General features: G+C 32.2%; 8 protein-coding genes and 1 long non-coding RNA gene across 11 annotated transcripts; 1 reads left to right on the top strand and 8 right to left on the bottom strand.

The window, feature by feature from the left end:
• Positions 1-7,220: 7,220 nt before the first annotated feature.
• LOC112733700 (uncharacterized protein At4g22758) lies at positions 7,221-9,234 on the bottom strand. Its single transcript, XM_025782743.3, has 2 exons — positions 8,641-9,234; positions 7,221-7,658 (listed from the first exon to the last, which is right to left on the bottom strand). The coding sequence occupies exons 1-2, from the start codon at positions 8,924-8,926 to the stop codon at positions 7,474-7,476; spliced, it is 471 nt and encodes a 156-aa protein (XP_025638528.1). The 5' UTR covers positions 8,927-9,234; the 3' UTR covers positions 7,221-7,473.
• A 9,551-nt stretch (positions 9,235-18,785) lies between these two features.
• LOC112736052 (uncharacterized protein At4g22758-like) lies at positions 18,786-20,011 on the bottom strand. The gene is made up of 2 exons (XM_025785412.3): positions 19,518-20,011; positions 18,786-19,278 (listed from the first exon to the last, which is right to left on the bottom strand). The coding sequence occupies exons 1-2, from the start codon at positions 19,786-19,788 to the stop codon at positions 19,097-19,099; spliced, it is 453 nt and encodes a 150-aa protein (XP_025641197.1). The 5' UTR covers positions 19,789-20,011; the 3' UTR covers positions 18,786-19,096.
• Positions 20,012-21,456: 1,445 nt separating this feature from the next.
• On the top strand, positions 21,457-22,850 carry LOC140178023 (uncharacterized). Its single transcript, XR_011870005.1, has 2 exons — positions 21,457-22,068; positions 22,333-22,850. It is a non-coding gene; the product is annotated as an uncharacterized lncRNA (long non-coding RNA).
• Positions 22,851-25,901: 3,051 nt separating this feature from the next.
• Positions 25,902-27,554, bottom strand: LOC140177752 (uncharacterized). Its single transcript, XM_072210910.1, has 2 exons — positions 27,488-27,554; positions 25,902-26,566 (listed from the first exon to the last, which is right to left on the bottom strand). The coding sequence occupies exons 1-2, from the start codon at positions 27,552-27,554 to the stop codon at positions 25,902-25,904; spliced, it is 732 nt and encodes a 243-aa protein (XP_072067011.1).
• Positions 27,555-41,121: 13,567 nt separating this feature from the next.
• LOC112735466 (F-box protein At2g26160-like) lies at positions 41,122-42,360 on the bottom strand. Its single transcript, XM_025785001.1, has one exon. The coding sequence runs from the start codon at positions 42,358-42,360 to the stop codon at positions 41,122-41,124; it is 1,239 nt and encodes a 412-aa protein (XP_025640786.1).
• Positions 42,361-45,874: 3,514 nt separating this feature from the next.
• LOC112736051 (uncharacterized protein At4g22758-like) lies at positions 45,875-49,226 on the bottom strand. Of its 2 annotated transcripts, XM_072212620.1 has the most exons (3): positions 48,669-49,226; positions 46,597-47,008; positions 45,875-46,356 (listed from the first exon to the last, which is right to left on the bottom strand). In XM_072212620.1, exons 2-3 carry the CDS (start codon positions 46,865-46,867, stop codon positions 46,175-46,177), a joined length of 453 nt encoding a protein of 150 aa, XP_072068721.1. In that variant the 5' UTR covers positions 46,868-47,008; positions 48,669-49,226; the 3' UTR covers positions 45,875-46,174. The 2 variants fall into 2 exon arrangements, with proteins under 2 accessions (XP_072068721.1, XP_025641196.1); XM_025785411.2 differs by lacking the exon at positions 48,669-49,226 and having other exon boundaries at positions 46,597-47,115.
• LOC112733696 (protein PTST, chloroplastic) lies at positions 48,974-52,830 on the bottom strand. Of its 2 annotated transcripts, XM_025782738.3 has the most exons (9): positions 52,563-52,830; positions 52,299-52,344; positions 51,807-52,119; positions 51,218-51,307; positions 50,635-50,703; positions 50,191-50,296; positions 49,911-49,999; positions 49,402-49,514; positions 48,974-49,287 (listed from the first exon to the last, which is right to left on the bottom strand). In XM_025782738.3, exons 2-9 carry the CDS (start codon positions 52,316-52,318, stop codon positions 49,185-49,187), a joined length of 903 nt encoding a protein of 300 aa, XP_025638523.1. In that variant the 5' UTR covers positions 52,319-52,344; positions 52,563-52,830; the 3' UTR covers positions 48,974-49,184. The 2 variants fall into 2 exon arrangements, with proteins under 2 accessions (XP_025638523.1, XP_072068719.1); XM_072212618.1 differs by lacking the exon at positions 50,635-50,703 and having other exon boundaries at positions 52,563-52,734.
• A 262-nt stretch (positions 52,831-53,092) lies between these two features.
• LOC112733698 (protein C2-DOMAIN ABA-RELATED 1) lies at positions 53,093-56,145 on the bottom strand. Its single transcript, XM_025782740.3, has 3 exons — positions 54,825-56,145; positions 53,984-54,079; positions 53,093-53,665 (listed from the first exon to the last, which is right to left on the bottom strand). Exons 1-3 carry the CDS (start codon positions 54,933-54,935, stop codon positions 53,375-53,377), a joined length of 498 nt encoding a protein of 165 aa, XP_025638525.1. The 5' UTR covers positions 54,936-56,145; the 3' UTR covers positions 53,093-53,374.
• On the bottom strand, positions 55,626-57,803 carry LOC112733697 (protein C2-DOMAIN ABA-RELATED 1). Its single transcript, XM_025782739.2, has 3 exons — positions 57,524-57,803; positions 56,580-56,675; positions 55,626-56,159 (listed from the first exon to the last, which is right to left on the bottom strand). The coding sequence occupies exons 1-3, from the start codon at positions 57,632-57,634 to the stop codon at positions 55,869-55,871; spliced, it is 498 nt and encodes a 165-aa protein (XP_025638524.1). The 5' UTR covers positions 57,635-57,803; the 3' UTR covers positions 55,626-55,868.
• Between the last annotated feature and the right edge of the window lie 13,973 nt (positions 57,804-71,776).

The following is a 71,776-nucleotide window of genomic DNA, read 5'->3' as shown; positions in this document are numbered from 1 at the left end:
AAATAATTAGTTAAAATTATGTGAAACTTTTTTAGCATGTTTTGTTACACATGAATTAACTTTGGGAAGAAATTTGAATATAGGGTGATAGAGCTCTTCCCCCAAATTTTGTTTCAACTCATGGGGAACGATTAGGGCCAATGTTCTATGTCATTGACGAGTTAGATAATTGTTTAGTGTTAGAAGTGATAAGAAAGAATGATCAGTTGCTCATAACTGACTCCTCATTTGAACAGATTAGAACTTTCTATCTTATCGATAGAGGGGCATCTGTTCAATTTAGGTATGTCGGTTTTGGAATTTTTTTTATTTCATTGTGGGATAAGGACAACCAACCCATCCAAGTTCACCTTGATCCTGACTGCTATGTTTCTGAGCTAATGGACCCAGAGACACTTGATAATGTATCAAGAGTGTTCCACATAAAGTATACCAGGATGGATGAGGACTCATCAGCTGATGTGATTGTTCTATCTGGGTCTGAACCATCGGATGATCAGTTTTCATCAGATGGTGATGAAGACAATGATCAAGATAGGGCACTGGTAGGGGATAATCCACATAATCCGATAGATTTGTCTAGTGGAAGCAGTTTATCATTGGAGGTCAACGAACAAAGTAACGCAGCAAACGAATTGGTGGTTGATCCTAGGTAATGCTAGATGTAACTTTTTTCCTTATGTTTTGGATTTTAATATCATGGGATAGCTTGCTATTTTTTTAGTGGGGTGACTAACATATTCATATTATCCTGAATTAGATACGCTCAAGAGGTTTCTTATGAAAAGAAAATCACAACTTCGGATGTCGGACAATCTAGATTGGTAACTTGATCTCAAAAGAGTGTTTTCTTTTATTTTTTTCTTGCAAGCTTATTGGATGTTCTTCCTAAATCTTTTATATTTGTGTTAACTATGAATTATTCCTTGCAGTATTTGGCTTCAAAATTTACTGCGTATCTTAAACTATCTGGAGATGGCTCGATTTGGACGATCACCGGTCCAGATTCCAATGTAGAGAAAAATGTGTTCTTTTTTCACTTACTGAAAAGTGGAGGAAGAGGTGGAGAATGGAAATTTGGAGTCGGGTGGAGTGAATGTTGTAGAATATACAATTTAAAGGAGGGTGATATCATTACTTTGAAACTCGGCTTGATAGCTAACTGCCAAATAGAGTTATCGATCCAGCGACATTAGGCCTCCTGTGTATAACTCTATTTGATGGATATTTTGAATTATATGTTAAGTTGTCTTGGACATATTTTATTTTTTGTTTAATGAACAAATTTATATATTTTGTATATATTTTGTTTTGCTATCAGTAGGTATCTTGACGTTATGTGTTTTTAAGATAATACGTAATAGTAAACTACATCTCTGTTGGACTTTTTTTTTTCTATTTTTTTTAGTGTCTAACAATTGTTTGAATATTTTATTATCTTTTATTATCTTAGAAAATATGTTATGCCATTTATTGATATATTGAATAATTGTTGTATTCTATTTTTTTATTTTAGTATAGTGATAATTTTATAATTATCCAAAATTAATACAACATATCTATTTTTATAGAATACATTTTAGTTATATTCTTAGTATTTTTTTTTTGGGTTTAAATTTCGTGAATCCGTGCATTGCACGGATTATCATGCTAGTATATGGAGATGAGGAGTGGTTTGGATACGAATTTTTATATTAGCTTCCAATTAAATTTATGGGAAAAGAAATAAATTTCAATAGCATTTAAAACAACTTATTTTATAAATAATAATGATATTTAAAATAACTAATATATGAATAACTATTGTAAATACTTATCTTTAACTTAATTTTGTTACACGTGAAATTGTAATGATTTTTTTCTTAACTTATTTAATTTAAATTTATTTAGTCTATTGAGCCATTTTAAATATAAGAAACATATGGAATGCAATTTTTTTTATTACTTTGAGTCATTTATTATTTTTAATTAATTTTTAAATTATTAATATAAAATGTATAATTACGTAGGAATAGAATTAATTTTTACATATAAATTATTTAATCAAATAAATCTAAAAAATTATTTACACTCACGCCACTCTTGCTACACTTCTTTTTCTTCATCACTTCTTCGTCTTCTTCTTCACCAAAGGAATGACGAAAAGGATAAAATACGCGAAGAAATTAAAAAGAAAAAGGAACGCGAAAAAAAAAGAAAAAAAACACAAAAAAAAAGAGAAAAAAAAGGAGGAGGAGAAGGATAAGAAGGAGAAAGAGGAATGTGAAATATAAATATTAAAAGAGGAACGACATAATTTTATGCGTGTGTTATGTAAGTGAGTTTTATTAGATTAAAATTAATTTGTTTAGCTTTATTTACCAAAAAACTTTCTATGTATATTAGAATATATATATATATTCTTAAAAACAATAGACAAAATAGCTACACAATCGTATCTATCGACTTGTTTGTATAAAATAACATTAGTAACTACAGTTAATTTGTTTTGGAATTTCCACTAATAATCAACTTGTTCCTTGGATTTTGATTTTAATCAAATTTTAAGGTGAGGAGTGCACAAGAACAAGCACTTTTAGCATCAATGAGGAATAACATAAAATATAAGGTAAAAATTTATTATACGCGAGTTAAAAATAATTAAATAATAATTTAGTTAAATTATCTAATAATTTTTTATTATTAACTTTATATAAAAATAATTACATTTTCACCGTAAATATATAATTTTGTGTTAACTGTTAGAGAATCATTAGTATCAATTTAGATCAATTAGTATCGTCTATATTTATATAGTATATCTGTATATTAATTATAGGATTCTATGCCTTTAATAATACTCTGATTCATTTAGCACCTATAAATACCCTTTGTATATTGTACCTTTGATCACACTGAATAATACACAAAACACTTCCTTTAGAGTGGTCTCTTGTTTCTAACATGGTATCAAGAGTTTAGGTCTTTTTTTTTCAATGAATATTAGTTCATAGCCCCATTGTTTTTTCTTTTCCGGCAGTGTTCTTTGGCCTCTTTTTTCGTTCTCTTTTCGATGCTTTGGTTCGTCACCCCGTAACCATCTTGTTCGTCTTGTCGCCGTGATTCCAACGCAACCAGAACCGCCGCCAGACGCGCCTCCACGCGCCGCCAAAAGACGCTGCCACGACCAGCTTTCCAAAGCCGCTGACATCGCCACCAGACGCCTCCGGACACGCCGTCACGCGCCGCCGGAACCTTGCTGGCCACCTTTATTGTCTTGCCTTCCAGAAGCTTCAGCAGCCGTTGGATCTTGGACGCGATCAGACGATCCTAGCGCTTCCAAGTGTTACCGCGCAAGGCATCCTTGGTATCCAATGATCCGCGGCCAACCCGACCCGGCCCGCCGTCGACCTGCGTGCCACCTCGTCACCAAGCTGTCTTCTCGATCCTCTCAGGTGACGCCACGTGTCATCGTTCGCTGACATGGCACTGACGTGGCGCTGACATCACTGCTGACGTGGCAGACACGCGGGACCCTCCCTAAGGTTTTTTGGTGAGTTCTTTCCGATTTTGCACTCCGATTTCTCATTTTCTGCTCCGAAATTGCCATTTTCTCTCCTCTCTTTGATCTTTGTGACCACTGTCATAGAAAAGCCAGATGTTTTTGCTGCCACCAACAGAAAGGGTAAATTCTGTCGAAATTGTAACCGTTCTGGACACCTCTTCCCTAACTGTCCTTCTGTTGAATGTCGCATATGCCACCAGACAGGTCATATTAGCTACCATTATTCACAGCTGTTCTGCTGTTACTGCAAGCTCTCGGTACATTTAGTTACTGCCTGTCCTACTCGCCCACCACGTCCTGATCCACTCAACTCGTCTCCTGTCTCTCTCTGATATTGCATCTCTTCTTCAGTGTCTTCTCTCTGTTTCTGGTAATACCCCTGCTGCTTTATCAACCCCTCCAGGTAATTATAAATGGTACTTTGACTCCGGTTGCTTTAATCACATGTCTCTGTTGCGTAATATTTTCTCGTCCATGTCTTCCACTACAAATGGACCTTCTGTCAATACTGCAAATGGCTCCCTCTTGCACGCAACACACAAGGGTTCTATATCCCAGTCAACTCTTAATCTTCCTGATACTTATTATATTCCCAAATTAAACTTCAATCTTATTTCTGTTGGTCAACTTGTTGATCTGGGTTTTGACGTCACTTTTTCCGTTTCTGGTTGTCGTGTACAGGATCCTCGGACGGGACAAATCATCGGAACTAGACGTAAGGTCGGAAGGTTGTTTGAACTCGAGAATCTTCATATTTCTCATGTACCAAATCTCTGTGCTACTTCTTCTCCCTCTACTCTTCACTTATGGCATCAACGTCTTGCCCACACCTCCTTAAGAAAACTACGTCCTCTTGTGTCTCAGGGTGTTTTAGGTCAAGTTCCAAATGAATCTTTTGATTGCATTTCTTGCCAAACTGTCAAACAACCTGCTTTATCTTTTCACAATAATTCATCTCTTGCTTGCTCTCCTTTTGATCTCATTCACTCTGATGTTTGGGCCCCGCTCCCACTACCTCTATGGGTGGAGCTCGATTCTTTGTCGTTTTCATTGATGATTATTCCCGTTTTACTTGGGTTTATTTGATGACTAATCGCCATGAGTTACCTCAAATCTATATCAACTTTGCTACTATGATTAAAACTCAGTTTTCCAAAGTCATTAAGGTTTTCCGATGTGATAATGCTATGGAATACCATGATTCCAAACTCTTAGCCTTTCTTGCAGAATAGGGGTACTTTGTCTGAGTTTTCTTGTCCTGGTATGTCTCAACAAAATGGTAGAGCTGAACGCAAACACCGTCACATTCTTGACTCCGTCCGTGCAATGCTTCTTTCTTCTTCGTGTCCTTAGTGTACTTGGGGTGAAGCTGTTCTTACTGCTGTTCATGTTATCAATAGACTCCCTTCTTCTGTTCTTGGTAATGTTACTGCCTTTGAGCGTCTTTATCATACCCCCCAGATTATAGTTTTCTTCGAGTTTTCGGTTGTGTATGTTTTGTTCTTCTTCAGCCTTATGAATATAGTAAACTTGAACCTCGGGCTCGTATGTGTTGTTTCCTTGGTTATGGCACTGAACACAAGGGTTATCGTTGTTGGGATCCTCTCTCTAAACATATTTGTATATCTCGTCATGTTGTCTTCTAGGAGCACCACATGTTTTCTCGGTTCTCATCCTTTGAGTCTATTCCTACTACTCAGTCACCTTTGTTTACTAACTCCAATGTTGATCTTTTTCCTAGTGATGATTCTCCAGATTCTATCTCGAGTGACCCTCCACAGCCTCCTGTTCTTCTGCCTTCTCCATCTCCCGATGATTCCAGACCGGACGATGATCCTGCTCCTACCGTCATGCCTCCTCCTCCCGCTCGTTCTTCTAGGGTAAAGAATCCACCTCCTCATCTTCTTGATTATCATTGCTTTCCTACTATCTTTCATCAACATGAATCTAAGTCATTCAGAGAAGCCTCTTCAAACCCAAATTGGCAACAAACAATGCAGGAAGAAATACAGGCACTTGAAAACGCACATACTTGGAATTTGGTTGATCCTCCTTCTGATCATAAAGTTGTGGGCAGTAGATGGGTATACAAGATCAAGACTCGCTCTGATGGCTCTATTGACCTTTATAAGGCCCGCTTGGTTGCTCAAGGTTGTACGCAAGAGTATGGTATTGATTATGAAGAGACTTTTGCTCCTGTCACTCATCTTACGTCTGTTAGAGCTCTTCTTGCCATTGCCGTGGTTAAAAAGTGGTCTCTCAGTCAGATGGATGTGAAGAATGCATTTCTTAATGGAGATTTGAAAAAGAAAGTCTATATGAAACCACCTCTGGGATATCCTTGTCCTTCTAATAAGGTTTGTCTCCTTCGCAAGGCACTTTATGGACTTAAGCAAGCTCCTCGTGAATGGTTTGACAAGTTCAGCATTACCATATGCAGTCTTGGTTTTACTTATAGCCCTCATGAGAATGCCCTCTTCATTCGTAAAAGCGAACGTGGAGTTGTTCTTCTACTTTTGTATGTTGATGACATGATCATTACTGGGGATGATGTTGATGGTATCTCTGATCTCAAGGCCTCACTTCACCGTACCTTTGAGATGAAAGATCATGGTTCTCTCAGCTATTTCCTTGGTCTCGAGGTCATTTCCACTGATGATGGCATCTATCTCTCTCAGGCTAAGTATGCTTCAGATCTTCTTGCTCGCGCTGGGATTACAGATAGTCGCACTGAGTCTACTCCTCTTGAGCCTAATGTTCGATTTACCCCTATGGATGGCACTATTTTGGATAATTCGACTCTCTATCGACAGTTAGTTGGCGGTCTCGTCTACTTGACTGTCACCCGACCAGACATCGCCTATCCGGTTCATGTACTTAGCCAGTTCTTGTCAGCTCCTCGTACTACTCACTATGCGGCAGTTCTTCGCATTCTTCGCTACATCAAAGGCACTCTATTTCATGGCTTTTATTTTTCTGTCCATTCCTCTTTGTCTCTTCAGGCTTACTCCGATGTTGATTGGGCTAGTGATCCCACTGATCGTCATTCTACTACTGGTTACTGTTTGTTTCTTGGCGACGCTCTCATTTCTTGACGTGCTAAGAAGCAAACGTTCACTGCTTGCTCAAGCACAGAAGCTGAGTACCGTGCCCTCGCTGACACCACTGCTGAAGTTATCTCGGTTCGCTGGCTTCTCGAAGATCTAGGTGCTCCTCAGTCGTCCCCTACTGATGTTTTTTGTGATAACCGCAGTGCTATTCAGATCGCCCATAATGATGTGTTTCATGAACGCACCAAACACATTGAGACTGATTGTCACTTTATTCGGCAACGTATCTTTATTGATGTTGTTCGTCTCATTGCTGTTGGAACACTAGATCAGACTACTGATATCTTCACGAAAGCTCATCACCCGACTCGTTTCCGGACTTTGTTATCCAAACTCAAGTTGGTATCCTTAGCTCCCACTTGAGTTTGAGAGGGGATGTTAGAGAATCATTAGCATCAATTTAGACCAATTAGTATCGTCTATATTTATATAGTATATCTGTATATTAATTATAAGATTCTATGCCTTTAATATTCTGATTCATTTAGCACCTATAAATATTCCTTATATATTGTACCTTTGATCACATTGAATAATACACAAAACACTTTGATCACACTGAATAATACACAAAACACTTCCTTTAGATTGATCTCTTGTTTCTAACATTAACAATGTCCCAAATAACTTGAACAAAGTGACTAAGTGTTTATTATATTTTTAATTTGACATGTTTTAAAGGCTAAACCAAACACACTCCTAGCTAATAGTAGCATACCGCTGCAACAAACACATTATTGGATAATAAAGTACAATCATAGGAAACGACATCATTGTTGTGGAACAACTCAACATGAAATGGATGGATGATGTATCTCTTCAATGGGATGAGATTTTCAATCCAAATGATTTGTTGAACCATGCCTTCCAGCCACTACCACCATTGCGTTTCTGCTGAGATATCAGCTCTGAATGTGGTTGTGTCTTTGATAAGCAAACTTGCTTCTTGCACATCACAAAATTTCTCACCCCATAAGATCCTATGGCTTCCAAAGGATTCAAAGCTGTTATAAAGTAGTTTTTCCATCAAAATATCAGTAATTATTGTAGATAAATATTTTTAATTAATGTAGATAAATATAACAAATCTTACAAAATTATTCTTTTTAAAATTTACAAAAAGAAATACCTAAAAATATAGTTATAAGAATTAAATTACATTCATCTTGTCAGAATACTAAATTACTAATTTAGTTATTGGATTACTAATTGAATCGGTTGTAATCAAATAATTATATAAATTTTATTTTATTTTTTATACTAAATATTTTTTAGTCTTATATTTGTGTTTAATTAACTATTATTTTTAATTTTAATAATTTATTAAATAATTTATACTTATTATATATTTTGAATATTTATTAAAAAATCATATAAACATAGAAAAAAGTATGATTAATTGAATATTTTTGTTTTTTTAATTTGTAAATATTTAATAAAATTAATATTTAATTTAATAATGGTAAATAATTTAAAATATATTTAATTTAAAAAAATATGAAATACATAATATGAAATTAAATTAAATTAAATTAAATTAAATAACGATCGTGGTCGTTGACCGATTCAATTGCAATAACGATCTATATGCTAAATCGAATTGATTAAACTATTGATTAATCAGTTTTTCAGTCAACTCGACCCGCTCAGATCGGCTTTAATAACACGGCCCAAAGGAGACCAAATTATGACTACAACTCTGCAAGAGTTGCCGAAAAACCAGTTTAAGGAACCTATTTTATTTTGTTGAGTCATCCTGGCATGTATAGGAAATCAGTAGCGAACGAAAAACAAATAATTACGATTTGAGAACAGATACGAAAACATGATTACTGCCACTTTAAACTTGTTAAAATGGTAAATAATTTTTCAAAAGAGTTACCATACTCACATATTCATCAATATTTGTATCCCTATTTAAGCAATAAAAGTGTACAAATTGATGCACGAAACTAAAAGGGGGTGAAAAATGAAAATGATTAATACCATCAAAGCATGCATTTGCAGAGTAAAGGAGGAAGTTGGTGGGATCAAAACCAAGAAGGGGAAGCCTGCCTTCACGAGCATAGGACTTGAGAGCAGTTTCAATGATCACACAAACAGTGTCCTTTTCATTCACCACAAACCTTATTGGCCCTGCACTCCCAAGTATGTTGATACTCACCAACAACCTCTTATTGTTGCTGTTGTTCCTCTTCTTCTGCTGATCCTCGTCATCGTCATAGCTCCTCTTTTGCATCAGCATCTTCTCAAAAGCACTCTTCTTCGTCATGGCCTCCTGAATTCTGATCTTCTTCTTCTTATTTTGAAGCTTTTTATTTTCTTGTGGTTTGACAATGAGATGGTTCAGTGTTGCGGAAGTACCAAACGGTTTTGGAGGAAGCGAAGGAAGAGGAAGAGGGTGATGGCGCGTGAAGGGTGGTTCCACACGCTGCGAACCTTGGAGAAGAGCATCAAAGAGAGAGATATACGCAGCATCCAAGAAACCTTAGCTTGGAGAAAGGAGAAGAGAGAACAGAATGTTTCGGACAAGTGCAATAAAACCCTGCACTCACTCCTTCTTATATACTCTTGTCCTCTGAATTTAGGTCCTTCATTCCTTCATCTATATATATTCATGAGTAATGTTATTTCTACATCAAAATTATCTATTAATGTATGTGTGAATAAATACATGTGTAATTTAATTTATTTTCAATATGTATTTCTATTTTAACATATATTTTATACTAATAACTAATTTTAGTGGCTAATTTTAGTATACAAGTAACATAACTCTATATTCAAATTCCAACGCTTTAATTTATTCTGTCGAGGAGTGTTAGAAGGCCAGCAATTTTTATGATTTGCAGCTATCAAATAGCTATTAATGATGATTTTAATGGTGTAAAATTGGTGTGAAATTTCATCCAATGACTCACTTTTTCTTATTGGTTACATGCTGGCCAGAATTTAGAAAAGTTGCTACCCTAGACTTTTCCTATATTTTAATAACTATGACCTATATAACCAAGTTGGGTTCCTCAAATAATTAGTTCCCTTGCCCTCAAGTGATATGTATTTCGGAATTCAAATTTATTTTTGTGCATATAATAATTATTAGTAAGTAATAAATTTTTAAATAAAATTTATATTAAATTAATTTTTAATCTGATAAATTAGGAGATATTATAAAAAAAAAAGTGATTCTTTATATATAATTATGTTTATATAAAAGTGATACTTGAGAGTTATAAAATAATAATTTAACAAAATATATTAAATTATGTAACAATTCTCTATTAGTAGTTTTAAATGAAAATAACGACATGTAAATTATTCTCCAAAAAAAAAAAAACTATAACCTATATCAAATTAAACGAATAAGTTATTCAAATAATTCAACACAAGATATATTACATTTAAAGGCCATTATTGCTTACGTATACTACTCCATAAATTAGAGATGATAATTATATTTTCTATTATGCATTATTATATAATAAATTAAAGGTTTAATTATTTTGTTAATTTTTATAGTTTTACTAAATTTATAATTAAATTTTTATACTTTTTTTTAATTAAATCTCTATACTATTTTTAATTTTATAATTAGATTCTTTTTAATATAAAAAAATATTAGAATTAAATGAATATTTTTTTATAAATTAAAGGTATTTATAATTAAAAATCTAATTAAATTTTTTATCGTATATATTTTGAAAAAAAATATTCTGTTAATTTTAATGTTTTTTTTAAATTTTATATAAGTTTAGGAAAACTTGATCTAGTTGCACATGATAGATGACGATTGACGAGTCATGTGTCTCGTGTAAGAGTTAATTGGTGTAAGAGTTAATTGGATGATCATTTGTTGAAACTTATAGAATGTGAAAGACCAAACAAATAATTGGTGTAAGAGTTATTAACTCTTACCAGTGCACCACCAACATCTCAAATAGAATCTTTCCAGGCAATGGCAGGGAAATGGATGGTGGCAGATAAAGTATAACAATAATAGCCAATGGGATTGAAGTTTCGGTTCGGTACCATAAACAAATTTATCAAATTTGGCATCTACCTCCTTATACGGCCATTATTGTATTGTTTATGTTCTTGTCATTGACTTGAGAATTGAGATCGAGTAGAAGATAGCGACACATTGCAATTTGTACCTTAATCATGCATTTGGCCCCTCCCTGCGACAATTTTTTTTTTCAATTATTATTATTTTGTTGATTGTTGGTTAAATAACTAATGTTTTAACAAAATGGAGCAAATATTTTATATAATTAATTAAATTTATAAGTGAAAGTTAATTTTATCAATAGTAGGGGCGAAACATACACATATGGCCCCTTCCTGACGTAATTACTCACCAGGTTAATAATTGAAGTTATGGTTATATTATGCATCATTTTTTCTCGTCGTTAGTAATTGATTTACGCTACAAGGAGTGATGTATCTCAAACAAGTTTTTCACATTTTTCCAACGAGCGTCATAATCTTCCTACTATTCTCCCGTCACCACCATTCCCGTCCACACATGACACATACCCAACCCCTCAAGTTTTAACTAACTATTTTCAGTACGGTTGTATATTATTTATGTATTTTTGTTATTGTCCGTTATTTTATTTCTAGTAGTTAAAAAATAATGTTAAATAATATTGTTGAAGTAAAACAGACCTAAACATGATGTATAATGAACAATTGAAAAGTGGCTTACAAGACAGAAATAAAAGAAAGACACTTTGAATCACGGTTGGACATTTCATAGATGACATTTGAGCCTTGAGAAGGTGTGAATAAGATGTTGAGTCGAATACAAAGGGTTTGGAATCATCTAAATCAAAGCAACATTTCGTGAATCGTGATGTATATGTTGGTTTTGGTTGATTGCCCTGTTATGAAATTAGTGTAGGGAGTGGTATGTGACATTAATTTCTTTTTTCTTTAATAACCCCATCAAATAAGTAGATGAGTATAAGAAAGAAATAATTAATAAGAATAATTTTGTACAATATATTCCTTATATTTTATCTAAATAAAACATATTTACCTACAATTTTGGAAGTCATAGGATCTAATGGGGTGAGAAATTTTGTGCTGTTGACAAAACAAAACTTATCCCATTGAAGACATATGAGTTCTATTTAAGAGTCAATTCCCGACACTTGATTAAGTGGACTAATAAGTAAACTATTAGATCAACCTAATTTAGCTCTCAATGATTGAACTTTATTATTATCCAATGACAAAAATGTTAGAGAGCCGTTAGAATTTTTTTTTTTATTATTTTTGACAATTAATAAATTTTTTTTAGTTTAGTAATCTAACAACATACTTTAATCACATTTTTAAATATTAATAACTAATTGATGACCAAAAACAATATATTCTAATGATCCTTTGTGAAGATAAGTTTGATTTTTTTTTTGGTTTACCCAATTGTTTATTTCTTAGTCCAAGTCCATAGTGCTTAAGCAATTTCAAGTGATACAAAATATCATTCCTTTATATTTTGATGAGTAACTAAATATGTCAAGAGAGAGAGAACCGAATTGCAGAAAAAAGGAACAAAGACATTTGACATCACACTGGGACACGTGTAACACCAAGACAAAAAACAAGGACATAAGGACAATTTCACTACTCCAAGGACATCAGTAAAGCAAAATTTAGAATATGGGAGAGCAAAAACACAAACTTACAAGAGTGCAGAAATAGTGGAGTAGCTTCTCGGATAGCAGAGGTAAGAAAGAAATGCATGCCAAAGAAGAAAGCAAATCCAAGGACAATAGAAGTGGTGAAATGGCTCCTTAACCAGCTGAGTTAGTGGAACAAAATAGAAAAGGACTGCATGCCCTCAGAAACAGCTCCAACAAGTTGATAGAACAAGGAATTGGAAGAGGCAAATTAAAAAGCAAATTGATAATATAAAACAGACCTCACTTCAAACATTTGAAAGCAAGAAAAAAAGAACAAATTCAAGAGCATCATCTCAACATACTAGAGTTGAATTCTTTTTCTTCTACTAGTGCTTCATTTCTAATTCTAAGTTTGAGAATTGACTCAGATCAGAATAAATTGCATGTTCCAAGTACAGAGTCCTCAAATTCTGCAACAAAGGTCAGATCAAAGTGTATATTCTTATTGTGAATTTGTGGCTGTTTCTTATAATTGTTTATGATCATTCTATGCAGTCTCTGAAGTACAAACTTCTCTTAAGTTGTTAAGATAATGTATACTAATTATAAAATTTGTCAATTACATTTGAGTTATTTCACATTTCATCCTAAAGATAGTATTTCTTTAGTGTTATTGAACTGGGACTGTACATTATTTGTAAGTAGTATAAGCGGTATTTAGTTTCAATTCTTCATAATATATTTTGAGAACCTCTTTTTTAGTTTCAATTTAGATAAGATCAAGTAGCCTATAAATTACTACAAAGGATCATAGAAGTCTATAAAGGTACGATTGTGCTAGTTTTAGGTCATGATTCATATTTTAATAACATAAAAGTTTACTTTTGTAATTGCTCTTGATTATCATACAGTTTTAAGAATTTGGCTAGTGTATCTTAACATTGAGACATTAAGCGCTTGTTCAAATGTGTGCTGCACTTTAATATAAACACCACAATTTTGCAAAATGTGTTTAAATGTTGCATGAATATTATTAATGTTGCATCTTTTTCTCAAGTTATGGCTGAACATGTGGAATTTATTTATTTTACGCTTCTAATAATAATTACTGACGCCGGGACGTCGCTTGGGCCACCAATCTTGGCGAGGTTAACAATCCCACTATGGTGAAAGTAGCCAAGAACCCACCTTGGTTGGCTAAGCCAAGGATGCACCTCTTACTCTCAAAGAGCCTAGAGGAAAATAAGCACACAGCTTATTTCAATATATAACTCAATCAATTCAACTTGCAAATAAAAGGGGGTACATACGCATATTTATACTAGTAGGGGAGGGGGAACTTTCATGACTCGGGCGATGTGGGACTAACTCATAACATAATATAATATATATATGCTAAACTAGACTACTTTAATTAACGACACAAACATAAAGATATATGCTCCTGCATCATTCTCTCTGGGTTGAAAAGGCTCATACATTATCCTCCCTGGGTTGAAAAAGGCTCATCTTGTATTAGCGAAAGATTCCATTGGTGAGTGCATTTGAAAGATGTGGAAAGGCATAGCTCAACTTGATTCTTTTGACCATCTATATGTTGTAACGGAGTTAATACGATCTTCTTGCCATCTTTGATAAAGGAGTATGTATTTTTGAAACCATCATGAATAGCTCTACGATCATATTGCCAAGGTCGTCCTAACAGTAAATGACACGCGTCCATTGGGATGATGTCACACCATACTTTATCCTTATATTTGCTTCCCATAGAAAATTGGACACAACATCGCCTTGTTACTTTAACTTCATTCTCCTTTTTTAACCAATGCAACTTGTAAGGATGAGGATGTAACTCAGTTGGAAGCTTCAGTTTGTCTACCATATAATTTGAAACAATATTTTCACAACTTCCGCTGTCTATGATGATCTTGCAAACCTTCTCTTCAACCGTGCATCTTGTGTGAAAGATGTTGTGGCGTTGCCAACTCTCGTCTTCTATTACCCTTGCAGTATTCAAGTTTCGACAAACTACTAAAGCTTCTCCACAATCGGGTGGAACTTCTTCAATAGCATAGTCAACCTCACCTTCCCCCTCTTGCTCCTGAATTGGTTCTTCATTAACCTCTTCCTCGATAAGAGTGATAACCCTTCGGTTTGGACAATCAGCAGCAATATGCCCAAAACCTTGACATTTGAAGCATTTCCTACCTGATGATCCACGCTCCTTGTTGCCTTTAAAAGTTCCTGTCTTCACTTCTTGTTGAACATCAAGGATGACTTTTTTGTCCTTTGGCGACTGAGTGTTATTCCTTTGTGTTTTTTGCTTTTCAATCTTTAATGACAACCTAATGACATCATCCAAGGTCCAATATGGTTGCAGCTGAACGACATCAGAAATTTCTGTGTTCAGTCCTCCAAGATAACGAGCGATTGTTTGTTCTTCAGGCTCTTGAATGTCACACTTCATAAGCAGCTCTTCAAAGTCCATTGTATATTCTTCCACAGATAACGACTTTTGTCTCAAATTATGAAATTTGATGAAGGTGTCTTGCCTGTAATGTTCAGGAAAGAACTTGCGCTTGAGCTCACGACGCATTTTATCCCAAGTCTTGATCTTTCTTCTTCCTTCTCTTTCTCGTTGACGCTTGAGATTCTCCCACCAAACTGACGCATGCTTCTTCAACTTGATTGCTACAAGCTTCACGCGCTTGTCGTCTGGAATGTCTTTTAACTCGAACACTCTTTCCACTGTGCAAAGCCAGTCGATGAAATCATCTGGTTGGAGTCTCCCTTCAAACTCAGGAATATCAATTTTGATTCCTAAGTCTTTAGCTTTGTGAGTCGTGTTGTGTCGTGCTCTTCGTGTAGACAAATCTTCAGACGAAGAAGAATAATGAAATGGATTTGCATTATCTTCTTCACTAGAAGAACTGTTATCACTCTGCCTGCCATGATTATTTTGAGCAGTTTCATGTTTTGCAAGTTGCTCTTGCAATTCCTTAACTTGACGGCGTAACTCCTCCATTTTAATCTCTTGAGTAGTTCTGCGCTTTGGAGCCATCTTTTACTATGTAATGAGATTGATGCTTTGATGTTGTGATGATGATGATGATGAGGATGCACAATGATGATAATGAACGAAGATAATCAATCACCAACAGAAAAGAAAAGAACAATATTACCCGGAACTTCGCAACAGACAATCCGTACTGATGACAACTCGTACCAACAGCGAGAGAACCGCACTAAGATCGTACCGCGAACCAAATAAAATTTTACTGGAGCAAATCGAGGATCGACCTAGCTCTTGATACCAAACTGACGCCGGGACGTCACTTGGGCCACCAATCTTGGCGAGGTTAACAACCCCACTATGGTGAAAGTAGCCAAGAACTCACCTTGGTTGGCTAAGCCAAGGATGCACCTCTTACTCTCAAAGAGTCTAGAGGAAAATAAGCACACATCTTATTTCAATATATAACTCAATCAATTCAACTTGCAAATAAAAGGGGTACATACGCATATTTATACTAGTAGGGGAGGGGGAACTTTCATGACTCGGGCGATGTGGGACTAACTCATAACATAATATAATATATATATGCTAAACTAGACTACTTTAATTAACGACACAAACATAAAGATATATGCTCCTGCATCAATTACATTGAGAAGGAAGAGTATATTCTCCATTTGATTTGCTCGGGCCTTTATTGGCCTTAGATATTTCCTCTTATTTTGTGATGTTTTCTTTTATTATTATCTCTTCTCTTTTGTTAGTTTGCATGTAGCTAGGTGATGATCATATATTCATATAGGTTGTGTTAATGATAGAAAGTGACCAAAAAACCTGATAAAATGACAGTAATTTTTGTGTTTTGTAATCATTAATTGGTCATTAATAATATTTTTAATGGCGTAAGATTAAATTCAACAGTGTGGGATCATTCAAAATTTTTTTATAGTTAAATGCTGGCCAATTTTTTAAAAAATTGCTGGCCTCCAAAACTTTCCCATGATAGAAAATGATAGGAAGAGTATATCCATATATTCATATATTCACCTCATAAAATGATGGAAAGTGACCAAAAAATCTAATAGTATGCCTAGAAAAAGTATATAATGCTCATGCAATCCTTTGATATACTTGTGTTAATGGTTGCAAACAAGAGGATCCTAGTGATCCCTTGATGATTTCACATATTTGTGTTAATGATATACGATTATTATTGTAGTAGAGGTGGCTATTTTATTGAACTAGGATCTTGTTTTTGGCACCATCAATAGAAAACTTGGTTAGGCAAATAAAATACACACTTTGGCATTTTGGTCTAAACATGTTGGGACAGTCCACTTTATTTTATAAATATATAATGTAAATTTACTCTTAAATCTTTTTTTTTTTAGTATTATTTGTGTTGTTTAAATTTGTATTATGGTTTATTATTTTTCAAGAAAAATTTGTGTATGAATATTTTAAATTTAATAAAATATTTTATTTTGTAATAATTAATTTTAGTATATTTATATTATGTACAATAATAATAATTGTTGGTAAAATTAATTTGAAATTTTAAAAAAAGATAGGTTATTTTTTTCTAAAAGAGTGAGTATAATTAAAAAAGTCTTAAAATTATAGCAGAATAGTAATGGCAACTAAAAGTGAATAACATTACAATTTTAGAATTATTTTTAGTGGCCATATAAATTGCCAGTAAAATAATTTTGGTGGCAATAGTAATGACCACTAAAAATGAATAACATTGCAATCTTAGAACTATTTTTGGCGGCCATATAAATTGCCAAGAAAATAGCCGCTAAAAGTTATATACTTTTTGCGGTCATTAAAAAGATTTTTACTGACAAATGTTATAATTATCGCTAAAATCTTTTAGCGACAAAGCATAAGACGACTAATGTCTAATTACCGATAAATGTATTAGTGGCTATTACCGCTAAAAACAAAATAAATGGCCGCTAAAAATAATTTTTCTAATAGTGATATAGCTGGCCATCATCATCTATTGCATATATCTTCTCTTGAAAAAATATAACGTCTTGAAAGTATGTATTTGCATCGGCACTCATTGTTAATTTGAGCCATCTCCTGTTATTCGTCTTGTAAAAAGCCAAATTACAAGCTCCATATTGTCATTGGTTGGAGTCGAATTTATAACAACCTTCCAAACTAGAAATTTATTCGCAGATATGATGTCTTTAGTGACCTTGCACGGCCCAAGCCCCAATTACATCTAGTAGAGTTGAGATTGGAGAAAGATCCAAGCAAACCTTTGTCAATGGATTTAGCATTCGTATAGTGCCTTTATATATGGATACAATTATTAGCCATCCATGATAAGAACCATGGATAAGATTGTATTGCAGCTCTGGCAGTTTGAGATGGTAAATTCCCTTCTCGTCAAGACTAAGAGTGTCGAGAGTTTCTTTATCAATGCTAGGTAATTGAGTGATACAAGCTTTGGAAGGTTCTTTAGCAGCGCCACCAATTGGTAATAGCAGCCACGGAGCTTTGATGCCATTGCGAATCTTGGGAAGTTTGAAGTTCTATTGCTTGCAAACCAATCAAAGTTGAAGGTAGTCATCATACAAATAGAGTCGCTTTGTAATTTGGTTCAACATATCTTGATGAATGTTTTTCCATTGATCAACCTCACCCATGATGTGTACGTTAGACTCGAGCTATGTCAATTGACACAGGACTCTACAATGCAATACTTTCTCTGTTTTAACTATATCAAACATTCTATGGCTAAACAATGATCATCTTGAACAATATAAACAACCATCAATTAAATAAAAATATACTACATCCTAAATTAATGTTACTAATTAAATTTAAGATTAATTTACTCTTTTAACCTTATTAATTTACATTGTTTATATATTGTTCAAAAATGTTGTTGATTACCTATATTTTTCCTTTCAATATTCCAACTTTGACTACTAAGAAGGCTTGTGTGTTTGTTTTCTTTTAATGGATTATATTTAATAACATAGAGTGCTCTTAATTATCCTATCCTTCATAGCACACATAAAAAAAATACAGGAAATTAACTATAGTACAATCTAAGCAACTCTTTTTTATTTTTTATTTTAAAATTTAAAAAAATTAATATAGTGAAAAATTATTTATTTTGTAACGGATCTATTTTTTAATTAATTGGTTAAAATTACTTTATTTCTAGTTGATTTTTTAACGAAATTGCATTAAAAAATTTTCACTTTGCATATTATATATCAAATTTCTCAATATATAGAATAAGATTAGTAGTACCTTTGATCATAAAGTTAAATGAATTGCAATACTAAACAAATAGCATATTCATTCCCATGTTAATTAATTTTAAAGTCTAAAATTAGTACGCGTTGCATGTAAATAAAGAGGTCGATATATACATATAAACAAGATGTATATTTTGCTTAATAAAGAACATATAATATATAATCTTGGGTATTAAAAACATAGTCTGTGCTATCTTGAACAAAGCAGTTGAACTAGTAGTAGCACTAGCACACAACTGCAACAAACACATTATTATTGAATAACAAAGAACAATCATGGCTAGAACACTGAATTGTAGAAGAATTCTACATTAAATTGATATATCTTTTATTTTTTGAAAAAAGAAACTTATTAATACAACCGGACGGAATAAAAAAAAAAGATACAAAAACATAAAAAATCCTAAAATCCAAACATGGATTAACCCATGGTCATCTTCGGCATTACCATCAACAACCAAATAGATTAACACCACATCATTCTTCATATCTCAAATTGATATATCTCTTCAATGGGATAAAATTTTCAGTCCAACTGATTTGTTGAACCATGCCTTCCAGCCACTACCACCATTGCTTTTCTGAGATATCAGCTCTGTGTTCGGTTCTGGCTTTGATGAACACACTTGCTTCTTGCACAGCACAAAGTTCCTCACCCCATAAGATCCTATGGCTTCCAATGGATTCAGAGCTGTCAAAGCAGTTTTCATAAAAACCAATAAAAATAACCAGTCAGCTTCAAAAATCTCATGAACCAAACTTTATGTTATTATAATATTGGACTCTTCTAAAATCACATCTTGTTACTCCCTAACACTAAATGTATCTCTATTCATATGATATAGAGAATTTCTATGGCTTAAAAATTTAGAGTTTGATACAAAAGAATTCATGGAAACCTAAAAAGGTGTTCTTGAGAAAGAATGATACCATCAAAGTATGCATTATAAAGGAGGAAGTCGGTGGGATCAAAACCAAGAAGAGGAAGCCTGCCTTGACGAGCATAGGACTTGAGAGCAGTTTCAATGATCGCAGAAACAGTGTCCTTTTCATTCACCACAAACCTTATTGGCCCTGCGCTCCCAAGTATGTTGATACTCACCAACAACTTGTTACACTGCTGCTTCTTCTGATCCTCGTGGCTTCCCTTGCTCTTGTTCTTCTGCATCACCATCTTCTCAAAAGCACTCTTCTTCATCATAAACCCTTATTCTTAAATTCTTTAACAATAAGGATTGTATGATATAAATGGTTAGTTCAAGGATCAAGGCCTACGCAGCGGTAGCACCAAACAGTTTTGTAGGAACAAAAGGAAGTGGTTGCCGTTCCAAACTCCAGCGACCTTCGAGAAGAAGAAGAGCATCTAACAAGCAGCATTCAACGCAAGGTTTTGAGTATAAAGTGACCTTGGAAGAATGCTATGCAAATTCAAATGCCCTCAATTCTTCTACTTATATATTTTAATGGTTGTTATTATTGTTTTTCTTTTTCAGTGATGTTAAGAGAGATATACACGCACTTAAAAGATTGTGTATTAATTTAGATCATTCATCTATGTATCATTGTATCTAAGGGTGTATATGGCCGGGCCACACTGGATTTGGCTTAACTCAGACCTGACCTGAAATATAGACCGGGCCTAATTTTTAGACCTTACCCCGATCCTATACCCGATGAAACCTACGCATCTTCGGGTCTGGTGAAAACCCGGTAAAAACCAGATGAAAACCGGGTCTTTAGTATGTAAAAATCACCTAATCTCCAACCATTATTTCACAATTTATATAATAAAATTCACTTAAAAAAATATAACAAGAACCAACCATTCTCTAAAATTAAAGCATAACCATAATCAATACTAATATTGTCTAATAATACCAAATATTTAAATCAATACAAATAATACAATATTATATATTAGTCTAAAGTCTTATGCATTTTAAACATAAAACATTAACTTATAATTTTATAATGACTAATAACACAAAATATTAAGGTTTACAATATTTAAATTCCACATAAGAATAGCCATCATCCATCACTAATAATACAAAATATTAATTGTGTATGATGACCGGGCCACCGGGCCGAGAATGGGTAACTCGAGCTATGACCCGGACCCGACCCAAAATAATGACCGGGTCTATTTTTGAGGCCCTTACCCGGTCCTAGACCCAATAAAATCACACTAAATTAGCCCATAAAGTGTTTAGGATCAGGCCAAATCTTCAGACCGAACCAGACCATATACACCCCTAATTATATCTACTGAAACATTTATTCCCCGTCCTATTTTCACTATTGTGCTCTGTCTTTTTTGGTTAATAATAACTATGACCAATCAATTTATCTTAGTCTTAACATGTTAACATGGTTAAGTTTATCTTATGATTTGAGATTTGCCATAAGTATTTTAAAATTATTATTAAAATTTAAAATATTACAAAATTAAATGTTATATATTTGATTGAAAATGCGAATATCACATTTAATTTAAAACTATAATATTGGTAGAAAAAGACAGATTAAAATATTCAAATTTTAAAATCCTTTGAAAAAGTATATATAACTCGTAAATCTAAAAAAGTAAAATTTGAAAGAATCTATAAAATTCAATAACCATGTTAGATGTATATTAAAATTAGTCACTAACATAATTTTAAAAATTAAACTGGACTGGCCGATTCAACTAGATTAACTGAAAACCGATTATTTAGTCGGGAGTAAGTCTAGAAACTGTTTGGCAAAAAAATCGATAAAAAAACTGATTGAATCGGCAATCAACCAATAAATTGACAGAACCGTCCGATTTTTTAACAGATTTTTTATTTGAAAATAAAACCTCTGAACCGCGTCATTTTTGTCCCTTAAGGAAAAAAAAAAAGGCTAAACAAACTAACGAGTGCTGAACCCTAATCCCTAAATCACCCATCTTCGTCTCATCTCTCGTCTCTTCTCTGCGAACCATCGCAGCAACTCATCTCTCCTCTCTTTTCTGCGAACCATCGCATAGCTACCACCACCAATCCAGCAGTCCACCGCCACCGCATCCCGCAGCCATAGCACCGACGGATTTGACCACCGCATCCTCGCCGCCTTCTGATTTTCTGATTTTTATCCCTACCTAACCCAACGAAGTCACCACGCCTCCTAGCCCTCTGTCAACCCTAACTTCCCTTTCCTTCAACGAGAAGACCTGCAGAAGTCAGAAGGAACTCCACCATCCCTAGCCCAATCGACGCCGGCAATGACCACCGGCAGTTGCCACCGTCGCGGATCGAAGCTTCAATCGGCTTAGTCGTCGTATGTTCGTCTGAACTTCGAAGCTTCTATCATCGGCAGCACGATTTGAAGATTCTGTTCTCATCCTTGTCGGCTGGTTGGTTTGAACTTCAAAGCTTCTGTCGTCGGCCACCTCTGTCCTACCAAGCATCACTTCTGCCGCCGTAGACTCTGGACCTTTTTTCTTCTCTCTGACGCAGTGAGTTCTTCAATTTTTCAATTAATTTTTTTATTTTGTTAACTATATGAAGCTGCAGTGAGTTCTTCAGTTTTTTATTTCAGTTAATTTTTTATTTTATTAATTATATGAATTTTCGTAGAATTCTTTAGTTCTTCAGCTTTTTCTTTTGTTAATTTTGTAATGTTGAATAGAATTTTGGATTCTGAATTCTAAATGTGAATTGCTGAAAACTTTAAATCTTTTTATGCTTATGAATTTGATCATGTGCGGCGGTTATCTTAGTTGTTGTGAAGAGGATTGAGGGGGAGAAGATGGAATATTGTTGGTTCATTATTCTTATCATCTGGGGAGTTTTTAGCTAGTACTGGAATCTGGAGAGTTTCTAGCTAGTACTGGACTTGTGGATAAAATTGTTGCAAAGTTTTCTCATATTAATGGTTCTGATTGAGGCTTGTAATGGCAATATGATAATGGTTATTGTTTGCTTTTTCTGATAATTGAAATCCCAGTAAATCAGTTTTCAAATACCTAATTTATAGTAGTTCTAAGACATACTAAAATGATTAAGTAAAAATGAGCTGCTATAAATTAATGGGTGAAAATGCTATTTAATTAGAGATAAAGTTTAAGAGTGAAAGTGCATAAAAGGTAGGAGGATGAGAAAATGCTCCAACATAGCAAGGCACTAACTCTCTTGAATCAACCATGTTTATAAATGCCAATGGGAAGCACATAGTTTTTATTGTATAACAAAGCTTGGCAGCAAACCTTGTTGTGTATGAAAGATTTAATTGATAATACTTTTTTAGTTTAGTGTTTTAAATTGCATTACACATTTGCAGTTGAGGCCTATAGTGGTTTTAGAAGTCTTTGCAACTGCTACGAATCTACAGCTTTAGCTTTGATAGCATAAACTGCCTTCTCCTGCCATTATTTGTAATTTCATCAATTGTAATGCAAACCATCACTTTATTTAATATTTAATTAAACCGGTTGAACCTCGGTCGAATTTCGGTCAAATTGGTGAATCAGTAAATCAGTCACCTTATCGGTTTATTAATCGGTCTGGTTCTCGTAACCTTGGTCACTAAAATTAGTCACCAGTAAATATATATATATATATATATATATATATATATATATATATATATATATATATAAAAATATAAAATACATATTAAAAATAAATTAAATTAAATATATTTATACACAAATACATATATAGTAACTGATTTTGATGCATAAATAATACTTTAAAAAATTCAATTAGGGAGTTTCTTAACTAATATATCAAAAAAATATATTTAAAATTATTTTTTATTTTAAATTTAAATCTTAAATTTTAAATTCTAAATCCTAATCCTATATCCTCAAAAAATAAAGGTTAACAAAATAATTTCATATTAAAAAATTAATAACACTAACTAATTAAAAATTAATTACACCTGTCACCTACTTTTTTTATCTGTAACATCTGAAAAAAAATCCACATTTATCTTTTACATGTATTTAATTCTTTTATTTAGTTTTTTTTGTTGATAAGACGACCATCCTTTACTGTCTAACATGATAAATAACTTTGATACACATTTGAAATAGAAACTTATATTTATTTACATGTAAGAGTATCTTATTATCGTCCTCCTCATAAAATGATACACGAAAATAAAGTTAATGGAATTCTTGATAATAGGATTTAAATTACAATGTTTATCAAATAAATAAGATTATATATATAGAGTCCCGCTAGAGAGACAATGAGGTATTTATACAATATGTATAATGGACTGTTTATTTAGCCGAATATGTATTAATAATGTAAATTAAACATTATTATCCCTAATTTCTATTTATTTTTTGTGATATCTACCCCCAATTTATTCCAAATTCTTTCATATTAACCATTCATTACCCACCATTACCTACCCTCCAAAAAATCCCATTGTTTGTTTTGCAGAAAACCCCCTTTTTCCGCTGCCCCGCCGTGTGCGCAGCAACCTGCATCCTACCGTTCTGTTTCTGCGCGAAGAACCTCTGTCAACGCCCTCTTCCTCGCGCCAACGCCCTCGCCGAAAGAACCTCTGTCACTCCTCACGCGGCCGAACATCCGTGACCTGCAACTGTCAGTGTCACCGACGTGAGTTGCAGCTAGGGGTGGCAAGCAGGGAAGCCCGCCCCGCCCTGCCCCGCCCCGCCAGAAGCCCGTCCTTTTTGCGGGTTGGCCCGCCCTGCCCCGTCTAGTGAGGCGGTTCCAGAATTCTAGCCCGCCCCTGCCTAACGGCGGGTTGGCGGGCCGGCGGGCTAAGCCCGCCAAATATTCTTTTTTTTTTACTTTCAACTATTACATAATATATATAAAGGCATAAAAAAATCTCTTCTGTTTTTTACTTTTTGACTATTATAATTTCTAAAAGTATAAACAAAGTATAATTTTTATATTCACAAACATTAAAGTCTTTGTAATTATAAATATTGTTCCTAAAGCAAAATAAACATAATCCAAAACATAATTATAAATATTGTCTCTAAAACAAAATAAACATAATCCAAAACACTCAATTTTTATCTTCATTCTCTTGTAAGTTGGGTTGGAGGAAGTTGGATTTTGGGAAAAAAATTGTAAAAATACCCCTTGCCAAAAAAATACTAAGCACGGCGGGAAAGCCCGTCCCGCCCCGCCAAAGCCCGCGGTTTAAGCGGTGCGGGTTAGGCGGGCTTTTCCTATTTGGCGGTCCCAATTTTCCAGTCCAACCTGTCTTTTTTGGCGAGTTACGCGGGCCGGCCCGGCGGGTTTAGGCCTGTTTGCCACCCCTAGTTGCAGCCCCGAACCTCGCGCTCGCATCATCCCAGCGCTGCTGACTGGATCTTGTTGAATTACTCGAAGAATAAACATTCACGAAAACTGAACATCCAAATTCATACAAAAATGAACCTCCAATGTGAACGTGTATAGATCATAACCAGCAATCATCGTCTACAACTAAGCACCCAAGAATAACCATCCACATTCAGAGAGAAAGTGAACATCCAGCGACAGGAAGAAGGCACAAACCGGCTGCGATGGAGGCGCTGGACGTTCGGATTGCTGCGGTGCTGTGAGCCCGACTCACACAATATGCGCGTCCTCCCTACGTACGGTGGCCTGTGCGGACGACGGCGCCAGTCGGAAGAGTGTTGGCGCGATGTCTGACAGCGACTGGTAACCGTGGCGGCATTGTACCAGCTTTTGCTTCGATGAGAGAGTGAGAGAAGAGTTTACACCGTATTGAGAGAGGGAGATAATCCTAATTTAATTCTGACGGGAATCATGATTTGATTTAAATTTTAAATGGAAAATTATTCAAATTTAATTAACTAGTGTTAAACCCGTGCGATGCACGGGCTTATATTTAAATTTGATAAGTTAAATTAAAAATAATATTTTATAACCATATATTTTTTAAAATTTAGTATAACACTATCATCGTCGTTATATAATAAACGTGTTAAATATGTTGTTTTATCTTTATTCAAAGTAAAATATAAATAGAAGAGTTTGAAGTTTATAATATTCTTAAACCATAAGGAGGGAGACATGAAAAAAATAAGAACATATATAACTGTAATAATAGCATGTTAATTTTACACTAAATTTTATATAAAAAGCTAATAAAAATTTATCGATCGATAACCTAGTATCTTACTAACTTCATTAGAAAAGCAATTGGCATAGGATGTTGTGCTCCTTGTTACACATTTCATTTCAAATCTGAAAAAAGAGTTATAGATAAATTAGTTATATCTATAATAAATATTTGTACAAAAGTATAAATCATAACATGCTATTAAAATAAAAATAATATTATTCTTACCTAAATATTATTAAAAACCTCTTTGAACACGACATTTGTTGTTGATGACTTTGGATTGCCATCTTCGTCTAGAATTAAAACCCTGAGGCCACTGCGACTCTTAACTCTTGACAAAGTAACATAAAGTTGTCCATGAGTGAACACTGATTTTGGCAAATAAAGTCGTACATGTGATAATGATTGACCCTGACTCTTGTTAATGGTCATTGCAAAGCATATTGTCAATGGAAATTGTCTCCGTTGGAACTTAAATGGAAATCCTGAATCTGAAGGGATCAAGTTCATTCTTGGAATGTATACTTTATCTCCAATATTTCTACCGGTCACTACCGTCGCTCCAATTACGTTGCTGCCAAGTTCGTTAACTATTAATCTTGTCCCGTTGCATAAACCTGAAGTCTGGTCTATGTTTCGCAGTAGCATTACAGCGACTCCTGGCTTCAAAGTCAACTTGTGATTGGGTAGTCCCGAACATTTGATGTCATTTAGGAACTCTGGTGTGAACCACTCTGGTTGTACATCTTCATTCTCATCAGCTTGACATGTGTCAGAGCTCAAATACTCCTTTTCCATCCCTGGAAAGATTGTCAAGAAAAAATCGTTTACCTTCTCGACACTCTCAAGCGTGGGTGCAAGAATTGCCCTACTCTGAAAATACCTGTAATCTGACATGTTTTGCAACAAATTTGGATATGCAAAGTCTACCAAATGAGAGAGAGGGTCATCAATAGTTGTAATCAATAGATCATCTGAAATTTCAACTTCTGATTCATCACCAACAACAGAGCCAATATTTCCATTTCCAACATCAAGTATCCAATTAGAAAATCTCTTCATTTCACCTTCATCTTGATCCGAAGAAGACATTAGAAGCCTCATATTCGTATGTAGTTTCAGAACCTTACAAAATGACCACAGATGGGATGAGTTAATAGCGGATGCCAATATATCGTGTCTACTTCCTTTCGGAATCACCGGAAGTATCTGTCTGAAATCACCTCCTAGAACAACAACCTTACCACCAAATGGTTGATGTGTCTTATGTTGATCGGTAACTGATATAAGATCCCTGAACGTCCGATCAAGTGCTTCAAAACGGCAGTTGTACCTTCCCTCGCATACAAGATATTGAGAACTCAAAATTGGATCCTGTTTTGGACTTCTCTGATCTCTCCTCATACCACATCATGGCGTCGTAATACCGACAAAAAAATTCTAGGTCACCAATATCTATCACATCTAATAATCACCAAGATAATAAATTGTTTCAGTTATATCTGCAACAAATACTTTATATAAAAATATACCTTTCTTTCACCATGTTAAGTATAAAAATAATATTTATAAAATATTATCGAAGAATGCATACAATTTCATTGTGCCAACCTCAAGATTTAAGTTTTACATGCACGTTAATCAAACAATAAGAATTGCAATAAATCAATGTTCAAATACAAAAATTATAATATATAACCATATCTTAGTTTGAATTTTAAAACTTGAACACTAAACGATAATTTTTTTGTTTATAAAAAGCAAAACAATAGTAAATAATAAAGTGCTGATATTGCTACTTCTTAAATTACCTGCATTCTTAGCAACATCGAATATGGCTGGGTATTCAATTTGCACATAATCATCTAATATAGTCATGTTTTCAATAATATCTTCAACTTCTTAAAAATTTTTTGAAAGATTTATAGTCAATTCCTTCAAGAATGTTTTTCTTTGTATCAAGTGTCTTTCTTTTTCAGCTATGCACACTTCTTCTAATTCTTTAGTATCTAAATTTGAATTAGATGTACTTGCTCCTGTAATCATTAGAGATAATACATCAAGTACTTTATATTATAAAAAAAAATAAATATATGTTAAATGTTTGAATCAGCTGAATTATGAATATATATTATGAAGGTAGTATTAAAGATAAAAGAAATAAAATTTTAGCTTTGTGATAATTACAATCTATCATGCTTATCTTACCATGTCTCTTTTGAAGTAGCATAGTCTTCCTATTCAGTCTTGCATTCCTTTGCAATCTAATTCGATTTGTGTACTCCAATGAATCTATAATAATTATTTAGTATATGCCAAAGATTGTTTTTAATAGACCAATTGAAAAGTTAAATATTTGGTCTTTAAGTAATAAAAGCATATTAACATACGCTGGCTTTGTAACGGGTCGATATTGTTTGATGTTTGTTGAAGATGTTGCTGACTTATCTGATGACATGGGCTATCATATGCTTCACGTGTGATACCCGAATTACTAATATCACTAATATTGGAACATTGTTCTTTTTCATCTACAGAGTGTAGATTAGTAGTTGGAGACATTGATCGATATGGTGTTGGGTTATTACCTAATAAGAACTCGAGATATTAGTTTTGAACATATTTTCTGTTAAAGTTTATAATTGAATAAATAGTAGGAAAATCAAAATACATAGAGTGCATGTACATTCACATAAGCAAGTTCCAAACAAAATCATCCAAAAATAAATCTGTATTAATGCTATTGGTAATGTTCGACAACACCGATTAAAAATGCACACCATTGGAACTATCACTCGAATTTCCTGTAATTTTTTCATAAACAAATTTAGTAACATATTACGAAGACAATGTAAATTAATAATTTATTACTTGTCAATAACTAAATAATATATAGAAAATATTGTATTTTATGGGCTTTCATTCGGCCAAAATACTCATGACATGTTAGTTATTTTGTATACCCAATAAAAACTAAATATATAGAACTGACATACTTAAAAATACCAAATAAAAAAATATATTATTCTAACATAAAAACAAAAATGATATAATAATTAATTTATTTTTTTATATGAAATCTACCTTGAATTGTGTTTGGTTTTGTATTTTCTTTGTCTTTTAATATCAATTTTCTCTTCAATATAATCTTGCTTTTCTTTGGACTTCTTGCATCTTTCAATATATACCTAAACATATCAAATAAATAAATTTTTTAACCAATTAAAAATATATATACATTATACATAATACATTTTTATTATCAAATTTTTTATATTATTAAAAAGAATAAAGTAGTACACATATGACAGCGTTTGTTTTTGGTATACATGTCCATCAAAACATAGACACAGGAGTACATGTATGGTGCTTGTTTACTGAGACAAAAATGATGAAAGACATGGTCATACACAAACACCCATTAAAAACATGTATTTTGTGTCTCTCTAAAATGCTGAAACACTAATTTTTAACTTGAGACACTAATTTTTTTACAATTTTTTCTCATGTCTAACTTACCAAATAGAATATGAAATTAGTGTCTTCTTATGTCTATGTAAAATTGTACAGGTTTTATTTTCAATGGTTGCTTTAATTTCCTTTTTATTCTTATTTATTTAGTTACGTAAATATATTTTACGAAAAATAATATATATTTTTTTACAAAAGTATCTTTTTTCAAATAAATATAAGTTTAGTCTCACGATCAATAAATTCAACTTATAGTTAAAATCTTTTTTTTTTTTCCATTTCTTTAAATAAAGAGATTGAAAATGAATAACTTATAAGTAAAAAGAGAAAAAGATGAAAGTACCTCTATTGTTGTGCTGAAATAATCTAAAAAATAACAATGTAAACGAAGTAAATAGAAAAATATAAATGTGACAAATAAAAAATTTAAATTTAAAAATCAAAACTGTTAAGAAGCCACTTAATTAGGAATTAGTATTAGAATTTTAAATTTCAAATTTTTAAATAGAGTTTCCTAATTAGCTAGTGCAAATTTAAAATTTTTAAATAAACTTTTTTAATTAAACGTTTGTTATTCATTAAGAATATAGGAATTTGTTAATTTAAAAATAATTTTTATTAGTTTCGTCATAAATACTATCAATCCTATTATTTATCGATAAAAATAAATAAAATTAAATACAATCTAAAAATTAATAACCTTATAAATTACGTAAATTTAGAAAAAAATACTTAAAAAGAGAGAAAAAGATGAAAATACTTCTACTGAGAAAAAACAATCTAAAAGATAATAATAAAAATTTATAAATGTGGCAAGTAAAAAAATTTAAATTTAAAAATCGAAATGGTTAAAACCTTACTTAATTAGAAATTAGTATTAGAAATTTAAATTTAAAATTTTTAAATAGAATTTCCTAATTAGCTAGTATAAATTTTAAATTTTTAAATAAAATTTTCTAATCAAACGTCTGTTTCCATTAGGAATATAGAAATTTGTTAATTTAAAAATATTTTTTTTAGTTTCATCATAAACAGTATTAACTTTATTATACATTTTCTAAAATTTAAACAGTATTACATTTTTTTAAATAGTATAAATAACTTCACATATTAATAAGACTGATAATTCTATTTACTTTATTATAATCCTTTGTATTAGCATAGTAGCTTATAAATTATATAAATTTTTAAAAAATATTCTCAAATCTAATTGCTTACGTAAAAATTCAAAAAAAAAGTATATTTGAATTTAAATTTAAGATTCTAAACATAATACTTTAAAATTAGATTTTTTTTAAATAAGTACACATTAAAATTTAATAACAAACTTAATTGTATCAACAATAATTCAAAAAAAAAATTTATAACTTTATGACATTAAATATTAATTTAAAAATTATCAGAATATCAACAGTGAGAATTAAATTAAAAATAAAATCACAAGTAATAACCAAATAACTTCAATTTATATTTAAAAAAATTTTAAATTCCAAACATAAAAATCGAAAAGAACCAAAAGAAAAATAACAACTCAAGAAAAGACAATGGTTCTACCAAAACAAACATATGCTTGGCATTATTCTATTAGATAGACTCTAAAAGGGGTTCCAAAACATGTGCATCCAAATTCTCAAGTTTCTTTCTCAATCTTGATCTTCTTGCAAGTTGAGGTATCTGCTTCCACCTTCGAATCTTCTGACTCCGAGGATAGTCGCTTAGTTGGTATAATAACATTTTTCAATAATTCGGATTCATCATTGGCCGCAACTTCATTGGAGAATTCAAACAATAAATTCTGTACAAAAAATCACGTTAAATTAAAGACTTCTTTCTAACCTTTGATTTTATCTCACTAATATTTTTTGAATAAAATTAAGATCTAATTTTGAGAGAACAAAAAAAAAATATTTTTTGAACAAATACCTTAGCACCTTCTACTTTCTCCCCTTCAATGATTGAGGATGTCTTTGAAATTGGAAGCAAACCACCGGTGTAGTCAACATCCTAAAATTATAATTAATTATTATTTATAAATTAGATACTACTAATGACTAAGGAAGCAAAAAATAAATTGATTTTTAATAGAAAGTACACTTATATATACTCACAATTTGAATAGAGTGAGCCTCTTTGAATTTATTTATGAGATCCACATTATCAATCATCTTCTTAACTTTATAAGAATGTGAAAAATGTGGATTATCTGATATTTGAACTTCAACGACGAAGAGATAGATCTTATCAATTAGGTTGAGCAAAAGTGTAGGTGTATCCGATAGATCTCTTTTCTGCAGGGTATTACATAATATATTAATAATAAATAATATAAAAAGTACCAATAAAAGTATCTTCACAAATGCGTTTAGAAATAAATATTGGTTAGATTTTATCAATAGGAGTGGATCAAGTATCTCTACACAGTTCTTTCCCAAAACTTGTTTTGCCTCCTTGTCAAAGATTACAAAACATACACAATTAGAATCATCAATGACACTAAGCTTTATTCGATACCTACTTAAAAAAGAAAATAACATAAAAAATGGTTAAATATAGACTTATTCAATATCTAATCCAATGTACATAGACTTTAATTTAAAAAATAAATAAATAAATAACCTTAGAGTTATAGATAAAAGGATATTAGTAGAAAACTCGTGTCTTCATTAAACCAAACCATCTCAATTGAGTATGGCAATGGAAAATTTCCGTAACTTGATAGTGTCCATAACCTATCACTCGTATACGTACACACAAATTGTCGATTGTAGGATTGATGTCAGCAATTTTGTGAATACCAGCCATTGGAATAAGTAGGGAGATTTTGGATATATGTAAAGAAAATGATTGATGTACTTTAAACTGTGGTTCTTTACATTTCTCATAACTTATCCTTTTATAGTTGCATCATAACTAAATTTTTTTAAATTTGGTTGACTTTAATTTAAAATTTAAAAAATAACAAACTAAATAAAACAACCCAAACTTAAAATTTGAAAATAACAACCTAAACAAATAATAATTTAAAAATTCTAAACTAACGTAAATCTTTATTTATAGTAATATTAGTATGTAACAACCAAAGAATAATTAACGTAAATTTTTTTAAAACTCTAAATTTCTTTAAAAGAATTTATGTAGCTGCAATTAAAAAAAAAATTTAACAAAATTTTAAAAAATAATGCTAAAAAGAATTAACAGATTTTTAAAAAATAGTGTTAAAATATAAAAAAGAACAATCTAAGTAAAATCTAAATAAAATTTAAAAAATAACAACTTAAATAAAATAATTTAAAATTTTAAAAATAACAACCTAAGTAAAACAACCCAAACAAATAAAACAATTTAAAATTTAAAAAATAACAACCTAAGTAAAACAACCCAAACTTAAAATTTGAAAATAACAATCTAAGCAAATAATAATTTATAATTTATAAATATAAATCTAAAAATTTCTAGTGACGACACGTAAGCAAATAAATTCCGAGACTCAACGTATGAGCGCCACATCAACAAATGAGCTCCTCATTTATATTACTATAAAGATTGCCATAACTACTCAAAATTAATTAATTGTCATAACTAACGGGAATCATGATTTGATTCAAATTTTAAATTAAAAACTATTTAAAATTAATTAATTGCCTCTAATTTAATTCTAATTTCAATTTAATCTCATTATATACATTGTATAAAATATACATTGACTTCTCGTACTTTTCCATATATATATTCACTCCACGTTCCACGTTATTTAATTAACTAGATTTCGGTGGAAGTGAGGGTGACAAAAGTAAACAAACTATAATGAGAGAGAGAGAGTTATTGGATGGTCATTTGGTGAAGGGGGATTCTTTTTGAGGGGGTTGCTATATGTAGCTGGTAAAAAATTAATATTAATGTCTAATTAATGATAAAAAATAATAAATTTTAATATTTTTTGTAATAAAATTTTTTATTTATTCTATTATATAAAAATTGGATTTCTGTACTTAATGATGGAGCTGAGCTGACGTGACATACTTTTAAGAGTATTTCTTGGTTTATTTCTTTTAACTCATTAAATACAAGTTACTACAGTAAATTAATTATAGCAACTAATTGATTTGATTATATATTTAAATATCACACAATTTATTATAATTTATATCAAATAATTAATTATTAAAAGTGTTTTTCAATTTATTTCTTTTAACTCATTAAATACAATTTATTACAGTTAATTAATTATAATTTATTATATCAATTATTTTAATTTATTAATTTATAAAGTACATATTAAAATAGATAATTTGTTATTTATTCTAATTGAATATATAATAAACACAAATTAATTTAGTTAAGAAAATCAATCTCCTAAGAGAGTATTTTTCTATTTGTCTTTTTAATTCAGTAAATTTAATATACTATCTCTTGATTTATTTTTTTGAATTCAATAAATTAAATCAAATCAAATCAATTATACTAATTATTTGTATTAACTAATTAATTTGATTAATTCTTTAAAATATTTTTATCTGATTTGTTTTATTTATTTAAATATATTAATTATAACTAATCTATTATTTAATTTTATTAGGATAAATATTAAATTCTATTTCTAATATAAAAATATAAAATTTTATTCCTTCTATTTTTATTTTATCATTATAAAAAGTCATATATATTAGAAGAGGATCTCATTTTTTTATCAATTACTCTTTTATTTGGTAGTTTTTACAACAAATTTTTTTCTTTCTATGAGACGTCGTGGCAAGAAGGCAACTATCGACTTATCGTGGATATATACAAGCCACCAGACCCTCCAACTCCCACTCGGAGTTATATATAATATGTTAACCATGAAGTATTCATGGACCATGGTTGACAAGTTCTCAAGTTGGAGTTTATGAAAAGCTTGTCCCTGACAATTTTAGCATGGACTATGAATACTAAAAAAGTGTTCAGATAGAAATTCAATGGCCAAATATGCAAAATGTTATGGATATAAGATCAATCTACAGAGGATAAGAAAAATCACTTTTAAAATATTAATCCGAATTATATAAATCTATCGTTGTCACTACCTTTATTTTATAATTATTTTTTGGTCTCCAGTTTTGCTGCAGCTATAAAAGATTTGAATATTTAGGTCATGAATGTGGTTTCAGTAGATACTCCAGATACACTTCCTATTATATATGAACACGGTCTTTTTGGCATGTATCACGATTGGTATAAATCGTTTAGCACTTATCCTAGGTCCTACGATTTTCTCCATGCAGATTATCTCTTTTCAACTCAAGAAAATGTATATATAATTATTTCATTTCTCATTCATCAAAATCAATAGTTTGTCAGATCATATCAACAGGCAATAATTATCTGTGTCATTTTACTAATATATTTATTGGTTTCTTAAGTGTAATTTTCAAGTTATTGTGGCTGAGATTGATCAAATTCTGAGACCCAAAAGTATGTTTATTATTCGAGACACTGCTGAGGTAATTAATGAGCTTGAGAGCATGGTAAAGTTTATGAACGGGGAGGTTTGCATGACTTACACTAAAAAAAATGCGGACTTTTTAGGTGTTCGAAAGTCTACGTGACTACCTACAGAGATTGTAACGCTCGAATATGTTATTTGATTGATAGAATGGATAGGTGAATTTTGAATTATGGCTTAGAAAAATTCGTGTGTAATTGTACTTCAACATTTATCTATGTATCATAGTAGTCAGACATTCATGTATTTGACTTTTTTTTTTATTTGGTTATTGATTTTGATTTCCATTTAGAGGTTGGTATATTTTGTTATAAGATGGTGATATAGATAAAAAAAATTTCATCAAATTATTGAAAATGTAGAGGTCCTCGCCTTAGAAGTCAAATAATTAAGATTATGGACTATTGTATGATGAAGTAGATATTATTTATGTAATTGAATATTTTTAAAGAAACAATATATTGGAGAACATAGACAAAAAAAGTTAGAAGAATTAATATTATTAGTATAAAAATTGAAAAAAATTATTAAATTATACAGTTTAAAAATAAGGCCATTTAAATTTATAGTTAAATTTTTTCAATTTATATTCATAATCCAAACTTATCAATAGTTTATAATATGATTTCACAAGTTATAAAATGTGATATTAGTCATTGTTATATATATGAAAAATGTGACTCATTTAATATTTAAATATTTTATTTTTTATTAATATTATTATAATAAGATACATGTAATTTTATGAGAATGATATAACCTGGATTTTGGTTATCTAAGAATTGACTAAGTGGCTGGTATAATTCCACATTACGAACTGACGAATACTAGCAATTGGAATGATAAAAAAAAACAGCCAAATAGATATTCGTAGAGATTAATCGCGATTTAGAACTTAATAGAAATATGTCAAATGTTCATGGGTGGGATTGTGGAAATCTATCCACATGAAATGGACGGGGACGGGGACATAGTTATCCTCTCCATAAGATCTGTAAAAACAACGCGAATATAAAATTACCGATTTTTTCTAATATATATTTTTGAATTTAGTAACCTTTATTCTTACCTCCAATTCGAACACTTTTTTTAGACACATCTTTAGTCTTAATTTTGCATCTCTCTCTAACTCACTTTCTCTGCCTCTTAAATTTGTCACTACACCGCTCAGTTTCATTCCAAAAAATTATGTTATGTAATTTGTTGGAAGATGTTTTTATATTTTTTTTTGAAATGTTATTTATTATAATGAATATATTATGAATTGTGTTGAATTATATTGAATTAATTATTTTATGATTATTATATTATGATTTTTTATTTAAAAGAAAATTAAAAAAATATCTATAAATAACTGTGGGTATCTGCATTTCTTAAGGGGATAATTAAAGAGGGACTTGCGACAAAAATAGAGAGGGGACGGAGGGTATTTTTTTTTTAAATAGGAGCAAAGGACGGGAATGAAAGTCTGCCACGTCCACACAAGCATCAATTACCATCTCTAAGATAGCATTTGGTGGAGAGATAGAGACGGAAAGACTGAGACTGAGAGACAGAGACTAGAGATAGGGATTGAAATAAATTTCAGTATTCTGTTTGGTGCAAAATGGGGGACAGGAATTGAAATAAGAATAAAACTCTAATTTAATTTGCACAAAGGATAAAATTGGAATTAATTAATTGAAATGAAAGTATTTTAGGTATAAAATGTTATTAAAGTTTCAGTCTCTATCTCTAAAAATTTCAGTCCCCTGTGTCCCTACTTTTTGGAGGTACTGAAATACTGAAATTTTAGAGACAGAGACAGAAATTTTAATACCAGTCTCTGAACTAACAAACATGATACTGAGTCTCAGTCTCTCAGTCTCTGTCTCAGTACCTCAAAACAAACACTACCTAACTAACAACGGAAATTTAATTTGAGCCGATTTGAGATGGGACACGTGGACTTTATCTGCATTGAGTCCCAAGATAATGAACCAAATTCGAATTTAGAATCCAGACAATGGACCTAGGTTGATCTTACTCACTTGAGTTAATATTTTGAGTTATTGTTGCAAAACAAACTATACTATTAAACATTATTACATTTAATATATGTAAAAGTTAGATGTGCTTACAAAAAAAATTTTTAATCAAACTAAAAAATTTTAATTATATTTTTTCTCTTTTAGTCTAAATATTATTTACTAACGCAATAAAACAAACAAATAAATAATAATAATAATAATAATAATAATAATAATAATAATAATAATAATAATAATAATAATAATAATAATAATAATAATAATAATAATAATCACTCACATAATAATTAAAATGACATCGTAATATATACATGATATTATATATATTAAAGATGATTATATATAAAAAAAATTATTTTTAATAAAGTTAATTTATGTGTAAATTAACTAATTTTTATAACATATAATTTATTACATAATTTTTTCTCTATTTATATTATTAATATATGAAATAAACAACTTAAGCTAGGACAATAAATATAATATAAATATTCACTTATTTATTAGTATTAAAAAATATATAAATAGTAAAAATATTATTTTTTTTTGGTAGAAAAATAATAATAAAGGTTATTAATTAAATTAATTACGTAATACAAAAATTATGAATAATTTTTTAAATAATAATAGAAGAATAAGACCACTATTTTCACGTAATACAATATTTATAAAAAAATTTGGATAACAAATCAATTCTCAATAAATTATACATTAATTCTATCAAAAAAATAAATAAATTATATATTAATTCTGTCAAAAAATAAATAAATTATACATTAGATATTATTATTTGTGTACTAATATATATATATATATATATATATAATCAATTATTAAGTTATAATTAATTTCTAACTCAATTTTTGTTAATTGAAATTTAAATGATTGAAATTATTAAATACTGAATATTTTGCACTTAACTAATTTTATTTTTGTTATTAAAATTTAAAAAAGGTGAGTTGTTAATCAATTTTAAAGTCAAATTTAAATTTGTGTAAAAAATTATTTTTAATTTTATTTTATTGACCAAAATTAATTTTAAAATAAAAAATTATTTTATACATCAACTATAAGATAGTGTAGTCATTCATTTTTTTAACGATAATTATTGCCAAATAAACTAGTATAAAAATGAGAGAAAAATACATTTACCAATCTAGGAATAATAATTTTTTTTGAATATATATATATATATATATATATATATATATATATATATATATATATATATATATATATTGAATACCAAAGTTACTATAATTTTTTTTCACACAAATTAATACTCAACGATAGTGTTTTAGTAATATTACTAAAAAATATTAATCAATCTAATAGCTTTTGTAAAAAAATAAGTCTATATATAAGTTTGAAAACTTGAAAATCATGTGTGAAATATTAACCGGTAACAACGTTGATCATATTGTTTTGACTTCATGAATGAATATAATACCAATAAATAAAGTTGTCACATTTAAATTTCAACAAAGACAAATCTCCACAAGTATTGCTATCAATGATAATTGTTCTACTTTCAAGACAAATACTATTTTTTTCCCCGTATTTTCCAACTCGGCAAGCCGAGAACTAATCCACCAGGGATTGAAACTCCATTTATCAAGGGTTTGTCGCTAGCCAATGAGTTGTTATATACATAAGCGAGATTAAAAAATACTTCCATAAATAGACGAGTGAGATAACTACTCAACCAACTCAAATTGATTAAAATAAATACTAATTATTTTTAACATTTTTAACATTAAAAACCGTTAACCTTTGATTTTAATTATAACTTTATAAAACATTTATAGTAATAATTGTTATATGTTTTTTTGTTTAATTTTTTAATAAAAACTTCATATATTTTTATTAATTATTCTGTGCACTGCATGAGAACATTGCTAAATAAAATGGTGTAAGAAATTAAAAGAAAATGTATTTAATAATGTAAAATAATAATTCATTTTACAATAGAATAAATTATATATCGAATAACAAAAATTGTTATTAGTTTCTCTTCCCATAAACTGATACTCAATGATGGTGTTTCAGTAATGTTATTAAGGAATATTAACTAACTTAATAACTTTTGTAACGGCATAAGTCTGAGTTTGAAAACTTGAAAACATATCATAAAATATGAAATTTTAACAAGTAACAATATTGATGATATTGTTTTGACTTTAAGAATGAATATGATGCTAACAAATAAAATTGTCGCAGGTAAATTCCAACAAAAACAAATCTCCATAAATATTGTTATCAATAAGAAATTATTCTACTTAAAAAAAATATTTTTTTTCTATGGTGTTTTTTTAACTGGACAGATCGAGAACTAATCCACGACGTATAGGGTTGGCAGTGAGGCGGGTTTTTGCCTTACCCGCGCTGTCCTTAAACTTTTCAACTACTCGCTCCACCTATACCTGCGGGTAGTAAAATATTGTATCTTAATCATTTTCTGTGGGTAGTAAAATGATGTACCCTAATTCTTTCCTGCGAGTACCCTCTCCACTCTTACCCATCCTATAACAATTAAATAATACTTTAAGATTTACATATTCATACATAAATTAAGATAAAAAAATTAAAATTTATACATAAATTAAACTGCAAACATAAAATTCATATAATGTCAAATAACATGAAATAAAAAAAATTTAATGTATGATCACTACAAATTTAACATTAAGTGTATTAACACTACTCTAAATATCAATCTCAATATGGCTAGGAGCAACACTGTTTGTTTTGTGCGTCCTCTCTAACATTACTATCCATGAAATAATCTTAAAGCACCTATATTGAAAAAATTGAAAAATCTAAACAAACCATATATAAAGTACTTATTTAAAAAACTGAGCAAACCATTACAACATCAGTAATTAGATCCATTGCACATATATAAATTAACCAAAATCACAGAAGTTCTAATTCTCAATCAACATATATAAACTATTGCAACATGCCAACATCAGTAATTAGAATCCAAAGTTAATAACGATTTAAAATGAAAAATACAAAATGAACTTTATGTAATGAGAACATTCACACTTCAATGAAGAATTAATCATGAAACATATTTATTTTTATATAAAATAATCTTAAAATCAATCATGAAAAATATTAGTACATAATATGGACAGAAATTATTGAAATGTAGATTAGACCCACTGCACATATATAAACAAAATTGCAACACAAATTCACATACAACTTCACCAATAAAATTACAACACAAACTCACAACTTCACCAAGTAGAGATTCAATGAAATACATATTTAGTCATTCATAATGTGAGAGAGAGGGAAACTTATCTGCAGACAGATAAATAGAGGAAGAAAACATGACACGCTCAGGAGAAAGGGGCTACGACCAAGTGATGAGACTGTGGAAGAAGAAAAGAAGAATTTAACAGACTCACAATATGTGATGGGAGAGAGAGGGGGAGAGAAATTTACCTAGAAAAAAGGGTCTCAACAGGAGGAAGGCAGCAACAGGCTTAAGGAATTTACCTAGAGAAAAAAGGACTCAGCAGGAAGGTAGCGACGGGTTCATCAACGACGGTGATGAGTTCAGCAGCGGTGAGAACGAGAGCTACGAAGGTAGGCAGTGACGGGATCAGTAGCGAGACGACGGAAGCTGTGATGATAATGAGAGCGGTGAGGTTTTCCATAGAGAAGCCGAGAAGAAGAATACTCTAGGTGAGGATGACTGAGTCTCTCTAGTGTGGATATGGAGTATGAACTCAGACTAATCATTGAATATGTGATGTGAGGCAAATTCTAATCCATAAAAAGTGTTTATATGTATATACCTTGGGGTGGGTACACCTTAAACCCGACCCATCCTACCCTGCTCGAACACTCGCCTTGAACGAAACCTGCCTCGCCTCGGGTCGAGTTATTATTCGTCTTGATTGGGTAGGAACGGGTCGGGTACTCACCAGTACTCTTGCAAAGTCTAACCACGTATTGATACTCCATCGCTTGTCAATGGATTCGAACATCCTAATACTTTCTTAAGCGGATAAGTGAGATGGCCACTCAACAAACTCAAATTGATTAAGACAAATATTAATTATTTTTAAGATTAAAAATTCTTAGAGTTTAATTTTAATTATAACTTTATTAAATATTTATAATAATAATTATTATATATTTTTTATTTAATTTTTTTAATAAAAGTCTCTATATAATTTCATATATTATTCGTATAGAGTACGGACTATACACTAGTAATTTATAAAAAAATCTCCAAAAACCGAAAAGTGAAGAATATAAATATGTAAACAAATAAGTAATATTTGACTAAAATAATGTCATTACATCACCTTTATATATTAAACTTGATGAAAGGAAGAAATAAGGATTTAGTAGACAGTTTGCAAAATGATCTAAACACAATACTTTCTAAGAGTACAAATTGAAAATCTAAGGATAAAAGGAAAAAAACCTAAGCTAATTAAGGGAACATCCAAACAGGAGGACAAAAAAAGTTAACATCTGATAACACTGTTTGACAACTCTGATCTTCCAAATTGAAGATGCCAATGTTATGATAGTAAACAACGTCGTCTGATGTTTGGTCTATAACAAAATTATCGGTAAAGAAGATCTGATTTCCTTTGCAATTTGAAAAATCGTCAGCCAACATTTGAACAGAAGCATTGAATCCAATTATCAACACATAATTCCCCAAACTAGTTACTCTTGACCATGTGTTTGCATTTTTCTTCAATTCATAAATATCGAATTTGATAGTCTCATAGGAACGCTGGTTATCTTGCTGCATCAAATTATGAAGATGTCTTACCACCATCAATAAACTTCCATCAGCACAACCAATCAGGTATTTAAGATTGGAGACTTCTTCATCTTCAACAGTGACAACATCAGATGGAGGCGTGACTTCATGAATTATTCTCACGGGCTTTGCCTTTGTGTTTGTATCAAACACGTATAGCTGGCCATCATCATCTATTATATATATCTTCTCTTGAAAAAATATAACGTCTTGAAAGTATGTCCATGCATCGGTATTGGTTGTTAATTTGAGCCATTTCCTGTTACTCGGCTTGTAAAAAGCCAAATAAGAACCTCCATATAAAGCCACAGCCATAAAATTATTGTTATTGTCATTGGTAGGAGCTGAATTTATAACAACCTTCCAAACTAGAACTTTATATGCATGTACAGTGTCCGTAATGAACTTGTAGGGTCCAATGTAATAAGAATAATATTCATCTCCGTCATCAATTACATTTGGTAGAGTTGAGATTGGAGGAAGATCCAAGCAAACCTTTGTCAATGGATTTAGCATTCGTATAGTGCCTTCATATATGGATACAATTATTAGCCATCCATGACAAGAACCACGGATAAGATTGTATTGCAGCTCTAGTTTGAGATGGTAAATTCCCTTCTCTTCAAGACTACTAGTGTCAACAGTTTCTTCATCAATGCTAGGTAATTGCGTGATATGGTAGATGTCCTTACCAATTTTGAAAGCTTCTTTAGCAGCGCCACCAATAGGTACTAGCAGCCACGGAGCTTTGATGCCATTGGGAATCTTGGGAACTTTGGAGTTCCATTGCTTGCAAACCAATCGAAGTTGAAGGTAGTCATCATATGAATAGAGTCGCTCTGCGATTTGGTTCAACATATCTTCATGAATGTTTTCCCATTGATCAACCTCACCCATGATGTGTATGTTAGACTCGAGCTATATCAATTGACACAGGACTCTGCAATACTAATTTATGAAAAAGAAAGTGCACTAAAAAAGTTTTTAGCTAAGTTATATTTATAGATAGATGACAATAAAAAAAATTGATCAATTTATGTAAATTAAGATATGATTGAAAGATAAGATTAAGATAGATAGAAGTGATACAAAAAAGATTTGAAATTTAAAGTGTTATTAAAAGATAAATAAAATCTTTTACTGTTATTATTATTTGTGTTTAATTTTAAGTAGACTAAAAGCTAAACTAATTATATTATATTTTATAAATTTAAAAATATTATATTGTTTACTAATTAGATAATATGTAAACTAATATTAAATTTAAAGACTCAATTATAAAAATATTTATAATTATAATTTATATATAATTATTTAAAAACAAAAAATATACAATAACAGCAGTAAAAATTTTGTGAAGTTGGTCTATCTCTTTTTAAATATTAACTCATGAATGTTTTATGATATATTAGAATATATGTATATATAGTAAACAAATATTAATGTGACATTATACACTTTAAATATTTATAACTAAAAATAATTATTACAGTTTTAATGTAGATACTAATTATATTTAATAGTTATGTTTTAATTCAATTGAATAATAACATATATTAAATTTAATTATTTTTGTATCATTTTTATATAAATATCTACTATTTTTATTTTATAAAATTGTAAAATTGTCATTTATGTAAAATTACTGACGTGGCACAATCATATAAACCAATATGACACAAGTTTATTTTATAAAAGGTTTGTATCAACTTTTATACATAAAAATAAATAGATTTATTAATGACAAAATAAATATTATTTTTTAAGAGAAATAATAGACCGTTATTAAAATTTATTATTTTTTATCATCACTTTTAGTTATTAATCCAATTTCTTTTAATTTAATAATTCAACAACATATTTTAGCATAAAAATATTGATAATTAATTGATGACTAAAAATAAATTTAAATGACTTTCTAATATTCTTTATGCAGTAATCTTAATTCAAGCATTTTGTTCAAACTACTTAAAATGTTTAAGTATTTCAACTGGAGTTTCAGTTATTTTCCTCCATTAATTTTAATTATGTATATATTTTATAATTAAGATTAATAACTAAAATTATTAAAATATTAGTATTTTTAAAATATTTGAAACATTTTTTATAGATGATGTTCTTCATCGTTGATGCAAAAAGTACTTGTTCTTGTGCATCCTCACCCTAAAATTTGATTAAAATTCAAGTAACAATTCCATTATTGGTAGAAACTTCAAAATCAAATTGACGGTTGTTAGTAATGTTATTTCATGCTATTAATTCAATCGTCGTACAGTTATACAGTTACTTATTTATTGTCTTTTCGAAGAATTATTTTTAATATTTTTATTCATATGATTACAAGTTTGAGATCGATCATTTGAAAATTAATTAAAAATAATAAATGATTCAAAAAATGTATAACAATATTTCATAAGTTATCGATCATTATATTTAAAATGCATAGACTAAATAAATTTGAATTAAATAAGTTAAGAAAAATATTAAAATATCATGTATAACAGAATTAAGATGAACATATTTACAAATCTTATTTATAAATGAGTTATTTCAAATGTCGTTGAAATTTATTTCTTTTCCTACAACGTGAATTGAAATCTAATATAAAAATTTCTATTGAAAAAACACAGTTGATCAATGATCATCTGCCATCTCCGTGTCCAATACTAATGAGTAAAGAATATCCACTCTTTTTTGTAAAAGTATTTTTTATTTTTCTCATGTCTATATTCAATATTTTAAACCATCTTTAACTTTAATTTTTAGGGTACCCACTCACATAAAAATAGTTAAAACAACTTTTTGTTAAGTTGTTTGTTTAGCCATATTTAAAAATATATTCTAAGAAACATAAATTAATAATAAAAATATAAATTATAAATAAGATTGAATCAATAAGTAAATTAAAAGATTTAAGATAAAAAATAATTATATTAATGATTCTAACCAATATTAATTCAAACGACACTAAATTTCTTAAATTAATATAAAATAATATTTTTTAAAATTTTAATTTCACAATAAATTTTTATTCAAAAAATTTAAAAATAAATAATAATTACTAGATTAAAAATAAAATAATTAGTAATAAAAATTAGTAGATTAAAATATAAATTTTTAAAATAAATAAAAAAAATTATTAAAAAATTATAAAAATTTCAAATAAAAACTCAACTCAAAAAAAATTTATTAAATTCTCAAAATAAAAAAAAGTATTAAAATGATAATAAAATAAAAATAAAAATATAATATTATAAAATTTATAAAAAATAATAAAAATAAAATAGTTTTTTAATAAATTTTTTGTAAAAAATTTAAATTTTATACAATTTAAAAAATTGACATCTGAATCAAAATAATAATTTTAATAATATAGCAATAATTTTTAATAAAAATATATTTTTAATCTATGTTATATGTCAAAAATCTAATATATAATAATCTATTCAATAGACAAAATCAAATATTTTTATATAAAGACATTTTGAGCATTTTTCCCTGAGTGTCTACCCAATTTTTATTATACTTTTTCTACTGTATCATATATTATCCTTTTCATCTGACCCTTCTCTATACCTATTCTTTTTGTCACCTCACCAGTATTACTGTCCTCTTCTCTTTCATTGTATGTATCTTTTAAAATTATATTTTATTATATTATATTACTTTTATTTTTTGTGTTATTTTTCTTTAGGAATTTAAAAAAAATTCTATTAGTATTCAGTATTCACATAGATTCAGTATTCAATAAAGACGCGTGATGGGATAAAAACTAAAATGGCTTCTATTTTTGCTGCGTAACCCCGTCTGCTGCTTCTATTTTTTCTTAAAAGAAATTGTGAAACTAAAATATTTTATTCTTCTGCAATTATTAGCATGTTATCCATAAATTAAAAATAAAGAAAAAAAAATAAAAACAAGAAAATCTCTTTAATTCTTGACCTTTCTTTTAAATATATCCAACCTTTTATGACTATATGTATTTTCACATTTTTTTTCCTTTTTTAATATTCCAACTTTGACTACTAAGACTTTGGTGTTTGTTTATTTTCTTTTAATGGATTATATTTGATAACATAGAGTGCTCTTAATTATTCTATTCTTCATATCATCACATAAAAAATCATTAATTTAGCACATTATATTATCAAATTTCTGGAATAAGATTAGTAGTACCTTTAATCATAAAAAAAATGAATTGCAATACCAAATAAATAACATATTCATTTTCATATTAATTAATTTTAAAATCTAAAATCAGTAGACGTTGTATGTAAATAAAGAGCTTGATATATACATATAAAAAATGCATCTTTTGCTTAATAAAAAACACATAAAAAGATGCATCTTTTACATAGTCTGTACTATTTTAAACAAAGCACTTGAACAAATAATAGCACTAGCACACAACTGCAACAAACACATTATTATTGAATAACAAAGAACAATCATGGCTAGAACACTGAACTGTAGAAGAGTTCTACATTAAATTGATATATCTCTTTTTTTTTTTTTGAAAAAAGAAACTTATTAATACAACCAGGCAGAGTAAACAGAAAAGATACAAAATGGATTAATACCACATCATTATTCAACAACCAAATTGATTAACACCACATCATTATTAAATTGATATATCTTCCGCATTACCATCAACAACCAAATGGATTAACACCACATCATTATTCATATCTCAAATTGATATATCTCTTCAATGGGATAAAATTTTCAATCCAAATGATTTGTTGAACCATGCCTTAAAGCCACTACCACCATTGCTTTTCTGAGATATCAGCTCTGTGTTTGGTTCTGGCTTTGATGAACACACTTGCTTCTTGCACAGCACAAAGTTCCTCACCCCATAAGATCCTATGGCTTCCAATGGATTCAGAGCTGTCAAAGCAGTTTCCATAAAAACCAATAAAAATAACCAGTCAACTTCAAAAATCTCATGAACCAAACTTTATGTTATTATAATATTGGACTCTTCTAAAATCACATCTTGTTACTCCCTAACACTAAATGTATCTCTATTCATATGATATAGAGAATTTCTATGGCTTAAAAATTTAGAGTTTGATACAAAAAAAATTCATGGAAACCTAAAAAGGTGTTCTTGAGTAAGAGTGATACCATCAAAGTATGCATTATAAAGGAGGAAGTCGGTGGGATCAAAACCAAGAAGAGGAAGCCTGCCTTCACGAGCATAGGACTTGAGAGCGGTTTCAATGATCGCAGAAACAGTGTCCTTTTCATTCACCACAAACCTTATTGGCCCTGCGCTCCCAAGTACGTTGATACTCACCAACAACCTGTTACACTGCTGCTTCTTCTGATCCTCGTGGCTTCCCTTGCTCTTGTTCTTCTGCATCACCATCTTCTCAAAAGCACTCTTCTTCATCATAAACCCTTATTCTTAAATTCTTTAACAATAAGGATTGTATGATATAAATGGTTAGTTCAAGGATCAAGGCCTACGCAGCGGTAGCACCAAACAGTTTTGTAGGAACAAAAGGAAGTGGTTGCCGTTCCAAACTCCAGCAACCTTCGAGAAGAAGAAGAAGAGCATCTAAGAACCAGCATGCAACGCAAGGTTTTTAGTATAGAGTGACCTTGGAAGAATGCTATGAAAATTCAAATGTTAACTTTAGGAGACGATTTTAGATCGTTCACTATATATGCAAAGATTTATTCTCCGTCCTATTTTACTGTTGTACTCTTTTTTTTTTTCGATTAATAATGAGTATCATCAATCAATTTATATTAACACTTAACACAAATTAACATAGGATTTAAGTTCGTTATCTTATGATTTTTTTTTTTTTGGTGACTACGTTATCTTATGATTTGAGATTTGTGATATCTATCTTAAATTTAAAATTTAGTTATATATATATATATATATATATTTAAAAAATCATTTTTAACAAGATAATACTTTTTAAATTATTATTAAAATTTAAAATATTATAAAATTAAATGTTATATATTTGATTGAAAATCTAAATATCACATTTAATTTAAAACTAGAATATTGGTAGAAAAATCTAGATTAAAAAAACCAAATATTAAACTCCTTGAAAATGTATATATAACTCAAATTGTAAACCTAAAGGAAAAATTTAGAGGACCTATAAAATTTAAAAATTATGCTAAATGTATATTAAAATAAACCACTAAAATTAGTTACAAATATAAAATATATATGAAAAAATAAAATATATATTAAAAATAAATTAAATTATATATATTTATACACAAATATATAGTGGCTGATTCTAGTACCTGAATTTTGATATGAACATTTTTAAAAATTCAATTAGGGAGTTAATTTTATTAACCAAAAGCAACAAATCTTTTTAAAATAATTTTTTATTTTAAATTTTAAATCTTAAATGTCAAATTCTAATCCTATATCCTCAAAAAATAAAGGTTAAAAAGATTTTATAAACAGAAATTAATAATACTAACTAATACTGCCCTTTTTTTAATCTGTAACATCTACAAAAAAATCTCCATTTTATTTTTTTAGATGTATTTAATTCTTTTATTTAATTTTTCTTGTTGATAAGATGACCATTGTTTACTCTATAACATGACAAATAACTTCGATACACGTATAGAAACTTATATTTATTTACATGTAAAAGTATCTTATTATCATCCTCTTCATAAAATGATACACGAAAAGTTAGTGGAATTCTTGATAATAGGGTTTTCTCAAATAAATAAAATTATATATATATATAAGTTTTGTTAAGTAGATAATAATTTTTGTGAATAATGAGCTCTAGAATTGACTCAATAAAATAAAAAAATACTCCACCTTCAAATTACCTTCTAAACCCTAATATTAGGATAACAATCCGTACACCTAGTGAATATTCAGTCATTGTTAACTATATATGAGTAAACCGAATCAAAAGAAATAACTATCCAATTAAGAATCAACATTGTTAACTAGTATTCTCAACATTGTTAACTAGTATTCTCATTATTCACATTGTTTAATATTTTTCTTGTTTCCTATACTTTTTCTATATATATTCACTCCACAATCCACGTTATTTAATTAACTAGATTTAGGTGGACATGAGGGTGACAAAAGTAAACAAAATATAATGAGAGAGAGTTGGAAGGTCATTTGGTGAAGGGGGATTCTTTTTTAGGGGTTGCTGCATGGAGCAGGCAAAGGATAATAATACCGTATTAGTGGCAGTGAAATGGATGGTGTAGCAGGTAAGGAATAGCATGAAAGTTGCGTTTATGCCTTTGTTTACCATAAACAAATTTATCAAACTTGGCATCTAGTTCCTAAATAATTCTTTCCTTTGACTTGAGATTTTCAGGAGATGGCATGCATGGCGCCACATTGTGTCCTTAATCAGTTACTATCTCTCGCTTTCAGTCTCACGCTGGCATTGTCATAACAAGTCCAAATTAAAGTTTTATAACCCTTCAATAATTCGTCTAACTTTTTTGGTTCAATGTCATCTTACAGAATGAACCATTTAAAACCCACCAAAATCATAATAGTAAAAAGAAACTTATTTTACATGAAAAGTTCATAGATGCAGAACAAGCTGAATTTTACAAATAACTCAAAATTATTTTATGACGTTGCATTGGCATAAACTCACTAGGTTATAAACTAAGCTAAATATAGTTGCGTAGTTCAAAAAGTTGCTAGGATTGAAATTAATCAACATAACAGGCATGATTCACTCGACAACTAACAAATTGTTTTTGGTTAATCCTTCACCAATAATGGGGAACTCAGGTGATAGCTTCCATTCACCGTCTACTAAGAATTTGATTTCATACCTACACATAGTAATATTTTGGGATTTTGGGGAGTTAGAGAAGAAGATCATACAGTGTTAACTGTTATAAGCTCAATATAGAGCGTTAAAGCAAGATGAGAAATATGGTAGGTACCTCCCGGGTCTCAGCATCAACGTTGTTGAGAACCTAGTGTAAGAACCAGTATACTCAGGTGAAAGGTGCTCTCCTTGGCTCCAACCATCAAAGGTCCCCATAACTTGCACGCTCTGAATCAAACAAGCGATCTATGAAATAACAGTAGTTCAATGATTCAAGCTAGCTACCTATGCCTTGCAAGTCAACTATGCCCTTATCTATAGAAAGCTATATATTTTGACAGCATTAGCATTAAGTGTTGCAAGGGTAAGAGAGATATTGTTATGTGATAATTAGGGTTCCCTGGTAGAAAGCTCAAGCATACAGGGTTGGATTGTTTGTGTTTTGATTTTATTAAATTAAAATTCATATTTTAAGGTCTGATGTGATGTTGGTACTAGGAGCTCAAGCGTGAATAGCATTTCCCTAATCAATAATGATGTAGTGAAAGTACATTATCTATGATTCAGAGTTTCAAACCAAATTCCCATTCAACATTTTGGAAGTCTACCATTGAATGTGTTTACCTCAGCCATTCCAACCCAAAAAATAGAAACCTCCTTGGACTGTGCCGCACCAACGTCCTTTATTTGTTCCATCAATTGTTCATGTACAGCTATGTAGGCAAAAACAATTGCATGTTGCACCAATTAGTACATATAAAGGGGAAATGCTTGGTGTGACAATGCACTCCCATTAATTGTATTTGCTAACTTCACATGCAAACCAGCATATAATTGTCCTCAAATAACTTGTGAACCATATAAGATGGAGCTTATCAGGAGGAATAACCAGGGCAAACCATACCTTCTAATCGAGTAACCAGGTGAGAATGAATGTACTTTCCGTTGATCTTCCTTGAACCTTCTGGAATACCAGATTTTGCTATTTCTTTTGCTAGTTGGACCAAAGCCTGCACCCAAGTAAGCAATATCATACCACTGCCCACATTTCTCAACAGCTTGACCAATCTTGTATGCACCACATTAAAATTGCTCAGGAAAACTAGTACTGCTCACACTAAAATTCAAGATATTTTAACTAAAGATTAGTATCTTTGTATCCTCAAAAATTCATTTTGTATTTTAAATTTTTGGTTCAACTACATATAAAATTTGTTCGGTTGTTTCATTTCCATTTCATGTTTATCTATCTACAGACAGTAAGTTTTGACTATCTTCCTTTTGTTAGGAGCCTGTAAGACTATCTGTTGGTGGCACAAAAAGTGAAAAGATAGCAGTAGATGTAAACCTGAACTTCAAGTTCCATGACAGCAAGCTCACTTTTAAAATTTACCAATGCATCTTCCTTTATATGCAACTGCAAAGAAAGAGACCATTTTTGAAGTTTAGTTTAAAGCCCATATCAGTAGCCTCAAATAACTCTTAACCAAGACATACTAAAATTGTAGTTAAGTCATGTTCTTTCAGCACTAACCCCGTATATAAATCAACTACTATAACAATGAAAATTGTCGAGGCCAAATCAACTTATCAAACCACATTTACTTTCCACTTTGGATGTCCATTCATGTTTCCTGTTGATCTATTTCCATTTAACAGCAACAAAACCAAAACTAATTGTCTTGTTTTACTGGCATCATACTTAGAAAGATGCTAGATCCATCTGCCCACATCTGACATGCCTTCTCCGCATAAATCTTTTTACAATTAGACTCAAATAAGCCCATCTTGTAAAAGATTTAATCAAACTCTGAACATAAGGTATTGCGCTATTACCATAAACTTCCTAAACAAGGAAAAATGCTATCATAAGGAAAATTTCACCTAGATTTCGATTTAAAAACAACGCAAACAAATGTATATGCACACACCTGCCTTTTGAGGAACCGATTATGCTGGTTGGCTTCACTAAGCTTCTTCGTAAGTTTTTCTCTTTCAGTATCAACAAGCAGAGCCATTATCTGTTTAAGAAGTTTGGGATGGGAGATTTTTGTAAGATAATTAACCCAAGTATCAAGAATAGTATAACCACTCTGGCAAAAAGAAAAAACATAATTCTTATTACTTAAATATAAGCATTGTCAGCCCAACAAAGTATTCTCGGATTACTGCAGTAAACAAGCAAGTTCACTGTATCAAATTCAAGCCACTTCTATTATTGTATACGAGCTTGCCTTTGTTATTGGTCATATATTCATGAAATATCTTCCCTAACTCATCTGAAAATACTTTTGAAAATCTGATAGTACTCGTGTTCCTTGATACTTACATCTATCATTCTCTCCTAACTCCCAAGGGTGTTTGTTCTAAATGTCAGTTATACAAGCATTTTAATACTGAATCAAATTTTGTTTCAGTCATACTAAATGAGATGCAAAGATAGTGTTTAAGATATATAAAGACAGGACAATCTTTCATCAAACAACAAATAACAACTACAAAGTGACTAAAAAGGAATACCTGTTCTCTGGTAAGTGGTTGTGCCAAATTTTCCAATTCTTCTTCAGCATAAGGATCCTCATCCTCAGTGGAATTTTCTCCAGGTTGTAAAGATGAAGATTCCTCCAAACTAGTTGCCATAGAACGCGTTCTACAGAAAAAAGACCTTCTTGGGCACACTGCAGTAAAAGCTCGATAGGGCGAGGTGAATTTGCGCAAGGTCCATCTTGGACTCTGGACAGCCACATTATTATATGGAAGTTTCTGCATGTTCTCCCATCCTACTGTTCTTGAAGTATTGGAAAAGAATGATCCCTCTGTTTTGGGACTACACCTACTCAGATTATGAAAGAACAGCGATAATTAGTAATACATAAGTCAGAACCTCAAATGCAAAATCCAATAACCCTAAAACGAAATTCTACTGCCTTATGATTGTTATGATTATAAATTCTGCTAATGTCAAGAATATTATAAACAAAATCCAACATGCATTTCCCAGCTAAAGCTTACCTTGCAATATTCATTTCCATCAAGAGGTTTTCACTTTTTACTTCCCCTGTCAGAAAGAGGAGAGAACCAAAAATCAAGATCTATTCATGAAGATAGGTTGGATCTTACATTACAGCATGGTGTGATTGAAAAGGGAAATGCTAACATAAAATAAAAATATAGGGTTCAGCATTAACATAATCTCGCTACGGAATCCATTGCAGTGTTAACAGAAAAGAATGTAATGCGTTGGAGGAGAGTGTAGGTAGGGAATTAAAGACATACCAAGAGAGTGTGGCCCGAACTGCACAAGTTTTGCGTAGTGATGGGATGGGGGGTAAAAGCGTATAGAAGAGACTAGAGTGATGCTGTGATGCACTTCTTCAATCTTCACTCACTCGTATGTTGAATTCTTCAATTCAGTTCTGTTCTGTGGCCACAAACAAAACATCAATATGGATCAGGGGCCAGTATGTAAATTTGTTTATGACACGTGGGAATTTCAGATCACTAGATTAGAGAGTGGATGATGGAAGCTGCTTTGGCTTATTCTGTGTATTAAGATTCAACACAAACCACACATAAAATACCCAATTACTCTTGATATTTTTATGTAATAATTAATAACGGAAATGTTTGGAGTTTGGACTTTGGATTTCATAACTTATAATAGTTTTAATTCAAAAGCATTAATTATAAATATTTTTAATAATAAATGCAACAAGATAAGATGACTTTTTGTCCCTGGCCTCAACATTTATTATGGTTTATGATGAAGATCATCTTTTATAAAATATAAAACGAACAAAACAACGTTGCTCAAACCAATGGAAATATATTTATAAGCAACCATTAACATCAGCATCTCTGATTCTCTGTTTCTGCTTTCTAGAACATTGTACAGGATTCACATTATTGAAGATCAACATCACAAGTACTTCTATGAACTATTTCAATCACCAGTAGCAATTGTTACACTAAGGAGTAAGGATGACTATGTTACAAGAAGCGAGCTATGTTTTTGTCCTAATTTTTTATTAGACAACAAACCAACTCAATGGAATGTCCTAATGTTTTTGTCCACACATTTTAGGTGTTCAAAGAGCCTTGGCACCAGGAATGTCAATCCAATGGAGTTGTAGCTCCACTTCACCAGACTCCACATTTCTTAGCCTAAGAACCATGTTCTGAACCACTTTGCCATCTCTCCACACAATGTGGCTCTCCTCTGCCAAACAGTTCTGTCTGCTAGGCTGCACCCTTTTGACTATCGTGTCGTTCGGGACGCCTTGCGGCCGCATCTTCACCGCTTCCACAAACGGACTGATATCAAACTCAGCATCCCCCATTTTGTCATCAAGGCTGAATGTGTCCTTGTCATGCACAAACTGCATCAATCACATTCACACTGTTAGTACTTCCACTCTTCTAGTGTTACTCCTTAGAATGTGATCATAAAATTTAACCAATTCATATGTTATGATCTTAAACTATGAGACGATAGTGTCATCTTGATTACTGTCACATAATAACAGTGAATAATAAACATAATATGCGTCTGTAACAGGACTAGTACCTAATCAGGACAAAAAAATATAGAGATTTCAAAATAATAGATTTTTTTTTAAAATTATCTTTAATAGAATTTTCTTACGAATTTTCTCTTAAACAATGACAGAAACTGCTATAAGAATAGTTATACTTACTAGCTGTACTGGGAGACTAGGATCTGAAATAGACAAAGTCAAATCATCATTCCATTCAGGGTTGATACTCTTCTTCACCACCTTAGTCTTCACCTTCTGCATGAACAATAATTATGGAGAATTTTTAGTTAGATGCTTCAGATTGTATATTACAACAAACCCCACATAGTTGCTAACTTCTCCATTCTATGATATAGCATATAGTTACAAAATATAGCTTTGTTTGTCCCTTACACTTCCATTTCAGCATGCCTTTAGTAAGAAGACATGATTTGAACAAACAAGTCTATGGATTTGGTTCCTAGTTTCTTATAATCCAGATGAACATGTTGCAGCTCAAAGGTTACCTCAGGAAAAAAAAAATATTATATTATTCTAACTTGTTTTCCTAGGTTTCTAGGATAATAGAAGACCAAAAATTAAAATAATAGAATAAAATTTGGTGCACCAGTTGACAAAGTTCCAAAATCATATATAACTATTATGAGGAGATGGAAATAAATTACAGTTTCCATTGTGTTACTAAAGTCAAAACTCACTATGGTGTTCAAGCATCGGAATTGAGATATTGAGACTTTTGCTATGAATAAGAAATTAAAGTAACTAATTGGCATTTTAAAGTCACAAATAAAAAGAAGAAGAAAAAAGAAAGATTAACACCAAACAAGCCATAAAGAGAACAAATGCCTTGAACAAAAGAACTAAACCAAACAGACAAAAGAAAACAGCAAAGAATCAAAGATGAACAATCATAAGAAACAGTCAGAAAAACACAAAAGAGGCCAGCAAGAAGAACAAACAAGAGACAAAAAAAATTGCAAGAGAATGAAGAAAGTTGAACCTGCTTGCCCATTCTGATGATGATATAAGGGTCACTGCTTAGTACATCCCTTACAGCAAGGTTAACCCCTTTTTGGACATGAATTCTCAGCAGACCCATCATGTGCTCCATTGCGGACAAAAATCCAGAGAAAATTCGGCAGAATGATAGAACTGGGACAGAATATAGTTGCAGGTCACCTCTGCCACAAAAGCACCCAATATTGCTGCCTTATTTATTTATTGCCACTTCCCACTTTGACATTGACATGTTCTATATTTATTATTAATAGGAACCAATCGAAAAAAAGGGGAAATTTATAAACAAAAACAAAAAGAAGAAAGAATACTAGTTACACAATTTAGTACTAACAAATAACAATGTTGTTATTCGTGGCCACAAACATGAACTGGATGGGGACGAGCATGGAAATTTGCTTGTTTTAGATATATTATACGCTGTTTAGTAATTGAAACGAATTAAAATCTTAAATTTCTCTGATTGTGTACCTATTAAACAAATGAAAACAGTAATTACCAAAAAACAATGAGACAAAAATTAAATCACCAAGTTTTTTTCTTTTTATTTGTTAATCTTATTTATTTCTCTTAACTCTAGATTTTCTGTCTTCCCCCAATTTTCCAAGAAGAAAATTCACAAGTCACGCGAAATGAACAAAAGGTACAAGAAACGTGGGGATTTGAGATCAGTAGAGAGTGCAAGATTGTTAAGCATGTCCTACATAGCTGTGTTTGTCGTCTTCTATGCACGCAACGTTCAACACACACCACAAATCAGAACTCCCAAATTACCCTTGGATAATTCTGGCAGTAACAAACTAACAACTCTTTGATTTCGATAACTTACAGGTGGGCAGAAAAGCTTGTAGTGGTTTCTTAAAACGTCTTAATAAATATTAATTAAACTACATATTACCATTTTCACTATTCGGTATGAACCGCTGCAACTCTGTTTCTACTTTCTAAAACATTGCAAAAGTGATTACATTAGAAGATTAACATGAAAAGTACTTGACTCCTTGAGGCTGAAAGCTGAAAGTGTTTTCTAGAGGCCCTTGGAACCAGGAATGTCAATCCAATGAAGTTGAAGTTCCACTTCACCACACTCCACATTTCTAAGCCTGAGAACCATATTTTGCACCACTTTGCCATCCCTCACCACAATTTGGCTCTCTTCTGCCAAGCAGTTCTGTCTGCTAGGCTGCACCCTTGTAACTATGGTGTCATTAGGGACACCATGCAGCCGCATCTTCACCGCTTCAATAAACGAACCAATCTCAAACACAGCATCCCCCATTTTGTCATCAAAGCTCAATCTGTCCCTGTCATATACATGCTGACATTCATTCTCATATTAGTACTTATTCATAATTCCATTAAGCTAATGCATCTGATTACATGCAGAGTTAGAAACCTAAATGGAAACCTTAAATAAATCCTCAAAATTAATTATCCACGTAGTTGGTTTCACATACTAATTTCTAATGAGGAGTGATAGGGGTCAGCAGATTTTGTGAGTTATAGCCATCAATTAGCCATCAATAGTGTATTTAATGGTGTGAGATTTCATCTAATGGTGGAGAATCACTCATTTTCCTTTTGCTGGCTAAGTGCGGCCAGATTTTAATAAATCTGCTGGCCTCCTAGACATTCCCATTTCTAATACTATTGAGAGTGATTTAATGAAGGTAACAAATTGGATTACATGTAGAACATAAAATTCTATCAATGAATAGCTGCAAGAAGGAACACTTACTAGGTGCACTGGAAGATTGGGATCTGAAATGGAGAGAGTCAAATCATCATTCCATTCAGGGTTGAGATTCTTCTTCACTACCCGAGTCTTCAGCTTCTGCATGACACATTAATTAATGGAGCAAAGAGTTAAGGTGCTATCGTTATAGTAGATAATAAAGTTGCGTTGAAAGTGTTACCGTGCCGAGTGAACCAGTGAAGGGGAAAAAAGTCAAAAACAAAGAAGGAAGAAAAAAGAAACACGCAAGGGCTACTTTGGGAATTAAAAAAAATAAAATTTCCCAGCTTGGTTTGTATTTTGTATTTATTTATTTATTTTTTTGAAAAATTATAAAAACAAAGTTCTAATAAAATAATAATAATAATAAATGTTTTCTTAAATCAAACGCATGGAATGTGCTTTTGTTTTCTTGGAAAAGAGCAGAGCAAAGCAGAATTAGAAGCTTCACCGCTTCAATCACGGAAGAAAACAGATTAATCAATGTTTCAAAACCATGACTATGATGAGAAAAGAATGAGTGTGGTGAAGTCAAAATTAACTCTGGTGTTCAAGTATCAAAAATTTGGAATGAATCTTTTCCATTTCTTTTAGGGTATAAAATATAATCTTTAATCTTTTAATATTTTTTATTTATAAAATATATAATAAAAAATCACACTTTACTTTAAATAAGAAGATTTAATTTCTCAAAACAGAATATTAATTTATTAACAAATTAAGAGTTTACAGACAGGAAAACTAGGGAGGAAAAAGATCAATACCACAATACAAAGAGACCAAATATGTTGTTGAATGCCCAGAAAAAAAAAAGAAAGAAGAAAAAGAGAAAGAGAAAGCGAAGAATCAAAGATGAACATCATCCCAGTCCAAAAAAAATAGATGAACAACATCAGCGGTCGGAAAAGAGACACAAGAAGTTTGGAAGAGATTGAAGAAAGTTGAACCTGCTTGCCCATTTTGATGATGATATAAGGATCACTGCTCACTACATCTCTGATAGCGAGATTAACCCCTCTTTGGACATGAATTCTCAGCAGACCCATCATGTTCTCCATTATGAGAAAATATTTCGGACTTCAGAGAATTGAGCAAAATGGAAAAGAATTAAAACAGAACAGAACAGTGGGTAGAAATGGAATGGCGGCAATAAATAGAGTATTATTTAGTTGTTGCCTCTTCTCACTTTGACAATAACATGTTCTATATTAATTTATAGAATCCATTAAATAGTAATAATTTAAATATTTAATTTAAACTGTTGTGACTAATTATTACGAAGTCCTAATAGTGAAGTTTCATTTTTTTACTATTTAAACCAATGTTATTTAGCGCAGGGTATATTCGTACTATTTCATTTCATACCATGGACAATAGAATAAGTCCTGTCATAAAAAGGTCAAATAATGGTTATCAAAGCTGACTAAATAAATTATGGAATCTTCTAAGTGCCCGTATCAATCCAAAATAAATAAATAAAATTATTAAAAAAAAATTTAAATTTATTATTTTTTATTATTATTTTTAGTTATTAATTTAACTTTTTAGTCTAATAATTTAATAATATATTTTAGTCTATATTTTTAAATATAAATAATTAATTAATAGCTAAAACAATTAATTTTAATGACTTCTAACATTTTCTTAAAAAAAATAGTATGCAACCATAAAATTAATCATTTTTAATTAATTATATTATTTATGCATTTTTTTATAGGTTATTCTCAACTTTTTCAATTAAATAAAATAAAAAGAATTTAGGTTTATATAAATTTCTTAAATCAAATTTTAATACACAAATTTTCTCTTTTTATATTTATATAAATCATCTCAGATCGGATAATTTTATATTGATTCGTTAAATATTACATCTTAGGACGATTTATATTTAGAATTTTTTTTTAGAAAGTTGACATAAATCGTTCCAAGATCACAAGAGTCATTTTTTAAGCCTAAAACACACTTAGATGGGATAATTTATTTGCAGAATGAGTATACCTCAAAATCCTTTCACGATTTTATGTGTAAACTAGTAAAACACAAAGAATTAGACAATTTATGAAGAGAATAAGTCTATAAATTAAGGAATATGGTGTAAATCATCTTTAAACGTCTAGGGAGAAAGAAAAAAAATGTCTAAAAATGTATTCTTGTTCGTTCATCATAAAAAAAATTGATAAAAACAAAAGTGAGGGTGTTACTTTTTCTTTTAAAAAAAATAGATTGATGTGTTTGTAAATCTATTAATGAATTTAATGGATTTACAAAATAGTATGTTACATAAATTGAAAATGTATGGTAAAAAATGTGTAAAACAAGTATCTTCTAGAATTCTTATCTCATTTAGGCAAGGTTAAGTTAAATTTAAAAAATATGAAATTTAAGGCGATAACAACATGTGAGTTATTTCACAGTCAAGCTAGATTTTCATATTCGTGCACTACGAAGTTGTTTACGAGTATGGTTAATATAGATGGTAGCTCAGGTGGATATGTTCCGAATTCACCAACCATGGGATAAAGAGGAGTTCTAGTGGCATTCTAGCGGGTCAATAGGTTACTGTCCACATGTTGCCCTGACATTTGTAGTAAATTTTTCTATTCAGACAGATGATTCAGATGACTTGAATAATGTGCATATCTTTGGAGAGCTCACAATTGCAATAAGAACAACACCTATACTAAAAAGTGAACTTGCATTCATGGAAGTTAGAGATAGAGATCTAGTTGCAGAAGTTATAAGAGACGATGAATCGGATTCAAAACTACCTATTATTAGTGATGATAACGACGACGAGAGAGACACAACACTTTTCAAAAGATCTCAAGTCCATTCAAGCTCTCAGACACAACAGTACCCTTCTTACTTCTCTAATTTGGATATTGAGGTCATGGACCAATTTACATTTTCAGATCAACAGCTCCCTAGTATTTATGAACATGTCTGGAATGCTTGGCACAGACGAATTTAAAATCAGCCAGTGGTTCCAGAACAAAGAGAAAGTTATCTCACAATGAAGAATTATAACATTCGTTGAGATATTGAGTGTTGAGATATTGAGTATCAAGTGTTTGAGTCTGATCAATTGAAGTATTATGAAAAGTGTGTTTAGTTTGATAATAGATGTAATTGGTTGATATGTATGAATATGAAGGAGTGTAAAGACTACTGAAAAGTAAAAAAGTAATGAAAAACACACATGTTTAGCAACACAAATATTCATTTATCCCAAACAACTTGATTATTATGTGACATGTGCGTCAATACTATCATTGGTTACGGCGGATGCATCAATTTCTGCATCAATAAAGTCGACCACACAATACCATTTAAACGGTATATATCTCCCTCATTACTAGCTATCTTATTCCCTAAGTATCATTGAATCATGCTTCCATGCCCTCTACTGTGATTCGCCGCCACTTGCTGCGTCGGCCTCCAATGCCTCTAGAAATACACTTCCTTCTCCCTTTAAATTTTTTTTTTCGACAAGCTTCACATCTATAAAAAGTAAAAATAGGTTCTGAATAGTATGAGAATAAATCACAAATAAATATTACGCTTTTGCAGTTAGTATAAATTGTTCCACCTCTTTTTAACTTTACAAAAACGAGTAAATCGTTCTAAACTTTTCAAGATTAGAAAAATACGTAAATTGTTACTGTTAGAATATAAGTATGATCAATTAGTTAATCTCCTATAATAAATATTCAGATATACTAAATAATATTAATTGATTCTACTTATATTCTAACAGTTACAGTCCTTTGTGTTTTAAATTTTAAAGTTTTACTTACTACATTTTAAAATAATTTATACTCATTTTGGCTCGCTCAATCTCCTAGAATGAATTACATGTTTTTCGAAAATAAATTTCAAATATAAATCATCATAAGATGTCAACTTTTACCAATTAACCTAAAGTACAATTACCTAACACATGAAACAGATCTACTAATCGAAAATTGATTTAAAAAATTCATATAATCTTAAATCTCCTTTATTTTATTTAGATAAAAAAAAATTAATTGTTCCTCTCCAATCCCCTCTTCCCCCTCTTCTTCATAATTATAAGCGAGGCCGAATTCATTTTTATATTCAAATATTTATAATGAAAACTGATGTGATTGACATAACAGTTATTAGTACTTAATTTAATAAAAAAAATCTTTTTTTTATAAATAATTTATTGAAATTAATTTTTAAAAAATTACAATATCTATGTTTAATAAATTTAAATAAAAAATATATTTAATAAACATAAAAAACAATATTTTGTTTGATAAGAGATTTTTAAGTTCAAAATAAACATAATAGATATAAGAAAGAATTTTTATTGTGAATGAAATTTGACATCAAAAATTAATTTAAGATAAGTTTAAATATTTATTAATATATAAATTATATTACATACACTTTCTATTTTAATAGATATAAAGTAACTTTTATTTTAATAATATTTTTTATTTTTTAAAATTATAAATTCAAACACATAATATTTTTAAATATTTATGCTTTTTAAAAGATACAATCATTTCTCCGAAAAAAAAATTACTGAATCATATTATCTTGTCTTTTTTTTTTACTAAAGATATGAGAAAAAATTACTGAATCATATTATCTTGTCTTTTTTTTTTTACTAAAGATATGAGACTCGAACCCATAACCTCTTAATTGAATATAGAGAAATTATACCATTTGAGCTATAATTTATTGGCATACTACCTTGTCCTTACCGAGCTATATCTACACTACACGCATTTTTATATTTTTGGTTTGATAAAGATAGCACTTTTTAATGCATTTAGGCAGTATTTATTGCTCCTTTGCAAAGTTTTAAGTCAACAATTGAGAAAATGGGTAAGGCACTAAGGCAGCCCCACATACATACGTTTATATATATATATATTAAAATTAATTATTAAAATCCGATATTAATATATTTATGTATAAATATATATAATTTAATTTATTTTTAATAAATATTATATTTTAATATATTTTTTATATTAATAATTGACGTTGGTGACTCAGGTTAATTTATCCGTAACATCGTCGTATATATAATTGTTTCTAGAAAACGGTATGCCACAGGTTTTGGCCAGTAACGAATAGCTAACTAAAGTTGGTGTTGCCATAGAGAGGCAAACAAACACGTTAAGCGTGTTTGCAGTCTTCGGTCTTCACTCTTCCGTCTTCCCCCATTCCCCAAAGTATAATCAAGCGTGTGAGCGTCAGACCGTGTGATAGTAAACTCTTTTATATTATTCTATGAAAAATATTATAAAGTTATAAAAATTTATTATTTTTATAATTAATTAATTATTAACATTTACAAATTTAGAATAAAATATATTATTAAATTATTAAATTTAAAAAATTAAATTAATAGATAAAAATAATAGTAAAAATTAATAAATTATAATAATTTTTTTATATTTTTGACGTGTACCCCATAAACTCGGCAACCATATTACCATCCTAATCGATCAAATAATTCGAAAAACAATAACGCAGATAACAGTCACAATTTGATCACGGTTTTGCATAAGTCAAATATCATCTCTAGTCCGTTGTCAATAACAACGGAACTCACTATCCAACTGAAAATATCGGAACAAACAAAGGGAAACTAACACTCCACTCGTCTAAAAAAACAAACCAAATAGCTCATAAGAACTCAGGTCACAAATACACTTTCATTCTCCTATTTATATTATTTTCTTAATATCTTATTTTAACTTGAGCGTCGGAGTGTTTTTTGCAGGTGTTCTCGCCGCTGTGTTTCACATTACCGAGGTTTTTCATCACTCCCCCCAAGACGACGTATAGCTCTCCCCAAGATCGATCAGTCGTGGAAGGAATCGTATACCTCGGTTGAACTTGGACGGAACATTTGGCGCCCACCGTGGGGCCAGGAATTCATCTAACCCCACTATTTTCTTTACCTAGCTCTTTATTTCTTTTCTTCTACAGGATCTCCAATCCTCAAGTATGGCTGATAACGGGGTTCATCAACCCACGCAAGCAGAGCTCTTAGCTCAAATAGTTGAACTTCAGGCAGAAGTCCGAAGGATAGCCGAGCTGTCTGTCAACAACAATGCCGGAAAACATGAGGAAGGAAATTCTAGAGGCTCGGCTCAAGGCAACACCGATCCATTGTGCCTCAATCCACCAAAGGAGAAGCTGACCTTGGACAACCCTTTTTCTGAAGAGATCACCAACTTTTAGATGCCCAAAAATTTCGTGCTACCCACTACTCTTGAGCCGTATAAGGGGATTGGTGACCCCGTGCTCATGTTAAGAAATTCCAATCTATGATGTTTTTTAACGGCACTAACAATGAACCTATACTCTGTCGAGCCTTTCCTACTTACCTTGATGGTGCTGCATTACTTTGGTTTTCTAAACTATCTGCAGGTTCGATCTCTTCATTTGAAGAGTTGGCGAGATCCTTCATTGACTACTTCGCAGCTTCAAGGATATACGTACACGGATCGGATTACCTTGGTACCATCCGACAATGACAACATGAGAGCTTAAAAGAATACATGACTCGATTTGCTGAAGCAACCATAGAAATACCAAATCTGAACCCAGCAGTCCACCTGCACGCCCTTAAGGCCGGCCTCTGACCCGGTAAGTTCCGGGAGACCATTGCGGTGACTAAACCAAAAACACTGGAGGAGTTCCAAGAGAGAGCAGCTGGACAAATGGAGATCGAAGAACTCCGTGAGGCTGAAAGAACGGCAGAAAATCACATAGGAAAGAAGAAGATAAGACTATCAGATCGGCAAACAATAAGGAACCAAGGAAGTCATTCAAACTCACCCAAAAATTTGACAATTATACCAGATTCAACACAAAGAGAGAAAAAATAATCAAAGAGATTCTCAACGCCAAAATAATAAAACCTCCAGCCCGAGCAGGAAGCTACCAAGATCAACGAGTTGTAGACAAGAGCAAACACTGTGCTTTCTATCAGAAGTATGGGTACACGACGGACGAATGCGTAATCCCCAAAGACTTATTAGAAAGGTTAGCCTGGCAAGGCCTCTTGGACAAATATGTCGAAGGAAGAAAAAGCAAGGAAAACATTCGAGACCGAGAAGAGCGCCAACGAACCTCAGAAGGCAAGGATGACAACAGATGGTCCAACCCTAATCCACCAAAGGGGATCATAAACTGCATTTCCGGAGGATTCGCCAGGGGAGGCAAGACAAACGCGGCACACAAGCGGAGTTACCAAGCAATGCTGGCAATCGAAGGAACAGTACCACAGAGTAACAAGGATACAAACAACCTCAAAATCACCTTCAGCCAGGCCGACATATCTTCCACCATCATAAACCTAGACGATCCAGTGATGATTTCCATCCAAACAGGCAAACTATTGGTAAGAAAAGTCCTTTTGGACCCAGTAGCAGTGCAGACGTTCTTTTTTATTCTACATTCCAAAAAATGAAACTTTATGAAAAAGCCATGCAACCTTCATCCGGATAATTGGTAGGATTCTCCGGAGAGAGGGTTCCAATTAAAGGATATATATATATGGCTAAAAACGACAATGGGAGACACCCCATTGTCACACACCATTGATATCCAATATCTTATAGTCGCCTGTCCCAGTCCTTACAATATTATCCTCGGACGACCTGCTCTGAACATGTTCAGAGCAGTAGTGTCTACCTTACATTTGTGTGTTAAGTTTCAGGCACAGGACGGGAAGATAGCAACACTCCACTCAGACCGCCAACAAGCTCGGTAGTGTTACAATGCAAGCCTAAAAACATCCGACGCGAAACAAAAATATCAACAAGAGGTCAAGGCTATCCATAGCACGAACGAAATACTATCCCTAGCAGAGCTCGACCCTTGGGAGGACACCCAAGAAAGACCTCAGCCAGCGAACGAACTCCAAAAAGTTCCCCTGACATCAAAACCAGGAAAATTCACCTACGTCGGCCGAGCCATTCAAGGACAAGAACAATTGGAACTTATAAAGGTACTACAAGACAACGCCGATCTATTTGCCTGGACCCCAGCAGATATGCCAGGAATAGACCCAAACATCATTTGCCACAAGCTCGCCATCGACAGAACGATCCGACCTGTAGCCCAAAAGAAAAGAAACCTCGGGGAGGAAAAAGCAAAGGCAGCCCTAGAGGAAACTAAGAAGCTACTCAGTGCCGACTTCGTTAAAGAAATCCGCTTCACCACGTGGCTCTCAAATGTGGTAATGGTAAGGAAGCATTCAGGTAAATGGCGCATGTGTGTCGACTTTACAAACCTCAACAAGGCATGTCCGAAAGACGCCTATCCACTACTGTGTATTGACAAACTGGTAGATAATGCTTCGGGGTTCAAAAGCTTAAGCTTCATGGACGCATACTCTGGTTACAACCAGATCCTTATGCATCCAGAAGACCAGAGCAAAATAGCTTTTATAACTGAACATGGAAATTTTTGTTATAGAGTAATGCCATTTGGTCTGAAGAATGCAGGTGCAACATATCAGCGACTAATGGACAAGGTATTCCACCAACAAATAGGTCGGAATATGGAGATCTATGTGGATGACATGGTCGCCAAGACTACACCAAAAAGATCACACTGCAATGACCTCAAGGAAATATTCAATTGAATTCGAGCATATAATATGAGACTCAATCCAGAAAAATGTGCTTTCGGAGTACAAGGAGGTAAGTTCCTCGGCTTCATGCTGACCTCATGGGGAATCGAAGCAAATCCTGAAAAATGTGAAGCAATACTTAATATGGCAAGTCCAAAAATAATTAAGGAAGTACAACAACTAGCAGGGAGAGTGGCCGCCTTGTCACGATTTCTACCTGCAATATCAAACCGATCATATCATTTCTTCCAGACGATATCTAAAGGCAAAAAATTCGAGTGGACAACGGAATGTGAAACAGCATTCGCCGAGCTTAAGGCCATCCTGTCTTTGCCACCAGTACTACAAAGCCCAGAAGTCGGTAAACCCTTGTATTTATATTTATCTGTTTTCAATTTTTCTATAAGCTCGGTTTTTGTCATTGAGGCAGGAAAAATACAAAAGCTAGTATACTTCGTCAGTAGAGTCATGCAGCCAACAGAAAAAAGATATCTCAAAATAGAACAACTGACCTTGGCACTAGTAACAACAGCAAGGAGGCTAAGACACTACTTCCAGAGCCACACAATAATCATAAAAACAAACCAACTACTAAGGCAGATACTAACAAAACCAGAACTGGCAGGACGGTTGACCAAGTGGTCTATCGAACTTTCTGAGTTCGATATTCAATTTCAATCAAGACCGGCTCTGAAGTCACAGGTCCTGGAAGACTTCATTTCTGAACTCACACCTGACGAACATCACTACGAGCAGATTTGGGAGTTATATGTAGACGGCGCATCAAACCGAGAAGGAAGCGAAGCCAGAATAGTTCTAAAGGAGGGAGAAACGGTAATGGCCGAGCAATCCCTTCAATTCCACTTCTCGGCAAGCAATAACCAAGCTGAATATGAGGCGCTCATAATAGGTCTCAAGCTCGCCCTCAGTTTCCAAGTACAAAGCCTGATAGTACACTGTGACTCCCTCTTAGTGGTTCAACAAATCAAAGGAGAATTCCAGGTAAAAGATCCTTTGTTAGAGCAGTATTGGCTCATAGCAAAGGATCTTATTTCAAAATTGAGTAAACTACCATTTGTACCCACGAAAGTTGAAAACGCTGACATATCTACCCATAGAAAAAGAAAGTTACCATTTGTACCCATAAAAAATAGTTTTTGCAAGCAAAATTATCCAAACCCTAAAAAATTAAATAAAATTCCTAAACTACCCTTCTCTCCTCCCTCCTCTCTCTCTCTCTCTCTCTCTCTCTCTCTCTCTCTCTCTCTCTCTCTCTCTCTCTCATTTTTCTCAGCCACCCAATTCCAATATTAACCACATACCACCGTATCACCATCCTCATCACTGTTCACCCCCTTCTCCGCCAGCAACGTCGCAGACCTACGCCAAGTCCAGGAGCACCGCGCCAGCTTCTCCTCGCCACCATCACCATCGGCCTCGAACCAGAGCCTACTGCGTCAGAGACCCTCCTCTTCACGCTACCTTATCGCCGCCATAGCCAACCCTCTTCACCTCTTTCTGCATCGTAGAACCACCACCGTCGTTGCCTGATCCTTGCCATTGTTATATCTACCTCTCCCCTGATTTTCTTTTGCTTTGTTCTTCATTACAGGTTCATGAACCAACCCATTTTTTGCAGGATCCGATGGTGTCTCCCCGCAGGTGGAGCATCAGGCCTTAACCCCCGAAGAGGACAACACCATAATCAGGACTCACGCTCAGTTCGCGGATGAGACATTTTTCGGCGAGTCGCGACAGCGGAGAGTGATTAATAGCGTGATTGTGCCGCCGAGGGCTGCAGTCGTCGAAGAAGGCGATGCAGTCGTCGACGACGGGGTTGATGTCAGTGATGTGGGCGATGAGGCCATCAGAGAAGCCGTGGCCCTGATGGTCAATGGCGCAGGTGGCGAATCCGGACTTGGCGAAGTAGATGGCCGTGAGCTGGAGGAACCAGCTGGATTCGCCGGTAAATCCGTGAACGAGGGCGAGGGTTCCGGTGACAGTTGCGGGGGGTAGTGGGAGCCACCATTGAGTGAAGAGCTTGAGGGATGGTGGTGAGTGAAGGGGGTGGTGGTGAGATTTGAGATTAGAAAGAAAAAGAGGGGTGGTGGCAGGGTGAAGAGGGTTAAGGTTAGAAAGGTGATTGGGTGAAGAAGGTGGTGTGGTGGTGAAGATAAGGGTAATTTAGGAATTTTAGGTAATTTTTTAGTGTTTGGATAATTTTGTTGTGCGGAACCCATATTTCATGGGTACAAATGGTAATTTCCTTTTTCTATGGGTAGAAATGTCAGAGTTTTCAACTTTCGTGGGTACAAATGGTAGTTTACTCTTTCAAAATTTAATAAACTTACCATATCACATATGCATAGAGAGAAGAACACTAGAGCGGATATCTTATCTAAGCTCGCCTCCACTAGGGCAACAACACACACATTAGCACTATCACAACTCACCCTAGAAAAACCTAGCATCGAGTCACTATGCATAATAAGCATCACTCATACAAACGATTGGAAAACACCTTTTCTTGAGTATATTAATATAGGGGCTATCCTCAAAAATGAGACTAACCCTCAAAAGTTTTAGCAAAAAGCAAGTTTTTTTACAACTATCGCAGGTGAACTATACAGGCGTGGTTTCTCACACCCATTACTAAAATGCCTCGACAAAAAACGAAGCAAATGAATTCATGAACGAGGTCCACGAAGGCGTATGTGGAAACCACATAGGAGGACGAGCTCTGGCAGCAAAGATTATCCGAACAGGATATTATTGGTCGAAGGTGAAGAGGGACTGCATAACAAAAGTCAAAGCCTGCAACAATTGTCAAAAGCATGCTACTGTCTCAGTGAAACTGGCTGAGGTAATGCATAGCATGGAGGTAAGCTGGCCTTTCTTCAGATGGGGGCTCGATATCCTCGGCCCTTTCCCAGTAGCACCGGATCAGGTAAAATATCTTTTAGTCTCAATAGATTATTTCTTAAAATGGATAGAAGCACAACCACTAGCAAGAATAACTGCCAAAAAGGTACGATCTTTTATATGGAAAAATATCATATGCCAATTTGGAATACCTAAGGAGATAATATCAGATAATGGTAGACAATTTACAGATAACAAACTTGTGTCATTTCTGAAAAGCTTTAACATTCAGCACCATTTTATCTCGGTCGAGCACCCACAAATAAATAGGCAGGCCGAAGCTGCTAACCGAGTAATCTTGCAGGCAATGAGAAAAAAGCTCAATGATGCGAAAGGAGAATGGGCAGACTTGATCCCAGAAATACTGTGGAGCTATAACACAACAATACAAACTACAACGGGCAAGACCCCATTTAAATTAGTGTACGGCACAGAGGCACTGATACCAATCGAGGTCGGCATCCCCACTTAAGGGCCGAGCTATACAATCAACAACACAATATCGATACGAGGAAGGCCGAGCTAGACCTCGTGGAGGAAGATAGAGATGTCGCCGCTATCAAACAAAGAGCGATGAAACAACTAGTAGAACGAAGACATAATAAAAAAGTAGTACCCAGGACATTCAACGAGGGAGACCTAGTCCTCAGAAGAACAGAGGAAGCAAGACGACCTCCATCGCACGGTAAGCTCGCCGCAAATTGGGAAGGACCGTTTCGGCTTGCAAAAGTACTCGAAATGGGGGCTTACCAACTACAAACGCTACAAGGCGACTCATTACCAGGAAATTGGAACATCTCGTCACTAAAGTTGTATAGATCATAACCTGTACAATCCGTGGATGAAGGTACTCTTTTTCCCTTAGAGGTTTTTTCCCAAATAAGGGTTTTACCTAAGGAGGGTTTTAATGAGGCTGGACATCCAATATATCAATTATCAACGTCAAACAATGTACTAATATGTGAATAACCGATCTGATTCTTACTTTATCTCTCCTCCTATTCTACTTTCAAATGCAAAAACATTAACTAAGCATGCATAACTTTATATATTACCAAAACACTACAATTGTCAAACTTACCTAACCTCGGTCAGCGCAAACAAAAGTTATTTAAGTTCAAAACGACAGACAAACATCAAAATATACAAGTCACAGAAATATACATATACATAAGTTAAGAAGGAGGGACGTTCTCATCGCGGTCCTCTACAGTCCCATCCACAAACAGCTTCCCGCCAACAACTATTTTGGTAACATCAAGCTGACCACAATCAAACTCGGAGGGTAAAATAGCAATTTGACTGACAGCTCGATCAAATCCAGAGGAGAACATCTCCATCCCCTCCTCTTCCAATTCATGAACTCTGGAGGTCAGCTGCCCTTTGGATATGTCACTTTTCTTCATCTCGGCCTGCAGCAGCCGAATCTGATCACGCAAACGAATGACCTCCTCTTCAGAATCCTTCATCTTTGCCGTAACACTCACAATAATATCGTCCTTCTCCTTGGATGACCTTTCCAGCTCGGCAAATTTTTCCTTATACGACCTCTCCAGGTCGGCAACCTTATCTACAGTCACTTGCTGTTCAGCACCAAGCAGCTCAGTCGTTCGATCGACACACATCAAACGTGAAGCAACAATCTACAACCAAACGAACGCACCAGGTAAAAAAAAAAAGATAGAAGAAGAAGAGAAAGAAGAAAGCCGACCTGGATAAACTTCCCCATCCCCTCCATACCAATTCGGCGAGTCATAAGCATATTACCAGGGTATTGAGATACCCTGTCAGAAAGTTCAGCAAAAGGAAATTGGTCGCTCCACAACGAATGAGGACTCGTAGCAGGAATAAAACCATGAAGTCTTTTTTTCCTATCAAAGGCAGACCTACCAGCGACCTCCTTGTCACCCTCCGAAATAACCTCCAGGGACTTCTCGGTATCATCGCTTTTCCTTTTAAATGAAGATGCAGGCTGAGCGGCAAACTGAGCAGCCCCCCACCACTCTCCTTCAAAGCCCTAGAACCTCCAATGTCTCTATCCCTCTTCTTTTTCAGAAAAGACTGAAAACGAGAGGGATCCAGATGAGTAACTCGACCACCTACAAACAACAGAAGTCAGAAAAACTTAAAAAATGACAAAAAGAATAACAACAAATATTACCTATATAAGTTCTTAGACCCTCACTACCACCAGAGTCATGCAAACATAAAACCTCAGGAATGGACAAACATTCCCCAGCGGCAAAGCATTCTACCAAATAATCTAGAAAACAGTCTTCTTCTTCACTCTGCTCAGTAGCCTCCAGGATCTGAATCGGCTCAGAACACTAATAAAGTGGAAATTTCTCTATAAGCTCGTCATCTAAGTAAAAAGGATAATCGGCCTCCATTGACCGCACCTTGACGAAAAGTGACTTAAAATTCTTAAAAGAGGATTTGTACAACAGGAAGAGGGAACGACCAGGAAAACTACTTAAGCAAACCCATAACCCCTTCCGAACCCCTTTCGACTGAAACAATGAGAAAAATACCGACAAAGAACAAGGAAAGGAAAAAAAGTCCATCAGACATTGGAAAGCACGAAGAAACGCCCAAGAATTAGGGTGTAACTGTGAAGGCGCACAATTGAGTTGGGTAAGTAGTTAAGTACATCACACTCGAAAGCAGAAAATGGAAATTTAACACCCAGTTCCATAAGACAAGGAGTATACATGTAAAAATATTGTCAATCCCCTCTCCTTTCGTAAACCCTATCCTCACCAGAACAGTGAAGCAGCTCAACACCCACACCCGAACCCTCTTTCACCACCTTCAAACCTTTGAGCTCACACATGGACTCGGCATCAATGTACGACGAAGACCGAGTCCTCATGTCATCATGAACCCAATGGTATGGGTTATCTTTCTTTTCCTCAACAACTTTTTGCTTTTCTTTCTCTTTCGTCATTTCAAAAACAAAAACAACAGTAACTTTAGGGAGAGGGACTAACTTTTAGAAGTCATGACTGGGGTTAACTGGTAGAATGTGAAACAGCAGAATGTCAATTCCAAAACAGCAATCAGATATTATTACAAAGCCCACTAACTTAGTAGGTAAACTAAATAATAACCGCTAAGGGCATCGAAAACCCAAGCGGTGCAGGGGCGCATTAATCGCAGCACATTCCACAAGGAAGAAAACCCCTTGACTTCCTTTTGCTCTCTCCCACATTTATTTTACAAACACCAAAAGGGCCCAATATCACAAACAAAAAAATAATATGCACGGGAAAACATATACGAAAGGCCGAATACATAAAGCTTGCCTGCCACTTGAGTACAAAGCCAGATAAGCTTGGAGGCTATGACGTGTACCTCGTAAACTTGGTAACCATATCACCATCATAACCGACCAAATAATTCGAAAACAATAACACAGATAACGGCCACAACTTGATTACGGTTTCGCATAAGTCAAATATCATCTCTAGTCCGTTGTCAATAACAACGAAACTCACTATCCAACCGAAAGTATTGGAACAAACAAAGGGAAGCTAACACTCCACTCGTCTATAAAAACAAACCAAATAGCTCATAAGAACTCAGGTCACAAATACACTTTTATTCTCCCATTTATATTATTTTCTTAATATCTTATTTTGACTTG

The sequence above is a fragment of the Arachis hypogaea genome, chromosome 13, assembly GCF_003086295.3.
Source record: "Arachis hypogaea cultivar Tifrunner chromosome 13, arahy.Tifrunner.gnm2.J5K5, whole genome shotgun sequence".
NCBI classification, from domain to species: domain Eukaryota; kingdom Viridiplantae; phylum Streptophyta; class Magnoliopsida; order Fabales; family Fabaceae; genus Arachis; species Arachis hypogaea.
This window is presented reverse-complemented; position numbering and strand designations above follow the sequence as displayed.

What these genes read in the sequence shown, in the direction of transcription:
- LOC112733696 (XM_025782738.3), bottom strand. Translation starts at nt 52,318, where the DNA reads ATGGAAATGAATATTGCAAG. An exon ending in ATCGGTTCCTCAAAAGGCAG is followed by an intron (nt 50,704 to 51,217) that starts GTGTGTGCATAT and finishes CTTTCTTTGCAG; the next exon opens with TTGCATATAAAGGAAGATGC. An exon ending in TCATGGAACTTGAAGTTCAG is followed by an intron (nt 50,297 to 50,634) that starts GTTTACATCTAC and finishes ACTTGGGTGCAG; the next exon opens with GCTTTGGTCCAACTAGCAAA.
- LOC112733700 (XM_025782743.3), bottom strand. Translation starts at nt 8,926, where the DNA reads ATGACGAAGAAGAGTGCTTTTGAGAAGATGCTGATGCAAAAGAGGAGC. An exon ending in TGCAAATGCATGCTTTGATG is followed by an intron (nt 7,659 to 8,640) that starts GTATTAATCATT and finishes ACTTTATAACAG; the next exon opens with CTTTGAATCCTTTGGAAGCC.
- LOC140177752 (XM_072210910.1), bottom strand. Translation starts at nt 27,554, where the DNA reads ATGACTATATTAGATGATTATGTGCAAATTGAATACCCAGCCATATTC. An exon ending in CGATGTTGCTAAGAATGCAG is followed by an intron (nt 26,567 to 27,487) that starts GTAATTTAAGAA and finishes AAAACATGTCAG; the next exon opens with ATTACAGGTATTTTCAGAGT.
- LOC112736052 (XM_025785412.3), bottom strand. Translation starts at nt 19,788, where the DNA reads ATGATGAAGAAGAGTGCTTTTGAGAAGATGGTGATGCAGAAGAACAAG. An exon ending in TTATAATGCATACTTTGATG is followed by an intron (nt 19,279 to 19,517) that starts GTATCATTCTTT and finishes CTGCTTTGACAG; the next exon opens with CTCTGAATCCATTGGAAGCC.
- LOC112733698 (XM_025782740.3), bottom strand. Translation starts at nt 54,935, where the DNA reads ATGGAGCACATGATGGGTCTGCTGAGAATTCATGTCCAAAAAGGGGTT. An exon ending in TCATCAGAATGGGCAAGCAG is followed by an intron (nt 54,080 to 54,824) that starts GTTCAACTTTCT and finishes TTGTTCATGCAG; the next exon opens with AAGGTGAAGACTAAGGTGGT. An exon ending in CTAGTCTCCCAGTACAGCTA is followed by an intron (nt 53,666 to 53,983) that starts GTAAGTATAACT and finishes TGATTGATGCAG; the next exon opens with TTTGTGCATGACAAGGACAC.
- LOC112733697 (XM_025782739.2), bottom strand. Translation starts at nt 57,634, where the DNA reads ATGGAGAACATGATGGGTCTGCTGAGAATTCATGTCCAAAGAGGGGTT. An exon ending in TCATCAAAATGGGCAAGCAG is followed by an intron (nt 56,676 to 57,523) that starts GTTCAACTTTCT and finishes TGTGTCATGCAG; the next exon opens with AAGCTGAAGACTCGGGTAGT. An exon ending in CCAATCTTCCAGTGCACCTA is followed by an intron (nt 56,160 to 56,579) that starts GTAAGTGTTCCT and finishes AATGAATGTCAG; the next exon opens with CATGTATATGACAGGGACAG.
- LOC112736051 (XM_072212620.1), bottom strand. Translation starts at nt 46,867, where the DNA reads ATGATGAAGAAGAGTGCTTTTGAGAAGATGGTGATGCAGAAGAACAAG. An exon ending in TTATAATGCATACTTTGATG is followed by an intron (nt 46,357 to 46,596) that starts GTATCACTCTTA and finishes CTGCTTTGACAG; the next exon opens with CTCTGAATCCATTGGAAGCC.
- LOC112735466 (XM_025785001.1), bottom strand. Translation starts at nt 42,360, where the DNA reads ATGGGTGAGGTTGATCAATGGGAAAACATTCATGAAGATATGTTGAAC.